This window comes from Carya illinoinensis, chromosome 11 (genome assembly GCF_018687715.1).
Source record: "Carya illinoinensis cultivar Pawnee chromosome 11, C.illinoinensisPawnee_v1, whole genome shotgun sequence".
In the NCBI taxonomy this organism is placed as follows: Eukaryota; Viridiplantae; Streptophyta; class Magnoliopsida; order Fagales; family Juglandaceae; genus Carya; species Carya illinoinensis.
In genome coordinates this window covers 4,247,013-4,319,101 of record NC_056762.1, presented here as the reverse complement: position 1 = coordinate 4,319,101, position 72,089 = coordinate 4,247,013, and the positions used below count along the sequence as shown (strand labels likewise).

The window sequence follows — 72,089 nt, the reverse complement described above, 5'->3', positions numbered from 1 at the left end:
ATATGCCCAGAGTACTCCTAGCAGCTCGTTCGCTCAATCTCCTTTCTTCTCTGTGACTTTTTTCTTGAGGATTGAGAGTAACGCCTTGTTGGTCGCCTCAGCTTGACCATTTGCTTGGTGGTGGCCTGAGGATGAGTACTTTGCCTTGATCTGTAACTCTGTGCACCATTCTCTGTAGTAATCTGAATCGAACTGGCGCTGATTATCGGTTACAATACTGTGGGGAATCCTAAACCTACAGACGACATTTTTCCACAAGAACTTTGTCACGGCTTTGCCTATGATTGTCGCCAAGGGCTCCGCTTCTACGCATTTTGTAAAATAGTCGACGGCGACTATCATGAATTTAACACCACCTTTACCTGGCAGGAAAGGTCCTACCAGATCTACCCCCGACTGCGCGAATGGCCATTGTGCTGTTACCAATGCTAATTCCTTTGGAGGGGTATGCGGTATAGGTGCGTAAGTTTGGCATTTTGCACACCTCTTAGCGAACTCCTGCGTGTTCCTCAGAGCATTAGGCCAGTAATAGCCTGCCCGGACCGCTTTCCTGGCCAAGGTTCTTCCCCGACTGTGGTTTCCACATATCCCTTCGTGTATCTCAGCCAGGACATACTGTGCTTCTTGTGCGGAGATGCATTGCAGTAAAGGAACAGAGAAACCTCTTTTATAAAGGATTCCATCGATGAGTAGGAACCTGGCCGCCCTTTTTTTTATCTTTATTGTCTTTTCTCTTGCTTCCGGCAATTTTTCTCCATCCAAGTACTTCACTATATTGCTCGCCCAGTCTGGGGTACTTGACCCTAGAACTCCTACTTCAATGCCCACAGCTGGGACTTCGACGACCCTTCTCTCAACTGGCCATGGTAGGGGTACTTCTTCCCCTCCTAATGCCGCTCGTGCCAACCTGTCTACGACTTCATTGTCCGCCCTTGGTATCTGAGTTATAGCAAAGTATGAGAAAAGATCACATATTTTCAAAACTCGTGCCAGATATTTCTTCAACTTTTCGCCCTTTGCAGCGTACACGCCCAAAACTTGATTTACTACTACTTGTGAATCCGACCTGGCATCTACTTCGGTTGTCCCGATCTGGGCTGCCACAGATAAACCCGCTATCAATGCTTCATACTCAGCTTTGTTGTTAGTTACTTTGAACGCCAGTGTGACCATGTAATACCGTTCCTGACCATCGGGGCTCAGTACATGTATTCACATGCCTCCGCCTGTTCAGCAGGAAGACCCGTCTATAAACAATACCCAAGGCTTTCCTGTCGGTGCCATTACCTCTTCCTGAGGAAAGCCTGAGAATTCTGCTACAAAATTCGTCATTGCTTGCCCTTTTATGGCTTTCCTTGGCTCTTATTCTATATCGAACTCACTTAGCTCAATTGACCAACCTATCAGCCTCCTTGTACAATCTAGCTTCCTCAGTATTTTTGCCAATGGAGCTTCTGTCAGTACCTTCACTGCATGGGCCTCGAAATAAGGACGAAGCTTCCTAGCCGTCACTACCAAGGCAAATGCCAACAACTTGATTCAAGGATATTTGACTTCTACTCCTTTGAGTGCTCAACTCACATAATATACCGGATGTTGCACGGCTTCTTCTTCCTTCATGAGGACGGTGGATACAGCGTGCAAGGAGACTACTAGATACGCATAGAGTATGTCTCCTTTCTCTGGTCGCTTAAAAGGGGTGGACTGGCCAGATACTGTTTTAACTTTTCGCGCTTCGTTGCATTGTTCATTCGAAAGATGTACCTTTTGCAGTACTTGAAAAAAGGGGAGGCACTTGTCTGTTGACCTGGTTATGACCCTTCCCAGGATGGCCACTCTACCCACCAGTCGTTGAGTCTCGTTCAGATTCTTTGGCAACTTCATATTAACTAGGGCCTCTATCTTATCTGGAGAAGTTTCAATTCCTCTCTCTGATACGATGAAGCCTAAGAATTTTCCTGACTGGATCCTGAAAGCACATTTCGATGGGTTCAGCCTTATCTTGTAACGGAGTAAGACTCCAAACGCCGTTCCCAAATCTGCAAGGTGCTGGGCGAGCTCTTCACTTTTTACTAGTAGGTCATCCATGTAAATCTTCATAGATTTTCCAATTTGTTGCCTGAACATCCCGTTTACCAGCCTTTAGTAGGTCGCCCCTGTATTCTTCAGTCCAAAGGGCATAACCTGATAGCAATACAACCTTCAGTCTGTGATGAAAGATGTCTTTTCTTCATCTATCGCGTTCATCCATATCTGGTTGTAACCCGAATATGCGTCCATGAAGCTCAACATATGATGCCCTGCTGTAGCATCTACAATGAAGTCGATGCGTGGTAAGGGGAATCTATTTTTCGAGCAAGCTTTGTTTAAATCTGTGAAGTCTATGCACATTCTCCACTTTCCATTCACCTTTTTCACCATGACAACGTTGGATAACCACTCTGGGTAGTGGGCCTCTTTGATGAAGTCGGCCGTGAGCAACCCTTCAACTTCTTCACTAATGGCAGCATACTTCTATGCACTGAACGATCTCCTCTTCTGTCTCACGGCCTTGTGCGACGAGTCCACACCTAAGCAATGCTCAATGATGTCGTTGTCTATACTGGGCACTTCTTCATGGCTCCATGCGAAAACATCCATGTGTTCTATTAACAACTTTATCAAGGCTTCTCTATCTGTTGGTGGGACTTGTGTCCCAATTCGAGTAGTTGTCCCGAGGTGGTCAGCGTACAACGTCACGAGTTTCAGAGGTTCGTTGACTTCTGCATGTTGCTGAACCCAGTCATCCCTAACTTCTATATCTCTCTCGTAAGTTACCGCCACAGGTGTCGACAGGGGCGGCAAGGCCCCATCCTGCCTTGCGACTGTGCAGACTTTCTTCTTGACTTTTAATTCCTGCACATAACATTCTTAGGCCAGGGCTTGCTCGCCTCTCCCACGCTGCCATCTGTTGGAAACTTCATCTTGAGGTGGTTGGTGGACGTTACTGCTCTGAAATGGTTGAGTGTCTGTCTACCCAATATGGCATTATAGGATGAATGAGCTTTCACTACCTAGAAGTCGGTCATTGTGGTTGCTATTCGAGCCCCCTGCCTGCTGGCTGGATGGTATCCCCTGAGAAACCCTTTAACGGCGTAGGGGAAAGTCTCAGTTTTCCAACATCAATCCCCATTTTGACAAACGCCTCCCAGAACAATATATCAGCCGAGCTCCCATTGTCTACTAGTACCCGCCTAGTTGTGTAATTAGCTATCACGAGCTTTATCACCAGAGCATCGTCATGTGGATATATGATGCCTTCCCTGTCTGCCTCGTTAAAGGATATCACTATTCGCTCATTGCCCTATTTGCCACGAACACCTCTTCATATCTTGCCTTTCGTGCATACGCTTTTCGGCTAGATGTGGAAATACCACCCCTAGCAAAACCTCCAGCTATGTTCTTTATTTCCCCTACAGGTGCCCTGTTCTGATCGTTTCTTGGGGGCGACCTCGCCCTCATATCCTGGCGTTTATTGGCATGGTGCCTTCTTTCCGGATTGAAACTCCGCATTGCTTTCTGCCTAGCCTCCTGACGCCTTTTAGGTTTTGACCGCTCTACGACCATTCGCTCCAACTCGCAGGTTCCTGCTAACTCAGCGACTCTCTTTCTCATGGTCGTGCAGTCCTCAGTCCAATGCAAGCTCGTCTGATGGTACTTGCAGTATTGACCTTCTGTTTTGACAGGGCGCCGACTTTCCTTTTCTCTTTCTCGCCTACTAAGATTACAATTCTTGTCAGCCCGCTTGTTTCTCCGCTTAACCCGAGAATCTTCTTTACAAGGGTCCACTAGGGCCTGCAGAGTATCCTCTGCATTGAAAAAATCATCTGCCCTATCCATGAACTCCCTGAGGGTGGAAGGAGTCCTCCGGGCTAACTCCGCCATGAAAGGACTGCGTGGCCATACCCCTCCTAAGAGGGTGGCCAGAGTGATCTTCTCATATTGGTCATTCGTCGTTAAGTGCTCCTTGTTGAAGCGGGCCAAGTAGGCTTTTAAATTCTCATTTTCCCTTTACTTAACTGTTAACAGGTAGGCGACTGGGCGCCAGCGTCTTCGGCTAGGCATGAATTGAGTCAAGAACTATTTTGCCAGTTCCTCAAAACTATCTATCAACCTTGGTCTGAGGGTCCCAAGCCATCATCGAGTGGTCCCTTTCAGGGTCAGAGGGAAAGCTCCACATGCAATCTCCCATTGGAAACCGTGAAGCGTGATGTGAGCTTTAAAGTTTTCCAGATGATCTATCGGGTCCTTGGACCTATCGTACAAATCGATCTGGGGAACTTTAAACTTTGACGGGAGCGGTACAACCATAATACGGGCGATGTATGGCAAGTCTGTTTGGTAGAGCAGACTTTCCACTGAGGAAGAACTGCCCATCTTTTTCGCCATCTCTTCATATTTTCCCGCTAACTCTTTCAACTCATCATGCATCCTTTCTTTCTCTTTGCGTTCAACATCATTTTCGACCCTGCAATGTGCTTCTTGCTCACCTTGCTCACTGTGAGCGGGCACATCGTCATTATGAGAATTGGCATTCCTTCTTCTCAAGTCGTTTTCTCTTTTTGCAAGACTCACATGGCCTCCAGAGCTTATTTTAACTTCTCATCTGTTACTGCTAGTCGTGCTTCCACATATGACGGTCCGGCGTCCATCGTTCGGCTTGCTACTGAACGTGTTACAATTGGCATGTGAGAATCACGCTAAATCACAGTATCCCACAGACGGCGCCAAATGTTCGGGACGTGTCTCACTTCCAATCTCCTACAGCTCAGCCGTTCTGCTTCTATAAAACTCGAGGGGGCTCCTCCTGGAAACACTCCGATGCCTAAGTCAGTTCAGAGAGATTAACATTTTTTAAACCTTAAAGATTACCTATATATATAGACTTGTTTGCCGTACATATCTCATTCAGGATTTATCATTCCGTTAAAAGTGGTGCCATGTATGTTTCTTTTTGAATTCTTTTTATCTATCCCTTCGTGACTTCTGGGCTTATGCTGGGTTTAAACTCTAGGCTTCTTGGTGCTTAATATATTATGGACTCTTTTTATATGTTCCAGGACCCTCCGGTTAGAATGGTCTCTCTAATATTAATAATGTTAAAAAAAAATATAAAAATAACTGCAAATTGTAAATAAAATTTTTGATAAATTATAATCCGAAACGTAATTAATTAGTATATGTACGTGTGGCCAACGGGCCAAGGGCGGCAACGTCATACGTGGGCGGCAACACACGTATGGTTATGCGTCTATCTAGATCTGAACCCGACAGTGGATTATTTATTGTTCAAATTATCAAAGTCAAACAACTTGAATCAAGAAGAAGAAAATAAGGCACCTAGCTAGCATGCGTGCAGATACACGATATATATTAATTGTCACGGCCGTTAAATTAAGAAGATATATGCTGCATGATCATGCATCCTCGACCAATTGAAAATGATATTTGAGGTTAATTTGCTGTCTGGCCTATCCAATCAACATGCATGCATTAATATTTTATTGCTCATATATATGAGTACTTACGTACGCATGTCTCATGTAAAGACGAAAATGAATGCTAGATAGGTAGCTAGCTAGCTCGCTCCATTATTTTTTTCACGAACCACAAGTACTGGCGTATCAAATCATGTTTATTAATTATAGTACTTAGTTTGGGACCATTAATTAATTTTCGGTCGGATACAACCTAATTTTTCGAGACCCAAATGTCGTAGTCGATCATAATTAGCGGGATCATCATCATGACGAAATATTTGGAGCATTTATAAATATATATATATATATATATATTTATATATATATATATATATATGTATATAGATACTAGTAGTGGGGGAACCAGCGTAGAAAATATATATTTAATTACACAGTAATTCTAAAAAAACATATATTAATGACAAAATATAAGAAAAAAAATAACAATAGATTATAAGAAACAAAAAAATAAAAACAAAGGATTATTAGAAGAACAAAAAAACTTTAGAAGAAAATGAGAGAAAAAAATATGATTGAATAAAAAAACCCAACATACATTATAGATCCATCCAATCTAAAGAAATTTGATACAAGTTTACAAATGTAGTTTGATGGAAGTTTCAAAAATAAAGTGAACTTAAATTATACAATATTACTGGTTGATGAGCGTGCTTCATATTTTTTTGTAAAATCAATTCACAAGATATTAAATTTATTATGACGTTGTTGTTTTAGTTTCTTTGTATATGCGCCAAGTTGGATTATCCAGTCTTTTTGTGAGGTTTCTTTGGCCATGTTTTCTAACAATGGTAGATGGTCCAGAAAAAAATAAAAAAAAAAAGAGTAAAATGTATGAAATATAAGATCCAAAAGATTTTATATTGGAATATATAGTTATTATAAAAATTCATGTTTTGATTTATAATTCAATCATTTGAATGGAAAGAGTTAAAAAATGTAATATTATGTTACTTTATCAGTATGATTCATAAAATCAATTACTGAATAATCTAGTGCTTCTTTTGCAATTGTACCAAATATCACTGCAGGTAGTTGTCCTGTGCTACGTCAATAATTCTTTATAAAAGATAGAGTTCAGTCAATTTAATTAATCATTTTTTAAGATCTTTTATTTTGTAATTTAAATTTTTTTCAGGTACTCTAGAATTTAAGAAAATAAGATATTTAGAAACAATTTTAAAAAAAGCCATGAGATTTGGGCACTCTATTCAAATGCTGATCATTAGCTTTTATTTAGTTCATTAATAAGAAAATTTAAAAGTCAATTAATTGTTATGTTTAGGATTTTGGCTTGGCTTTACTAACCCATAAAGCAAATTGCCCAATCACAAGACTTACCATTTTATTTTTTTATTTGTATTATTTTATAATTACTAAGTTGTGAAGTTTATTTTAATATACTTTTCTTGATATTGAGTATTGTCTATTATTTAAATTAATCTCTATTTTAAATTATTTTATTTTTGAGTTTTATTATTTTGTTTTATTAATATTTAATTGTAGTGTTTTTATTTGTCTTTTATCTATTTTATTGTGTCTTTTTATTTTGTTGAACCTTTTTTTTGGGACTGTGCTTGTTTTAGTGTGTTGACTTCTGTTTTGGGCCTAGCCCGTTTAGCTTCATGAAGTCCAACCCGTGGGTTTACATTAAGCCCCTTTCTTTCCTTTATATGGTGTGGTTTTGGTCTGCCCTTAGGGCTTTATTCTTTTCTTCTTCTGCATCTATGTCGTACCTAGATCTGTAGTGTATCACATAGATCAACAAAGAAAGAACCAAAAACAAAAAAAAAAACAAAAATCAAAGTAGGCAAGGGTGGAAATCAAAGGGAGAAAGGATAGGGTTTCAGTGCTAGGTTGTTATGGGGGGAGAGAGAGAGAGAGAGAGATAGAGAGAGAGAGAGAGAGAGAGAGGCTCATGGTAGAGGAGAGGTGAGGTGAGGCCGTGACGGGGTGCCCTTGACTGGAGATGGGCTGGGTCACCGCTGGGCGTGGTGGGGCGTTAGGAATTCGGGGAGAGGGCTACTGCAGGAAGAGAGAGGTTTGTGGGGAAGGAAAAGTTTTCGATGAGATGGGGAGCTAGTGATGCGATGGTTGGACTGTGGCAGTGGCATTCAACGGAAGGAGAAGTTAGGGTAGGGGAGGAGAATCGGGAGTAGAGAGGAAGAGAGAGGGGATAAAGAGGAGATGACAGGAAAATAGAGGGATTAAAACGTAAAATAGTAAAAGCAAACGGACAAAATTAAAAATAAAAATGTTAAATGAAAATACTATAGCTTTCACATTCTCATTTATATATATAGTAGATATAAATATATATATATATATAGTTCATATATAGTAATAGTCATTTGCCTTATGATTAACCAATGCTAGCTGGCCGGCCTCTTTTTGCCGTTGTAGTACGTCATCAAGAACCTAATTTTTCGAGACCTGCCCAATCATGTCTTAATCTTGACTCGAATGTGGGATGATGAACATGAAATTGGAGCATTATAGTTCATATGTATATAGTAATATTCATTTTGCCTAATTAACCAATGCTGACTTTTTTCCGTACATCACATGGAATTAGCTAATTTGATATCGATGACGATCAAGAGACCCGATCTTTTCTTTTTCAATATATATCTCTTGTACGTATATTTAAAGCTGGTTTTTGATCTACCTTTTGGTCCAGCCACTAAAGAATTATTAATTATACATTTATGTAAACAGCTAACTAGCTGCTTTTATATTTTATATATATATATATATATATATTTATATGCATGCTTAATTAATAAATTAAGTGGCAATCAAGCTAAGAAAAAAAATGAGAGATGTTTGCACCATTTTTCGTTCTTTTTAAAAATATGAGCAAGAGATCATGATCAGTACGTACGTACGTTTGCATTCATGATCACGAATGCTTTTTCTGCAACTATATATATAATAAAAAATATTTTTAAAACTTGATTGACGTATTATATCAAACCATTTTATTTTATAAATTTATTTTTACATAACTTTTTTTATGAGTAAAATATTTTCCTTTTACAAAAGGATCATTAATTGGCCATTTCATTTCTTCGATCATTATTTTTCTTTGGGAAACAAACAAACAAAGTTATAACATTGTACGTATACTTTCAGACGTTAATTATATTAATATAATCAACTTCCACTCGATCGATGCAATATCAATATTGATAATAGAATCATGAGCAGATCACCTTTATATATAACCTTTTCCATCATATATATAGATCTTGAAAAATTGAATGAAATTATGATTAAAAAAAAAAAACTCTCTGATCCCTCAAATTACAGATCACAATTAATCACTACAAGAAAGTAGGGTTTTTTCAGCGATTTTTATTTTGTTGTAAATAAAAACGCTGCAAAAAATAAGTATTAGCAGCGATTTAATTTTCATCGCTGCATATGAATCCCGACTTTACAATTAATAAGGAGCGGCTGTTTTGGCAGTTAATTGCAACATTTTTCGAGTTATTACAGCGATTATTTTCTTTGAAAAAATAAATAACATGTTGCAACAAGCTAACTATCGTTGCAATATCGTTTTGGGCGCCAAACTCACGAATTGTTTTATTTTCCCCCGTTGAACCTAGTCATTCCGATTACTTTCCCTCACAGTGAATTTCTCTCTTCATCCCCATCCCGAGTACATACCATCGTTCTCATACCCAACCCGCACGGCTTGACCAGTATCGGAAATCCCCACCCAAGCTTGTATTCCTCCATTTTGTTAGCCTTCTCAGCAGAAGCTACAGTACGTCGTCTTCCAATCCCCTTACAACTGGGTGCCCTGCAGCGATTGGGGATTTGAAGCATTTGGTTTTTCAACCATTTTGAGCAAATCGAAGGTGGAGATTTGTGGTGATGACTCTTGTTTACCTTCCGCCATCACAGGTATGGTTGCAACGATTTATCGTATCTCTTCCCCTTCATCCATTATTGTTGCAGTGTAAAAAATTGCCATTTTTTGGTAGATTAATTTTTAGGTTTTTGAGTCTGCAATCATGAATTTTTGTTCACGAGATTTTGATTATATACCTGCATTTTGTGGATGTGTTGATGTGGGTTTAGCTTTCTAGGTATCCTCATGTAATTTGTTTGGCATATTGTGGGTTTTGGGTGGCCCAGGTCGAATGTATGGAAGCTTTCGAGTGCCATGGGATTGGGTCGTTTGCATCATGCGGTTTATTAGATATCACAATCTCAATATCAAGTCTGTCACACAGGAGACCAACAACACACGCACAGCACAACAATCATGTCCACTAGAATATGCACTACAGATTTCGTATGAGATTGCTACTCTCTGTTGTGCCCTATAACCAACAATATTCTTTTTGATTCTTCTATAAAGTCTATATATAGACTTTGATTCTATAAGGAACTTGAATGGAAGAATCCTTGTCCAATTCCATTGTCTTCACACGGCTCTCAATTAATGGTTTTTTTGTTTTTTTTTGTTTTTTTGTTTTTGGGAAAAAAGAAGAAGAGTGGTCATGAAGATTTAAGGGTATAGGTTGACTTCATTATAACCTAAAATGCAATCTGAGGCTCTCTGCCTCTCTGCACAACTCACATTAATTTAAATACATTTGAACCAGTTGTTGCTGAAGGTACATAACCATGCAACCTCCATTGACTTGGAAATTATTCTTGAGAGCAACGTTGTGGATCAGTCTTCTTATCATTTGGATAAAGTCAGACCCTTGATCAATTCCAGACACACCCATATACATAGTTACTTTTATTTACTTGCAGCAATTTACTTGAAAAATGATAAGCATATCAATATTGCTAATTAGCAGGGAATGGTTTTTTTTTTTGTTTTTTGTTTTTGTTTACCAAGGGTAATATTTGATTGATATTAGGTAGAAAAAGTCATTATAGATTTTATATTTATTAATAACATGGATGGTGTAACTGGTGTGCCGGACCATTTCTCTGCTTTATGATGTCTTTTTTGGGCTTATTTTTAATTGGAGAGATGACAATGTGACTCTACCTAGAGACATTTTCCCCAACATTTATGTGTGTGTGAAAATATTGCACAATCCACTTTTGACAGCTTTTGCTAATTAATGTTGGGTTAGCCACTTAAACAATTAGGGTCACAATTGATGCCTAACCTTAAGCTGTAATTTCAATCTAACCCATCTCATTATATTAAAACCATTTCATGTCCAGCAAGCTGTTTTCCTGAATAATAGTGATTCTTAAAATGTTGGGTAAAAATTAGAAGGCTAGGAGGTTGGACAAAGGCTTTAATGGGGGCATGGATATGTTGTATGTTGTCCATACATGCATGATGGTCAAAGCTGGCATGTAGTACATGAAGCTAAACTTTGAGTTCAATCCCTATTTGGGGATGTCAAAGAATAAATCTCGTATTACTGCAATGAATACCCAGAAACAACCAAAATAAAATATTTTTATTTCATTGAGAACCAAACTGTCCATGAGGAGTTTCCTAAAGTTTTTTTTTTTTTTTTTTTTTTTTCAGATTAATACTTTGGTTTTAATGCAGATTGAGAGTGGAATTTACTAATAGATATATTTATTGATTTGTGGGAGTCAATGTTGTCTTATATCTTCTTGTGATATACTCTATTTGGCATGTATCATAAGGTATTTACACAACAACCAAGATTCTCTTTCTGTTTTTTTTTTTTTTTTTTTGTGAAAACTGTTTGTTTGTTTGTTTTTCCTTATCTAATCTCTTTTCATGCCTGTTAATTTGAATGAATATTAATGCTTGTGGGGACTCAAACTCAAAAACAATGTCCAATGAATGTGTTAGATGGCAAGGAAAACAAAACTAGTATATATTAAATATATACTATGCAGATCACTTAAAACTCCCATGCAGTAAGAAGCTGCCACTGACAGGGTCAAATAATATTTGACATTTGACACTATTGGTTATCTCATCCCATTAGAATATTAGAAGAGCTTCCACCCATCGATATTTACTACAATCTGCAGTGAATTTATCTGTTTTTTAAACAATAAGGTTCATGCCTTCCAAGTTCTCTACATGTGTTTAACATTTATTTTATATTTCAATTTACTAAAACTTATAAAGAAATTGTCTAAGAAAGAGAAGTGGCCTTCAGCGCGTGTTTTCTGCATTCTACTACCCTTTGGTTCTGCTTGCACTACAAACTTCATTTGTTGTGTGGTTCTGTTTCAGTGCAGTGGCATTTTAGTGCACATAACAGTTGTGGTTCTATTTTGTGCATCTGAGTTTACTTGCTTTTTTGTGCATCTGTGTTATGGGGTCTGTTTTGTGCATATTAAAGTGTGGGTTTGGGTTGGTTTGTCAATTATTTTGGTGTTGTTTAAAATACACTGCTACCATGCCATGGAATTGTGGTTCTGAGTTATGGTTCCAGTGCATGATAGCAGCTTTGGTAATGAAATTTGTATAAAAGTTTTTTGATTGAAAATAGGATTTCACAAACATTAGCCTGATCAAGCAGCAAGTTAATTAATCAAGCTACAAGTTAACTAATCAATCCACATTGTATTCTAATAAAAAGATCACTCTTCTTTCAGAAGAGTGATCTTTTGGCCTTGGCTCTTAGCATAAAGTCACCCACATATCAGAAACTATAGGGAATGGAATGGGGTTGAATTTTTTTTGACATCATGCATGTCCTAATTTGAAGGGAGAAAAACAAACAAATAAATTACGTGAAATGTTTTGGCGTAAGTTTGGTGCCAATTAATTAATTTGGCAGATCAAGGTAGTGAAGTTGATAACCTAGGGTTTTTATAAGTGCTTAATTTACAACTAACTAATTGGATCAGTACTTTCATTGCCTTAATTTCTTGTCGATCATGTAATTGTAAGCTGGCAGATAGTTTTATTTAGAAGACATTAATGGTAGGGTGATTATGGTCACCCCTGTGACGTTTTTAAATGTAAGTATTAGTAGACAAACAGCTCTCCAGCACATTAGCTATATATTTATATTTTATTTCTTAGTCTAATAGGAACAATTAAATGAGTCCATGCTAGGGTTTGCTTAATTAATTATAGACACAAAGGGAAATTTCCTTTGTCCCTTCGATCATTTTTTGTGGAAGTTCATGATTTTTCACCAAATAGATCAAAAGACCAGAAAAAAATAGGAAACTTTACACATCTCATTAGTCTATCTCTCCCCTTTCATGAGTACGTTGCTTGTAGTGACTTCTTGTTTTTTGTTTGTACAACAACTCACTACAACTAAGCTTTATGTACTTTGCATGTTGTTCAATGAATTTCATCTTTCTCTCATCACAGCTCCCATCCTTTGGTGTGATAATGTTAGTGCACTTGCCTTGACTGCCAACCCTGTACCAAGCATTGAATATGTAGACTATCACTTTGTGTTAAAAAAAGTAATCAATAAGGACATTTGATCACCATTACCCTTTCCTACCTCTAATCAAGCAGCAGATATATTTACCAAAACTTTATCTGCAGCTCGATTTCATTTACTCAGGTTCAAGCTTAAGGTAGTCTCACCTCCCACTAGCTTGAGGGGGCTGTTAAGATGAATGACTCTTCTTAAGACAACTCAGACATAGGACTCCATCTCATATTATAAAACTAAATAGATACTGATTAAGAAAAGTTGTACTCCACCAAATGAAGTTCTTAATAAACTTCAAAGTAACATTATCCTACCAGAAATGGCAACAACCAAATCACTAATTAATTCTCAAATGGATAACTATAGTTTATATTTGTAACTTAGTTCTTATCTGCAGTTTAGTGTATATCCATGTATCATATCCAAACTTGTGTATGCATATATTAATAGATTAATATAACACAGTTTTATTATCTGGCCGAAACTATTTTTCTGCATTTTATATCTTCATTTAATTAACTTTATTAGATATTATATATATATATATATATAATATCTAATAAACATTTTACAAAGGCAGAAAGCAAACCTTGGAGCTGGAGGAATTCTGCTCTATTTAGATCAAATTTCCCGAGATTCCTGCAATCCTTTGTAAGACTCCTTTCACCTTCAAAGACCTGGTATCATAATAGGAGCATCCAACTTTTAGATTAACAGTTCAAGAAAGCTAACACACAACTAGGAAAAAATTTGTCCAACTTTCTAGAAAAATAAACATGTCGGTACCATACTTGAATGGACACGGTAGTCTGCTGATCCTTGTGTAGTGGTGAAAACCTGCGATTTCTTTGTTGGGATAACAGTGTCTCTTGGGATCAACTTGGTCATCAGTCCACCAACAGTTTCAATTCCAAGGGTCAGTGGAGCAGCTTAGTCAGGAGAAGGATATCATTAATCAAGAATCCTACAAGGCACATTGTCAGTGCTGCCCATATAGTTCAGCTACATTATGGTAGCACCATCTCATGGATAACATAATTGCAAACATATAATATGAAAAGAAAAGTAGTACCTTTAGTTTCTTCACCACCCTCTCCACTCAATATGCTTCCTTGTACAGCATAACTATAAGCAACTGCCTCATCTGGGTTCACAGCTTTGTTCCGTTCCTTTCCATCAAAATAGTCCTTAAGAAGCTGTTATTGGAAGTTATGTAATTGCAATATCCCTTCTCATACTTGATTTTTACACATTATGTTGTGCATAAAACAAAATTATATTTTTTCCTCACTCTATATTAACATCCAGTTTTTCTGATATACTAACAGGCCTTCAAGCATTGTTCATGTATTTCAGGAACAGCCTATTTGATGGAGCAGTTGGACCACCAAACTACATGCACACTAGCTTAATGTGGGTGATCATTTTCTTTCATCTACGAATTTTCAGTTTTGATGCTATATTAAAGGATGGTGTGCTGTGATTGATTGAATGATATGTTGAACAATGATGCATGCAATACATAGGAAATTTGTAGTTTGGAGAGTTCTTATTATCTTACTCATTTGTTAAGGCTCCTAAACAACGTGAATTTGTATATATATGCAAAGTAAAGAAAGAAAAACAATACATTTGATCACCCATAGTGCATAATGGGGCAGCTTTCAGTTAAGTTTCTGTATAATATCGTATGAATGCAAGTAAACTTAAAAACCACTCCTGCATGTAATTAGAAGGGAAATGGGAGAATTTTTAAAATTCTGTGTATTTTTACTGGGGATCTAAGAGGTAGCATTTGGTAGTGATTGTAAGGATAATAGTTTACGATGATTTTATTTCCAATAGTACTTCTTATGTCGCATTGCATGTGTGTAAGAATGCTGCCCAATAGTAATTGGGCCTGGATCACGAGGAGCATTTGAGTGTAAGCATGCTGAATCTGACCGTGATGTTTATTATGTCATTCCTTTCAAAGCTTTTCGCATACGAAAAGAGTGAGCCATGTACATATGATTATGTATGAGATAGATGGAGATTCAGATATGAAAACACATATCATGTGTGTTTATTTGACATGGTCAAAAGTGGATTTAGGCTTAATTTCCACATATGTTAGATGTTCTCTACATGGCTGTTACCCTCTCCATTAAGCCCATTTCCTCTTAACTTTCATGTGTTTTTATTTATAGTCTAATCATCATTTAAGACTATGATTGGCAAATTAATGGGCTATACGTTCAATATAGATTGAACGGGACCGTACGGATCGTGTGAGGATTGGTGCTGAGCATTTCTAACATTTGAGGTAAACACTTCCCACTTCATTCTCTCTCAAGGAAATTGGATATCTGTGTAAGTTGTTGTTGATCTTCACAATGGTAATGATTTAGATTATTCATAATTAATGGCTGTTTTGGTTCTGCTCTAAATTGATGTAGAGCATATGTTTGGTTTTCAAAGAGAACATTTTAATTTTAGCAATCCAAATGAATAGAGTTCTTGGAATAGCTAAGCTGTGTGTTTGAAAGAAGGCTGGGCAAAACCAGCATATTTATTATAGGACAAAAATTTCTTTGACTGCCCATCCAGTTCAACCGAAGTACAAAGCATTGTCCACTACATATTTCAGGTAGTACTCAGCATTGGTTGCTTGAAACAGCCAGGCAGCTGCCCACAATAACTCATCCTTAAATAAAATATATATAGAGAAGCTGATCATTTAGAATATACTAAACCAAGAAGGTCGTAAATCAATGGTGATCAAAAAGAAAAAGTCAAATTCTGTTAAGGGATTATTTGACTAACCGAATGACCAAATGATAATCAGAATTGCTTAGCAGACGGGATAGAGTCATCCTACAAACCTCTGAACTTGTCGGCAAACGAGAAAAGCTGCAATGTTGAATAATTAAAAGAAGTAACTCTAAGGAATAGTGTCTAGCTTTTAATTTTACTCGAGTGATCATATATGCCCTATGAATGGGTGTTGGCTTTATAAGAGCAGGTAAATATTATTATCTAAGAGTACTCCTTAAAATGGATCAGAAGAATAAGGCAACGTAAATCAGGGATATAAAAAGTAATATTTTTATAGGGTTATGGATATGTGAAATGGAGTGCTAGCAACAATATATAGCTGACAACTGCTGCCACCTGTACTTGTTTCTTTATGTTCTAGATCATGTAATTCTATAGTCTATTGTATTGTACTTGTATTTTAACAAAAATGTATACATGACTAACCTGCTTGGCGTGTACTAAGAGGAGATTGGAGTAGGAAGAGTTATAAGGCTTGAAAGCCAAGGAAGAGTAATAAGGCTTGAAAGAAAAAGGCAGCTGATTCTATAACTTGAAAAATGCATATTAATAACATGTATGACTTGAGATTATTTATCAAAGTGGAAAAATTTACTTGCAACCCTACAGACACACACTTCTAAATATATTTTAGAGGCAGCAATTTTTGTATACTTAGCAAACTGATATACTCAGAATTCATAAGTTGTAAAATGGGTTTTTTGTTTAGTAGTCCTTAGGTAGGCTTAACAGTATGAATTTTCTGTTATGTATGCACACTGGAAAAAGAACGCCCAGTTTTGAAAAATGGAGAATTTAGTGTACAATATTTGATGGAGACAATTTCTAATTAGATGAATCTCTATATGTTTCTTTTCATTTTATATTAGCCCACCAATATGGTGACTTTTTTCTGCCTCTTGTGTTGGGAAACAAATTATGGTGGGTAACTTCAGCTACAAATATGCTGCATTAGTGATATGTCAGGCTTGGGTTATGTACTACTGGAACCAATTATGTTAGAGCTGCCATACAGCCATGTTCCTGTTTTTTGTTATACTTTCTGTGGATGCTCTTAAAAGTAAGGAAATTTCAATGGTGGTTGATCATTTGCATAATTGTGCAGGGAGACTAAGTATGGCAATACAAGTTTGCATATGTGGCCATACATTGATAAGGTATTATCCTATCTAATAGGGCTGTTTTTGGATATTTATGTTAGAGTTTGGCACTTTTAAGATTTTCTCTGTTTGAGGCAACTTGCAGTAGATTAGAACCATAGCACAAGGAATATTTCCAAAGTACATGTGTAACTTAAATTTGTCCATAAGTTTTGGTGTATTTACAAACAAGTTTTGGGTTCAGCAGTGATGTATGAAACTGATAAATCTAGAAATCACTGCTGAAGATTATCAACATTGAACTTTATATTAAATATGTACAGCTATACACGTTGTATGTGAGTACTGCATGTAAAAATTTGATATGCTAATTAGTTATATATGCAGTTAAACATATATATACTGTTTTTATAAATTGAGTAAAACCTTATAGAGCAGGGTGATTGTGTGTTTCTTTCTAAATAGCTAAACTATTTAGAAGCACCAAATTTAAAAGTGATAGTTTCGTGATTTAGAGTGATTTGCTTAAATGAAAGTTAAGACACTTTCTAGATTTTAGCTTGACAAAATGGTTCATTTTGGCAATTGGCGATGATGAATGAACATTAAAGTTACAGGCTCAAATATGTATTATTTCCTTGTTCATTATTCAATGTTTCCTATATTAAAATAATTGGTTTACGTGCTGAAAATATATATGGTCAACGCTACAGAATGGATCCTCCCCACTTGATGCAGACGTGTTGAAGTTTTTCTACCAAATTCCCAGGTGCACATTGTTATCGATGATAAGAACTAATTATAACTAATGAAGAGCAGGACAGTTGAACAATTGTTGATGAATGTGGAGATCTTCAGTTAATGTTTAGGAGCAAGAAATTGGAGCTATATATTTAGTAGCTTGTAAGTACTGTAGGTTTTGCAAGTAGAAATTGGTCCACCCGAATGTATATAGCCCATAACTACATTAATGTGAATTTCCCACTGGGTTTAGATGAATGAATGTGTTTGATTTATCATATTCAATGAAAAAGGTTTTTCCTATAATGAAAGTAACCTGCAGAATTTTCCTCTATGTTTCGTATTAACAAATTTGAAACTTTGTTAATAGGTTTATGTGTGAATGGTTATGTAGGATTATTAAACTTGTGGTGCTGCCAATGAAGTTAAGTGATGCTGCCAATGAAGTTAAGTGATTAATTGAATATAATTAACAGCAAATAAATTACTTAAAAGTGTTGGAAAAGTTAATTGATTATTTTAGGTTAAGTAATAAATTGATTAAATATGTGATTCTTACTAAACAGTTCATTATATTTCTTACTATGTTTGAAAAATATGGATATATATATATATAACCCAACGTAACAGGCGAAATAACAAGCCAAAAAAAAAAACACCACAAAGCTAATAGCAGCGCTTTTTGGAGTCTTTGCAGCGATTATAGATGCTGAAATTACACATTAATAACGATTTTCAGACATTCCCAATTTTGCAACAATTTCTCCTAATCGCAGTGTGTTAATGTATATTTCCAGCATTTTTATTCCGCTGCATTTTATTATTTACAACAAATTTCTCAAAATCGCTGAAATTGTCTATTCAAATCCAGCGATTTTCAAGAATCTATAGCGATCCGTAATACTGCAATTACACTTTAACAACGCTTTTGTCTCCAGCTGTGCAAATATTTTGCAGCGCTTTTGAATTAGTTGCCGCATTTTTATTTCGCTGCCAAATATTATTTTCAACAATTACTAACCAATTCGCTGGAATTGAGCAGCTTAGTCACAACGCTTTTGCTCGAATTTTCAGTATTTATATTACACTGGAAAAGAATATTTCCAACAATTACGAAAAAATCGCTGCTATTGGAACATTAATTGCAACACTTTCTAGAGGGAATACAGCACCTATAAACGCTGAAAATTTACGTTAACAACGATTTTTTATACATATATTCCATTACATTCTTAGTTGCAGCGCTTTTAGGTTCATTTTCAGCATATAAGTTACACTGAAAATTAGCAATTCCAACAATTCTAAAATAAAGCGCTGCTATTACGAGAACAATTGCAGCGCTTTTTACAGCAATTGCAGTGATTTGTAATGCTGCAATTACTCTTCTGCAACGATTTTTCAGAATGGATAATGAGTTTTGCAACAGTTTTACATCTAAATTGCAGCGCTTTTAGTTTCATTTTCAGCATCACGGTTACGCTGATATTATGCAGTAGCAACAATTTGGAATATAATCGCTGTAAATACTAATGTCAATTGCAGCGATTTATAAAGTAGTTCCAACGATTTTAAATGCTAGAAACAAGAAATCTCAGCGATATATCTTTATGGGCTTGGGGGCAGTTACAGCGATGTTGGTGTATTTAGCAAGGAAAAAATATCGCTGCTAAAACATTTATAAACAGCGATATTTTTTTTTTTCGCTGTTTTGGGCAAAAAAGACGCTATAATAGCGGCGACAGGGCAAGGAATTTAGAAGCGCTGTAAACGATTATATGCAGCAGTTTATGTACACTTTTGCAACGATTTTAAGCGCTGTAAAAGACCTGATTTCTTGTAGTGAATGGCTGCATATATATATATAGTGGCCGTGGTCTTTAATTTATATAAATTAAGCCTTAACGCATTCATTTGTATTTTTCTCTTCTAATCTAACCATGAATATTGATATATATTATATTATATTTTCTTAATTAATTAGTCAGAGTATTATAAGTTTCTGATAAAATAGATTAATAAAAAAATTCGTGACGAAACGTCCGTACGTGTACTGCATTTATGTTGGTGTTAGAGATATAAAAATTTATTGAGGCGAGAAACTTTGACATTACTATGCAGTACATGATCTGATCGATCTAGTCACACTTATAAAGGTTGGGGATCACATTAATATTCATTTGAAAGAAAATTAAAGTCTCACTTTCGGTTAGGGGAAAAACAGTACATATAAAAGTGTTGCCAGCTAATTCCAAGGCGCTTTTAAAAAAATGAGAGGATAATTTAAGTGTTTTAATTAGGGGTATTCTTAGCTAGTGTATATATATTCTTAGGGTTGGCTACGTACGCACGCACGCGTACGTATATCTGCAGTGTGGAATATCAGCAGCGTAAATGCTTAATTGAGAATGGAGTTGATTAAAAAAAATGTAAAGATATATAAGGATCAGTATAATCAGTGTCGCGTTGGCAGCAAGTTAACAGGAAAAGAAGGAATTTCAGTTTTGTCGACTTTTGCCGATTAAAAAATGGTTGCTTAACGGCAGAAGTTGGAGTAGCCAACCCTAAGATGATACGGTGATGATCCGTACGTTGATCATCAGATGATACAGAATATATATGGTGGTGGCGATGACGATAAGATTATATATGCATGCGGTCATGATCTGCATGTAGATCATGATAAGATTATGATAAAGATAGTGATAAATTAGAATACAGTACTTCAAAGAGTTAGGTAATTGACAGGTTATTAATTATATATAATTTATGATAATGGTGCTGGCTAGCTGCATGCATGGATATATGGTACCAAGGAATATCATGCGGCATGCATGCATACATTTACAAGCCACTTACAATGCAGAGGATGTTTTTCAACCTCCTTTGTCAAATACCACTCTAAAAAGCTAGGGTTGCATCAATAGCTTTTGATGAATTACAGTTAAAGATATCAAAAGCTAGCTTGATGATCATCTTGCTCTTTAAATATCGTTAACCCGAAAAGTTTTGTCATCTTAGCATACATGCAATTGATCCTGAGATGAGAAAACTTGTAATTAATCAGAAATGATATTCATGGCATATTTGTGAAAGTAAGCGCGCGCGTATAGATTTGAAAAGTTGTTTGGATAAAGTTCTTGTTAGGTATATATTTTTGCTTTTGTGAACTTTGTTCTGGTTAATGTTGTTTTTTATGGATAAATAAGGATCATCAAAATATTGTGAGAACTCCCGTCAGGGTATCGGTCTCACGGGTTTGTGAAAACAGAGGAATCAAAGCTGTGGTCTAACAATACACAAAGGGCCTTCTATTTATAGATTGATCGGCAACAATTAGCAAGAAGCACAATTGTCGGACATAACCGAACATGTGTTTCTTCATACGTACACCTCCAAACATCACCCTGACCCTGTTACAATGGGGTGGGACCCGGTTACAATGGGGAGGACGTAGCACGGGGTGATCACACGTAGCACACTGTTATTGTACGTGTGATCACCCCATGTCTCTGCACTAGCTTCCTACTTAAACACACAAGAATAGTGACTAATGAAGTTGACTATGTTTACCTTGGTACTAATATTAAATTTGCCACAAGTCAACTCTCATCTATAACACTTGCGGATCGGCATCAAATTATGACTAAGCCTTATGTGTGCACATCTTTGTCATTACGTTATCTGACTGCATCCTTTACAGCCATATGCTTTCCCATTGATTACATATTAAGAGTGATTTCATTTTACTATAGTTTAGTGAATGACATCAATTATCTATAACTGAGTAAACGCTCGTGCCAGAATTGATGATTTTGGTCAAATACATGAAACATGCACCAACATGCATTAATTGAACTTTTATCAAGTACTTCCTCCAAGGTTTTTTCTCGAGGTTTTTCTTAACTACCTCATAAGTGAATTTACAAATGACCAACTCTTTTCTTTGGTAATATCACATTATCATATTAATCTAGGTGTCCATAAAACATGTGAGTTATCTATGTCAATCATGTGGCTAATTTATCTAGGTGTTTTTTAACCCCATACCACTGGATTTTGCTAGAAACAATCCGTTGTTCATGGGATCGGCTACCATCTCAGTTGAGGAAATAAAGTTGACTTTAACCTATCCTCTTTCTGCTATATTTGAAATATAGTGATAATGCACATCAATATATTTTTCTTTGGAACTCTATGCTTAATTTTTTATTAATGAGATGGTAGACTTATTATCACAAAACACATTGACTAGTTTAATGAATATATTCAAACTTAAGCTTTCAATAAAACGTTTCTTCTACATCATCACATTACTAACTATAGTGCTACATACACTATGTTCAGGTTCCATTGTGAATTTTGTAACACAAACTTGTTTTTTACTAAATCAAGAAATTGTTGTACCACCAAATAGAAATATGTATTATCACAAAACACATTGACTAGTTTAATGAATATATTCAAACTTAAGCTTTCAATAAAACGTTTCTTCTACATCATCACATTACTACCTGTAGTGCTACATGCACTATGTTCAGGTTCCATTGTGAATTTTGTAACACAAACTTGTTTTTTACTAAATCAAGAAATTGTTGTACCACCAAATAGAAATATGTATCCACTTGTAGATTTTTGAATTTGTATTATTTCTAAAAATCAGTATCACTATAGCCAATTAATTTTAGATCATTGATTCCAAAAGCATAATTTCATATCTTTAGTACCATGTAAATACCTTAATATTTGTTTTATTGCTTTCCAATGTTCCTTCCTCGGATTAGATCGATATTTATTTACCAATCCTATTACGTGACAAATTTATACTTGCCATTGCATACATGAGGCTCCCCACAGATTGAGCATAGGGATTTTTATGCATTTCACTTGTTTCCTCCCCATCTTTCATGCACATACTTTTACTCATAGTATTTCATTTGCAAATATATGTACTTAAGGATTTGCAAATTTTTTAAAGTACCTTGTCTAGATATTTTCCTTGATCTAAATATAGAATTTCTGAATTCCTATATTTTGAAATTCTTATGCCAAGAACATAGGTGACTTCACCCATGTCTTTCATTTCAAATTTAAATCTAAAAAGTCCTTTTATTTTATTCATCATATTTAGACAATTGCTTGCCAACAATATGTTATGAATGTACAATTATAATATTGTTAATGTACGTATTATCACATTTCTATGTGTATATGCAATCATGATCAAGTGGACTTATTTGATATTTGATTTCTAATATTGCATGGTGGAATTTCAAGTACCATTGTCTTGAAAATTATTTAAGTCCATACAATGATCTCTTCAATTTGTAGACTTTGTCTTCATGTTCTTCAATTTGGAATGTTTCAGGTTGAGTCATAAATATATCTTCTTTCAATTCATCGTTAAGAAAAGCTGTTATAACATCTATTTCTATTTTTGTTCTATTCTGACCTTATCACGGGTGTAAAACTGTGGCTTCTATTTGGCTTGGTACCAACTTTTCTATTTTCGATGCACCTACTTTGGAAACAAAAGTTTTCTACATGTTCTTTTCTATGTGCACATTCGAGATTGTGAGAATAATAAGGGAAAAATTCACATTCTGTTTTTGCTCAGTTGGCTGTTAGGGTTTGCACAACCCTACCACGAAGGTTAAATATGGAATTATATGCTGATGCGATATGTTGTGCCCAAAGAACTTTGAATAAGAATATTTTTCTGAAACTTTCGCTCTAATATTTTTGATAACATGTTCTGATTCTGCATTCTGAAAGTAAAACCATTTTGTTATGCATTTTGAACTCTATAAATGCTAATGCTCATGCTTGCACACTAGTTTATGTTCTCTGCTTACTGAGTTGTTGATAACTCACCTCTTATGTCTAAATATTTTTCAGATAATTTTAATGGTTCAACTAGAAAACAAGAGTAGGAAATTTTAGTAAGGTGTGATGATCGTAGTGGAATAAGTGCCCGAGGGTACAAGTGCTTATTTGAGAGTCGTAATTAGTAAATTGATTTATTTTCAGATATTTTGATTTGATTAGTTAAGGATATTTTCGAGTCTTATGGGAGTTTTTAATTTATGTTATTAAGAATTTCTTTGTTGTCCCTGTGAAGAAATATGGATATTTGGGTTGAATGAATAAATTAATATTTTATAGAGTTTTTTGAATTTTATAGTTGTGATATTGAAGTTGATATTAAGTAATAAGAGCTAACTCTCCAGACCTCTAGGAATAGGGCGTTACACTTCCAGTACTATGTGCTTTAGTAATGTTAGTATCTAAATCATTAGAAATTGTAGAAACCTGTTGATTTTCTAAATCATTGAACAAATGGATCTAATCGATTGGAGTAATAGGTTCGTGTTCTTGAGGAAAACAATATCCATACTTTCTATCTATTTTCTTTCAAAGTGATAAAATCAATAATCACTCTCGTTTTCTACATACCCTATAAACCTGCATTCCCAGGTTTTACTTTTTAACTTGTTCCTTAGTGGCCTTGGGATAAGTACTTGTGCCTTGTAGGCCCACACTTTGAGTTTGTTTAAGTTTGGTTTATGACCCGTCTATATCTCGTAAGGTGAAAGGGGTTTTAGTTTGGTTTTAACTCTATTTAATATGTACTCTGTTGTTGACAATGCTTCACCCATAAATATGTTGGTAGATAAACATATGCTATCATAGATCTTGTCATATCTAATATAGTTCTATTTCGTTTATCTATAATGCCATTTCGTTAAGATTTATATGATATAGTATAAATATGTTTTATACTATTTGATTTATAGAAATCATCCAAATCTTTATGTTTACCTCTCCTATCACTATTCAAACTTTTAATGGGTTTACCCAATTGGATTTATACTTCTACTCTATATTCTTTGAAATTTTCTAGTGTCTCCAATTTATGTCCGAATAAGTAGATGTACCCATATCTTAAATAGTCATTAGTAAAAGTAATAAAACACTCCATTCCACTGCGTGTCTTTGTTTTAAATGGTCCATAAATATCATAATGAGAAACTTCAAGTAAATTTGTTGACTTCGAATCTTTAGACAATGATTTACTACTAAGGCTTAGTTTGGTTACACAGATGAGATGAGATGAGATGAAAGTTTAAAGTTAAATATAATTTTTTAATATTATTTTTGTTTTGAAATTTGAAAAAGTTAAATTGTTTATTTTATTTTGTGTGAGTTTGAAAATTTTGCAATGATTAGGCGAGATGAGATGAAATGATAATTTGTGTAACCAAACGAGGCTTAAGTTTACCTTTGATATTTGATTCACACATATCAAAATCATAAATTCACTTGTGGTATTAATCCACTTTTATACATATTGATCATTTGATTTTTATTTATATGATCAAATCTTAAATGTCGTAAATATACAAAATTTAATAGACACATCCAAATAATCAGAAATAAATACTTTATTTTAATATCAATATTCAGTAAGGTACCTAATCCCAAGACATTACAATATGTGCTGTTACCCATATATACTCTATACTCACCTGCTTACTTCTCTTCGAGTTTGACAAACAGATCTTTATTTTTGGAGATATGTCTTGTTGTTGGAAAGTCAATCCACCAAGAATCCGACATAGGTTCCATAAACATTACTTCTGAAACTGTTATCACAATTTCTTTGTTCTCTTTACATTGTCCTTTATTAAGATATTTTGATATGTAATGCCCATTCTTTCCACACTTGTAACAATTTACAAATGGTTTATTTTGCATTTTCTTTAACCATTTCTTTTTCTTAAACTGCTTTGTTTTTATTTTGCGGGGAGTAGGCTGCGTGTCTTGAGTAATCAAAAGATTGGATAATCTATTTTCTTTCTTTCTCACTTTCGTCATTAATTCCTTAAGTACCAATAGTAAGTCATGGTTATTTCATTTCCACTATGTGTTAAATAAGTAAAAATATGCTCCTAAAATAAAGAAATGCTATTAAGTATAGTTGTAACTTGAATTGGTAATAGTTTTCGAATGAACAAAGTTGGGCTTGAAAAGATAAAACGATAAAAAAAGAAAAAAAAAAAAAACTCAAATATGTTCGAATTGGGTTAGAAAACAGATTGAGCAATTCAGATTCGGGTTAGGCACAACTAGGGGTGTAATCAATTCGATTCGGTCCTGTTTTGGACAAAATTTAGACCCAAACAGGTATGCATCAGTGCATTTTTCAAAACCGATTATGCACTGATTACTCTCCTAAACTAGTACTCCAGTTTCTGGTTCGGTTCGATCTGGTTTTCCGGTTTTAATAAAATGCAAATTTCTCATAAAAAAAAGCTGCTTTAAAAAAAAACTGTTTTATTAAAAATCTGTTATTATTTACAAAAATCTGCTTTATAAAAAAAATCTACTTGATATATATTTTATGTTTAAAGCATATGATCAAATTAATTTTCATATTTAAGATTAAAGTTTTATGTTATAATTTATAATAACATTATCTTATATATAATTATAATTTATTTATTATATATATAAATCATATATAATATTAAAAAAAATTAATTTAAATATATATTATAGTGAACTAATCCAGTCCTAAAAATCATAAAAACTGAGTCGGTTTTGACATTTTAAAAACCGGTTTTGAACCAGACCAACTTCGGTCCGATGAAGACCAATTTTTCGATTAAAATTTACTACCCTAACCGCAACAGATCCGATCTCGACTTGCATAACAGCTTGATGGGCGACTTGGATCAATTCTTATATCAATCGACGAGCTTCAATGAAATGGGTCGGAGGTAAGATATGTTTTTGGGCCGTTTGATGAAATTTCAATCTAGTATGAACATCGTAGTTTGAGAATGAATGATTTTCATCCAAAACAGTGTCATTCGTTCTCTTGCGTGCAGCGTCCTGGGTTCTTGGAACGGTGTTGTCTCTGTCCTTGTAAAAAAAAAAAGAAGGCCATCATCTGCAATCAAGACATGAGTTATTGACACATGTAAAACGACGTTGTTGCATATCAAGCTAAACAACAATGTCATTTGGGGAAAGATTTTTGAATCTTTGTAACTATTGGATGAAACAACCCATTTTTTACCAACAGTATCGTCTTCAACCTCTAGACTTTATGAACTCGAGTATGAGTTCCTATGTCTTGAGTGACATTGATGCGGTAGGTGATGAGTTCCTAACGTCCTCAAGCCTCGACGGAGGTGAAACACTTCAGTGACTAGTCGTAAAGTTTTATGCAACGTTTTGATCAACCTCTATTTTCGGGTATGACTTGTTTCCCACTTTGAAGGAAAATGCTCCAATAATTCTCTTTGAAATGGTATTGGGTAATAAGATTTTGCATGACCAAGCTATTGTTTGTCATGCGCAATCTGTGGGGGATCCGAAACTCTCCTCAAGTGGTTGTAATATGTAAATGTGGTTGTCAAATCAAGTACTTATCTATTGATTGTTTTCTTTATATGTGAAAATAATCCCTCTTGTGACATAGCCAAGCTCTCGATATCAGTGATGCAAAAATAAAGATCAAAATATGGCGAGAACTCCCGTTAAGATATCGGTCTCACGGGTTGGTGGAAAACATTGGTATCGAAGTGGTGTAACAGTTACACAAAGGGCCTCTATTTATATACCTATTGGCAACGATTAGTAAGAGTTACACAACGGGGTGCACTTATTATTTTGTGGTAACTCCAAGTATCTACAATTTTTTCACATAAATATAGACATGATTGAAATAAAAAATAAAAAATAAAAAATAAAAAAAGGAAGAAGAAGAAGAAGAAGAAGAAGAAGAAGTTTTCTTAGGATTTAAACTTAAAAAATTATGACACCGAATATGAACAAAAATCGAAAGTTGGAAGATAGAAACTTGGATAAAATTATTTTTATTTAGTTATTTTCAACAAAAATATAAAATTTAAGTATCCATGGTTAAGAACGGTCTGTTTGGATGGTGAAAAAGTTTCATCTCGTTTCATCATTATAATTTTTTTAAATTTTAAAATGAAATATAATAAATAATTTAATTTTTTCAAATTTTAAAATAATAATAATATTAAAAAATAATATTATAATAATATTTTATTTAAATTTCAACTTTATATAAAATATTTTTAATCTGATTTCACTGCACAGCACCCTAATTTTGTGGTTTCCTGGAGACTCAGCCCTAGTTTGGACATTTCAACTGGCGAAACTTGTTTCATGATCAGGGTCTTGTCAGCCGCTTTTACGGTTAGAGAGTCGAAAGCTCCTCGGTTGCAACTTGCATCACTGGCTTTGTCTTCCTCTCATCTTTCTATCAACATCACGGAACTCAAAACTTTTCCTTCCAGCTTGCTACTTCTTAGTCTTCAACACTTCTCTTGAGTGAATAGTAAGAAAGTATATAATGACTTAGAATTAAGATTAGGCAAAGACTGGAATGGGAAGGTAGTTTCGAGGAAGAAGATACATGAATAATTTACCAATAGCTTATAATTCTGTAATATCCCGACAATATTTATAACTTTTACCAAATTCAAGCAATTAATGTTACTGCAATTTTGGGCATAAGTATGTAATGTTAAAAAGAAAAATTTTCTGCTCTAATTTTTATTTTGTTACCGAACAAACGGTTGGTTGGTTTTTCATTCTTTAATTTCCCCACTGCTTTCTTTCTCTCTCACATCATACTGTTTGTTTTATTCCAATGCTGAGAGTTATTTATGCCTAGTCATTACACACTTTCTCATTCACGCGGAAATCCCTTGCATTTGCGGAGTGAGTTAGCTAAATATTCTATCAGATTCTCTTCCTTTGCTCGTTTACTACCTGAGTTGTCAGAAGTTGTTTTGGGCTACATCTGAATCATCCGTGCCTTCCTTGTCTTCTTTTATATCTCTGTGCTTTCAGTCTCTGTTTATGTAACCGCAAGCCTCTTTTCTCTATGTGAGTCCTCGTTTATGTTGTTTCTCAGAAGAGTCTTCATTGAATCATGTAACTTTGATTGAACTTTTTCCAGTTTGGTTGATGCCCATTTGCTCAAAAGTGTTCTGAAATCAATTCTTTCTGTGGTTTTATAATCATGGGCTCTCGTTAGTCTCGCAGGATAGATAATTTGCTCAAAAGTGTTCTGAATCAATCCTTTCTGTGGTTTTATAATCATGGGCTCTCGTTAGTCTCGCAGGATAGATATCTATGTTCATCTGTCTATTAATACCCAATTGCTTCAAATTGTTCTGAACCATCCCAAATGCAGTTTTTGATTATGGGTTCTCGTTAATTCGGTGGTTCTTGTTCTCTTAACCTCTCAACTCTACAGCTTGACTTCGATTTCCACCAATTTTAGCATGAACTATTGGTGGGAACTAGTTGATGGCCTCTTTGATAATTAAGAGAAAAGGGAAGGTGAAGGATCTAAACTTTTTCACAGTCAACTACCAGTTCTGATCAGAGCATATGCAGGGTGTCTGGCAATTTCGTTAAAAGTTTAGAACTTCCTAGTTCACTATGAGTTCTATTCGCTAATATTCTTATTTTTTTGTTACCAAGGATGGAATCCAAATAGAGACATTCATTGGCCACTACTTTTTTTATTCTTCCTCGTAGCAAAATACTCCAATCGTTCTTTCTTTATAACTCAATCGAGATGTAAATTCTTCCATTGTATTCATTCGTTTATGGATTTCATAAAGGTCGAGTCAACACTTATTTCTAGCGTTTCTTTCAATCTCCAATGATGAAGAAGAAATCTTTACCTATCTGCCCATAAATTTGCACATACATTCCTAAATATATCTTTGCTTATGCATATTTAATTAACTTGTTGGCCTCTCGAGTTCCTTAATTATTGAAGCTGAATTAAGCATTTTCCATTCCTATCTTCTGGGTTGCTTGTTGCTTACACAAAAAACAAAGTTCTAATCCTTCACGTTCACAAAATATTTGGCTCATGGAAGAAACATTTGTGCCCTTCCGCGGAATAAAAAATGACCTCAAAGGAAGACTTCTATGCTACAAACAAGACTGGACTGGTGGTATCCAAGCGGGTATCAGGTTTGTGACTCTTGTAATGCTTTTCCCCGTATCACAAATAGAATAATTTGTTGTTACTAAATCTATCGATTTCACCTCTGTAATTTGAGTAGCCATCACAGCTTCTTGACTGTAGACCATTCAATTCTGCAGATATTTTCTATTTTTATTTTTGTGACATGTTGAATCTATATTCATTATTTCTATCATAGGATCCTGGCTCCAACAACATACATATTTTTTGCTTCAGCAATTCCAGTTATATCTTTTGGGGAGCAGCTAGAGAGAAGTACAGGTGAGAAGGATTTTCCTATTTTGGGCTGCCAACATCCTATTATTGTTATTATTCCCCCATCTGCTTGGTGATGGCTTTCTTAGACATGCTTTGTTTGATTATATCTTACAGAAGGAAGTTTGACTGCTGTCCAAACTCTTGCATCAACAGCACTTTGTGGTGTTATCCACTCAGTTGTTGGTGGACAGCCCCTACTCATTCTAGGAGTGGCTGAACCAACAGTGTTGATGTATACATTCATGTTCAACTTTGCCAAGGACCGAAAGGATTTGGGGCAGAAACTCTTCTTAGGCTGGACTGGATGGTATCTTGTGAACATTCCGGGTACTTAATAATGCAAAGGGATTGATCTTTGGTGATATTTGAAACTCTACATAATTGGATTTTCAGGGTACGTGTGTGGACTGCCCTTTTGCTCTTCTTGCTGGCCATTCTGGGTGCATGCTCTATTATCAATAGGTTTACGCGCCTAGCTGGTGAATTGTTTGGTCTGTTAATTGCAATGCTATTTATGCAGGAGGCCATACGGGTGAATATCCTTTATGACTTTAATTTGTTACATTATAGCTTCATCTTGGTTAATTAGGACTGAAAGGTTCTCGAAATAATGGTATATCTGAAAGTTGGCTTGAAAAACTCATGGTACTGAGTAATTTTCATGGTAGTGATAAGCTCTCAAATACTACCAGTAAAGGTTACCGAAACCAAACATTGATTCGAACCCTCTAATAACAAAAATCTTCCACCTTTTCCCCAAATCACTCACCGAACTAATCTGCTCTGCAAACATTCTTTTCATCGTACGTTCAATTTATGGACTTTATACTACAGGGAGTTGTGGAAGAGTTTGGCATACCCCAGAGAGAAAATCCAAATCAGACTGCACTCCAATTATCATGGCGATTTGGCAATGGAATGTTTGCATTGTTTCTGTCCTTTGGCCTTCTTCTTACTGCACTCAGAAGTCGCAAAGCTAGATCCTGGCGCTATGGGACAGGTATGAGGAGTTAACTTTGGAAGTCTCAAGTATAGGGTTAAAAGATCGATCGCATTTGTCACGTCATTAGTCACTGACAGGCCTACAGTTGTTGGCTAATGTCTCTCTTGTTTTCTCCCATTAGTAATTTGATACAATCTTTTCATTTTCCCCTTTTGATGGTTTTCTTCTTTTGAAATTTTGTTGTTTGTTGCTGTCAAGATAAAAGAAATATTTGGATATCTATGCTGTTTGTCATAGATCTTATTAGTTTTTTAATGATATATGTGATTCAAATTTATAGGTTGGCTGCGGGGATTTATCACAGATTATGGAGTTCCACTAATGGTGCTTTTATGGACCGGTGTGTCTTACATACCTGTAAATGAAGTCCCAAGAGGGATCCCAAGGCGTCTTTTCAGTCCGAATCCATGGTCTCCTGGGGCCTACTCAAATTGGACAGTTATCAAGGTGAATCTTATGGTTTTTCAAATACCTGCCAAGACACTTCTCTAGCATCTGCTTTCAGAGAGAGCCTCAATTTTGTTTCCTTGTGTCGGAATCTCAGCTACAAACTCATGTTGTTAAGTTGTGCAGGACATGTTGAATGTTCCTCCACTATATATTGTTGGAGCATTTATACCAGCAACTATGATTGCTGTGCTTTACTACTTTGATCACAGTGTTGCATCTCAACTTTCTCAACAGAAGGAGTTCAATCTGAAGAAACCAGCTTCATATCATTATGACCTTCTTCTTCTGGGATTCTTGGTGAGCTGTTTCATTGAATATCAATTTTAACTTGTAATTATGCCAAAAGGCTCCATCTATAAGAGCATTTCTTATAAGTTGTACCTAAGGAAGCTTTTCATTTTAGTTGTTGAATTATTTTCCTTGTCAGGTCATATTATGCGGGCTTATCGGCATTCCTCCTTCCAATGGTGTAATTCCGCAGTCTCCAATGCATACAAAAAGCTTAGCTACCCTAAAGCATCAGGTAATCTACCCTATCTTGATCTTGAAGTTAATTGATCTTTTAACAGTTATATAATCCCCCTGGTTTTGTTTGCTAGTTTATAAGGGTATAGAATTTAGATTGTAAGAATAGAATCTTATACCCTCTGCAATCTTGGCATGCAAGCAGAACTAAAATCCAGCCATTCTATGAATTCATTCCAATGATAACCCGAGTGCTCACTTGATTGTTACTAATTTGACAGTTAAGAATATCTGTCTGTGACAATTATGTTGAGCAACTCGAACATAAATCCCTGTCCTGTCTTGAATTCTGTTTCATTCCACAATGAGAATACATCTCCCTGCCTGTTTTTATTTCTTGGGTTTCGTCTTGATTGATCCTCTTTTGTTAGTTGCTTCTTTATTCATTATATAGCCAAATATTTTGGTAGAATTCTTCTTTCCCTGTTGTTGTATCTTTTTTAAATACGTTGGGATTTCTTTCCACGGAACAGCTTTTGCGGAATAAGCTTGTATCAACAGTCCGACAAAGCATGCGTAATAATGCAAATTTGGGTCAATTATACCGGAACATGCAAGAAGCATATAATGAAATGCAGACTCCACTAACCTGCCAAATTCCATCTTCTCTGGTAAACTTTTTCATTTAAGATTTCTGATTGATACAAATCTGTTGTTTATGCATTTCCCTATCTTAGATCTGTGCTTCACAGGGACTGAGAGAGCTGAAAGAGTCCACAATCCAATTGGTCTCTAGTACTGGCTATATAGGTGCCCCTGTCGATGAGACAGTTTTTGATGTCGATAAGGATATTGACGATCTTTTGCCTGTCGAAGTCAAAGAACAACGAGTCAGTAATCTGCTTCAAGCATTGATGGTTGGCGGTTGTGTTGCTGCTATGCCTCTTTTAAAGAAGATCCCAACTTCAGTTCTTTGGGGCTACTTTGCTTTCATGGCAATTGAAAGCTTGCCTGGAAATCAATTCTGGGAGAGGATATTGTTGCTTTTCACTGCTCCAAGTCGAAGATACAAGTAAGTTTCTGCTCTAGGAATTTGAGTTCTTCTGTACTTCAAAACTTATACCTTCAAAGACATTTTCCTCTCTTGATATGCTCTAATATTAATCTCTTTTGTTTTCAAAAAAATGGCTTTATCATGCTGAAAATCATATGTGGAATAATCCCTCTCTCTCTCTCTCTCTCTCTCTCTCTCTCACACACACACACACACACAAACACACTCGCACATACGTGTATACACACACACACACACACACACACACATATATATGTATTATCTATTTATATGTAATTAGAGTGTTTTGTGTAAAATACAATTATGCTATTTGTAATTCAATTACAGTTTTGGCTTTCAGTTTCATTTCTTACATGTCCATGGATAGTTTTCAGTTTTTCAGTGTAATATAGAAAACATACCATTCTCGAACTTATTATGCACATAATTAGCATCATTGTTAATTTTTTTAAGAGTAAACAGATGATCATTATATTTGTTAGGGTGCGGGAGGATTATCGTGCAACCTTTGTTGAGACTGTGCCCTTCAAAACAATTGCAACCTTCACCATGTTCCAGACAGCTTACTTGCTTGTATGTTTCGGCATAACATGGATACCATTAGCTGGGGTCCTTTTCCCACTCTTGATCATGCTTCTAGTACCAGTACGACAATATTTTCTCCCTAAGTTTTTTAAAGGAGCCCATCTTCAAGACTTGGATGCTGCGGAGTATGAGGAAGTCCCGGCGATTGCTTTTAACATGTCATTTCAAGTAAATGTCTTAACCATTCTACTCATGTTACTTGAAACACCATATTTGGATTGGCTGTCCTTGCATTCTGTTTCATGATAACAATGAGTCAAGTTACCTGTTCCAAAACGGGCCTTTATTAGCTAATATCCTGATGCTTCTCTACACGTCTTAATGTTTTATGCATTTTCAGGACCAAGAACCTCAGGCGAGAATTAATAATATTGATGGTGGGGAAATTCTTGATGAAATCATCACAAGAAGCCGAGGTGAGATCCGTCTCACTCTAAGTCCTAAAGTAACAAGTTTGAACCATACTTCAGTAGAGGATATCAGGCCTGCTTATAGCCCGCGGGTGTCTCAGAGAGTAGACAGCAACCATGTAAGTGAACTGAGGGGGGAGCAGAGTCCCTGGTTGAAGGGAAAAGAACTCGAAGCAAAAAAAACTCCCAGTCCTGTGCCATCTATTCTTGGACAAAGCTCCTGTGGTTAATTTTGAAGCTAAAACACTAAGTTTGTGATTATACCAAGTTTGTGATTATGGTGAGGTTAGTTGTCAATGGTGCTCGAGAGGTCCCGTTCTAAAATCATGTAACCAAGTGTCATCTTGTAGGTGTGCGTTTCTTTTCTTTCTTCCAACCTTTTAAAATGGTGTAGGTTGATAGTCAGTGCTGCTCTCTTCTATCTTCCATTCCACATAGGCTGGGCAGAAAACATGAGACTTATAATGGATAACGTCTATTTGTTTTCACTGCTTCTGTTTGCTGGTCATCTTATGTATTTCTCTCCTAAAGTAATCTGCATTCTGCAAGTGGTAACAGGATCAAGAAGTCAAGGAATGGAAGAAAGATCAGTTTGACCCTTTTTCTACTATTACTTGGTATACTCATCTCACTGAAAATTTTGTGAAAAGAGTAAACGATGGTTATAAACGTAGTGCCACCTCCTTCCCCTGTGTGGGAATGATTTATTACTGAATCTTTATATTGAGCACTCATCTGATTTTCATGGCAAGTACTCTTAACAACTACAGCTCCACTTGATCCAAAAATCAAATTATGGTATTAACAAACAATTACTATGTACTAAATCTATGGCTACAGACGTGTGCATTCATCTAGTTCGACACGATGTATAGACACGATGCTATACGAGACACGAGTTAAAATTATTTACTTAAAAAACAAAAAAAAACTTGAACTTTTGATCATCATTAAATAGCATACGTAATCATACGTAATCACTGAACTATTTGTATAATATGAGAAAATAAATGGGTGGGATATCGAAAATTCTCATACTTCATTTTCTTCCATTCAGTACCCATGAGTTGGCTTAGTTCAGATGTCTCTATTAACACATGTTGCATGTGAGATATTTGTGTTATGCTGTAGCTGTGTAAAAGAGACACTGATTTTAACTTGTGACAGCGAAACCGTAAGGATTGGCCTCCAATGAGGCGATTTTGGACCCTAATTTTAACATGTTGTAGCCTCCAGGTGGTCACCAAGGACATTGAAGTCATGAGACTCGATAGCTGGGGCCCTGTGTGTGTCTTCTTCCAGAAAGGAACTGGACAAGAAGTGTGTACAATCTGTCAAGGTGTCTTTCTCAAAGTTCTCCTTGGTCATTTGAGGCTTCACCTTTTGCACTGCAACATTCATATCATGCTTCCCACAAATGGCTTCAAGATTGACGAAGAAGAATCTTTTCTGATATGGGAAAGATAGCACCACACTTTAGCTTTATATGTCCTTGCTTAAATAATTAGTAATGGAGTAGGCATACTTCTAGGTGGTTGCTGCTTTTCTAATGTTTCTGTCTGGCAACCATTTTTCCTAATCCTGGATTCAATCATTCTGAACATCCCAATTCTAATGCAGCTTCCACTCCCTCTTTATTCTTTCTATCTCATTGCTGGATGAATCTTTTTAACTCTTTCTGAAGGTAACAGCTCCACTATTCGTCGAATAAGATGATAATTATGCCATTGGAACTTATGGCCAGTTGAGAAAGCATGACTACTCTTAGAATATAAATCGAATAAATAAATTTATCTCTTCCAATTACTCAAAAGAAGTTTTAATTTAACAATTACAAGCCACTTGAGATAAACTCCTTAAACCTCCTGCTCCCACTTTTTCTAGACCTTTCAACTATGTTCAGTGAGCAAAAATGCAGAGCATATAATCAACCTCTCTTTTTTTCTAGGTTAGGGGGGATTCCGGGGGATATTATCCAAATCTTTGTGGATACTAGATCTGAATGCCACTATAAAATTCAATCATCTAATCTAAGTCCACTGTAAAAAGCTCAATCACCTGGATATGAAGATTTAGTTGGTGCAGATTTGGTGACTGGGTAGATAGGGGTATCAGGGCACACAGGCTAGTGGAATGCATACAATTCTTTCCATTATCTCCTCATGCTGCTCTCTCTACTACTGGATCCTGGCGTCACTCGAATATTAGCCAACCTTTCCAATCAGGGTACTGGCGGAAATTGATAACAGAAATGAAGTACCACTCAATCATCCTATAGCACTAATCCAACACTAAAATCATAAGGTGAAAGCATGTTCATGTTCATGCAAAGGCCTTTAACATCCATGGAAGTTACCTTTCATTCAACAAGATTATTAAAAATCATAAAATTGTAATGATTAAACTCACCAATTGTCATTAATTTAAAATTTAAAGAAATTTAGTGATTTAATAAGAAATAGTAAATATTGGATGCTTTTAATGGATGATACTTTTGTATGAAAATGATAATTTTTCTTATAAGCAAACATTCGAACACCCAACAGACTAGCCACCATCGATCATGATCTCCCTTAGTTACCGTAAGTGTAGTTTGATCCATTTTGAGAGGGAAAACGTGACAAATAATGGTGGATCTGTTTATCGATTTTCAATGGACTTCGGCCGAAGTATAGTTTGATCCTTTTTGAGAGGGAAAACGTGACGAATAACGATGGATTTGTTTATCGATTTCCAATGGACTTCGGCCCAACATTACAAATGATTAAAAGAAAGGCCCAGCACCGAAAGCAAAAAGAAAATGAGCCCAACACTAATAGCAATGAAAGAAAAGAGAGCCACAATTCTTAAGGGTGTATGGATAAACAACCCAACCTAAATCCTTTTGGGCACTAGAAATGCAAGATATGAGACACACCATCCCCGAGGAATCAAGGAGCCACAGCACAAGGTTTTGAATACCGGTACGGCACGGTATTTACCGTATCAGAACAGTAATCAGTATAGAAAATGAGTAATTTCACGTACAATAGTAGAATGTATAAATGCCGCATCATTGTTTTGAAAAAGAATAGGATTCATGATTAAAAAATTAATTTTTTTTATGTAGGTCCCGTATTAATTCACTTTTTTCAAACAGACTGCGCGGCATTTACATAATTACGACTGCAAATATCATTTCTCATAGAAAATATATATATTTCGTATCAGATTAAATATTAGTCATATCAATGTGTCACAGTCAATACCGATTTTTGGTATATTGAAAATCAAATTCCTACTTCCTTCTTCATGATGAAGATGGATGATTATTTTTTTAAATAGTTGGATTGAAAATTTAAAAGTATTATTGAGTTTTATAAATATGTATTTTAACTTTTTAAAATGTGCATTGATGTTATTTTAAAATATAATTTATACATATATAATTTATTTATTTATATATAGACTATCTTGAAATTGTATTAGTACTGAAATATTTCGTTTCAGTATCTTAATCAAAACGGTCACTAAAATGGTATTTAAAACTTTGGCATAACAGTACTATCTAAAAGAATTATATGATATTTAGATGTTAAGAGTATTTTAAATTATATGTAAATAATAGTAAAATAATTTATAAATAACAGTGAATAATTTATAAATAATAATAAATTATTTTGTACATAATGATAAAGTAATATGAGAATATCTAAAACTAATTAATAATAGGTATAATTATAATAATTAAATTTATTTATTTTTATGAGTTTAGCGATGAGTAAAGAAGATATCAATGCGAACTCAAACTTTATATTTTACTTAATTTAATTAACATTTTAAAAAATGCATATGAACAAGATTTACCACTTTATCAGTTCGGGATGATTGATGAGCCTCTGCAAAAATAGCAAAAAAAATACGTAAGCATACGTACCAAATATGCATAGGGGTATAAATGATTTTTTTAAATCTTTTTTAAACATATTTTATTATTAAGAAAAAATTAAATTTATTAATATTTAATTCCTTAATCATTAAAAAAAATATATCAGTAGACATATTTGAAAGTCATAGTAGTATTTTTGTTGATGGTGTTCAATATGAGGTAATGAATCAATTCATCGAAATGTAAACACTATTTTCACCTATAAAACCTACCGATAAAATATATCAATTGGGTTTTTTATTTTTATTTTTATTATTAGTTTGCTTAATGATGAAGAAGTATTTTTTTAATTAACTTTTATTTTTTATTTTAAAAATATTTAAGGAGATAAAAAAATATTTTAAAAAATAATAAAATAAAATAAAAGGTTGTTCGGTTGCTCCCCTCGGTGAGCAGCACCCTTCATTGTCTTAAATATTTTAAAAGAAAAATTTATAACATCATTTAAAAATATTTCTTTAATTATTAAAAAAAAAAAAAAAACCAACTTTTACCGGGACCGGTTGTAGAAAACCCTTGTCCGTTTAACATTTTTGTAACAGCCCGCTAGAAATTCAATTGTGAAATTTCTATTAACTTTACGAACCTCGTGAAGATCCCATAAGTTTTCACGAATCCATTAATCGTATAGGTTTTTGTCTAACTACATAGTTAGTGTTATTATTTACTATAGTATCATAAGTGTGTTTTTGATTATTGGAGATAGTTAGAAGTGTCAAAATGTATTATGGTTTGTGCCATTAGACTCAGAGGGTTGTTTAAGGTCTTATGGCGCGCAATAACATTTTTTCATAACTTCGGACAAAACGTCTGTTCAAAACTGTAGATATTATTGGATAAAAATATCTTAAGCTAATTTTGTGGATATTATTAGATAAAAATATTTTAAGCTAATTTCGTGGATATTATTGGGTAAAAATATCTTGAATTGATTTTTGTAGATATTATTAGGGTAAGAGAGTTCTACACTCCACTCTCACTCCGGGTAAAAGAGTCCTACACTTAACTCTCACTTCAGGTAAGAGAGTCCTACACTTAACTCTCACTCCAGCCTCATCTCTTCCATATCTCATCCATAAGTATCTCCAGCCACCTCTCCACACGAAATTATTTTCATTTATACTTTCCATTAAAAGAATATCAAACACTATCTCTCGGACAACTTTTAGGAGTTTTTTTTATGCCCATTTTGAAGCTTTTTTAAGTATTTTATCATAAAATCTCCTTCATATAAGTTATTTCTTTTTTAGTCTAATTTACGTAGATATCTTATTTGTCCCATTTGAAGATTATTTGGTCAGTCAAATATTATGTAAACTATAGAAAGGTCATTCTGAAAGATAAACTGGAGAATATGTTATAATTTGGAGTTTTTGACCAAGCTAATGGATAGATATTGGTCCGAAATTTTTATGGAGTATTGTTAACATGTATATATGACTATTGGTTGAGGATTTTTGCATGATTAAAGGTTTTGATGAAATATTTTCTTAGATTTAGAAACTTAGAAACTGGAAGAGGAAAAACAGTTTCTGTTTTGAGAAAGTTTAACTCTTTGGTGGTCTAAACCTATTCCAACGACTTTGATAATTTTATTGGAGGATCCTAAGCATCTTATATACATGTTATATTATTATTTTGAAAATATTTGATGTTAGTTTCAAAGATATGAAATTTTATGCAAAGGGATATTCAAATAAGCCAAAGCGTGGATGTTCTTGGCTAAATTTATGTTTTGGTTAATTTTTAACCATGTGATCTTGAATTAGAAGCTTATATATGTTTTAGGACATATTTTTAAACCATGTGATGGTTTGGTTTGAAGATCACATATTTATAAGTCATAGATCAAAATGTTGATCAAAACAAGTTGGAAACAAAAATCAATGGAAATAGCATATGAGAATTTCGGCCCTATGGAGTTTTAATAGTTGTGATTAGTTTTAAATTTTTCTAAATTGATATTTGAGTTGAGGATAAAATTTACATGAGACATGTAAATTTTGGTGACTTTTGGAGTTAGTATGCAAAATCCTTAAGTTATGGGTAAAACGGTCATTTTACTACATGTAGAGAGTAAAATGAAAATTTTACTCTTTAAGTTAGTATTTTATATATTTCAATTTACTAGTGATTTAGTGCTAACTTTTAGAATCACTAATTACGGTTCCTCGTGATCGAGCTTAAAGTTTTATAAGAAACGCGGAGATCGAGGTAAGTTAGCTTTTAACTTACTAACAGTCTACTGTATATGTATGCTAAGTAAAGGAACTACAGTGTATGTATGTGTGTTATCATATATGTCATGCCATGTCAAGTTATCACGTAATTGTCTATTATACAGAATTTATTCTGTCATCAATTTTTATCTGTTACACAATATATTCTGTCATGTATTACTGTACCTTACAAGTACGTCATGCTAAGTATACCATCTATTACATGTATGTCAAGTCATGTAATATTTACCGTTGCAAGTATGTCATGTTAAATATGTTGTCTATTATATGTTATGTCATGTTACGAAATGTTTCTATCTCAAGTTGGTCATGTATTTCAAGTTATGTTCAAGTCACATTATGTTACGTCAGGGCTTCAGTCATTTCGTATTCCAGTCACGTTTCATCTTGATTACTTATGTATGGGGTCACAGCAATTGTGACGTATACACTACGTGAGACACAGTAATTGTGACACGTAGAATACATGGGGCCACAACAACTGTGGAGTATGTATTTACACGTAGAATACATGGGGCCACAACAACTGTGGAGTATGTATTTTTCATGTTAAGTCAAGTTTCCATAGAATACATGGGGTCACAACAACTGTGGAGTATGTATTTACACGTAGAATATATGGGGCCACAACAACTGTGGAGTATGTATTTTTCATGTTAAGTCAAGTTTGTGTAGAATACATGGGGCCACAACAACTGTGGAGTATGTATTTACACGTAGAATACATGGGGCCACAACAACTGTGGAGTATGTATTTTTCATGTTAAGTCAAGTTTGTGTAGAATACATGGGGCCACAACAACTGTGGAGTATGTATTTACACGTAGAATACATGGGACCACAACAACTGTGGAGTATGTATTTTTCATGTTAAGTCAAGTTTCAGATCAAGTTCATGTCAAGTCAAGTTCAGTTCATGTTTCAATTTAAGTTATGTCAATTATGCTATGTTGTACGCCAAGTTATGTTTTAATTACTTATGAATTTGATTATGCATTTATATTTTTACTGTCATCCATGCATCATTAGCTTGTGTGGAAGTTTTTTGTTAACTTACTGAGATTTGTAATCAAATCTCACTTTGGTAGTCCCAACTACCATTCCCCCTGAATGGTAGATCTTGTTACAGGACCTGAAGGAGAATTAAGAGCTGATCAACTAGACACAGTTGACTAAGCGACGGTGCGACGTCAATGTTAATATAGTAGTTAACGTAAATTACTACTTGTACAATGGAGTTGCATTTCTAATACTTTTTGGATCATAACTATTTTGGACTAGTATTGTGATCTATTCAATGGGTCTTTATGTATGAAGTATGTTTTAAGCATTTGGGATATTTTCAATTTGGTGCATAGTATTGCTAAAGAAAAAAATTATCCGATGCGAATATTGCATAATGTTAGATGCATATTAGGAACATTGCATCTTATATGTCATAAACGGGGGCAGGTAACCTTGTGTTGCATGTCTCGACGCTTCAAATGTCCGTCCGATCCCAAACGGAATTTGGAGACGTCACAATTTTCCTTTGAGTTTTGTTACATGCAAACACAATTGTATACTAATCTGTGTACCAATACTGATTTATTCATACTTAAAATTTAAATTAACAATGTTTTCAATAAAATCTACTTTTTGACCAATCACATTATATTAGTACACAGATTAATATATAACTATAGTTGAAACTATATTTTTCCTTTTCCTTTTCAAAAATACAGATAATGCTTTTAACTTCTGCAACCTATTGAAAAAAACAAGGCCGACAATTGAAGTAGTAGAATCTTGATTGGTCGGATGATTGAGGAGGCATGGTGGCTAAAATGAGATATTTAATCGTTATAATTTTTTAAATTCTTATTTAAAATATAATAAATAATTTAATTATTTTTAAATTTTAAATTAATAATAATATTAAAAAATATTTTATTCTACTTTAACTTTTATTTAAAATAAAAAATTTGCATCTCACCACCCAAATCTAACCTAATCACGGTCAACTGATTTGATTTGATTTTATATCACCTAAATAAAGGAGGAAGATAAATCAACTTCAAAGTAACAAGCAAAACTGCGGATACTAATAACAAACATTAGTTTATTTATCATTATCTTCATCTTTAAATTTAAATAATATATCTTTAAATTCATCTATATTAATTTATGCATTTCTAAATTTTTGCATAGTTATAAATAGTTTGAATAATTATTTTTCACTTTTCAAATATTATTTTTGATTTTTTTTCTCTATTACCCATTAAAATCAACTTTATAGAATTTCTATTAAGATGATTTTGATATATAAAATTTGTATTAAGTTGATGATATAAAGTGTTTTTTAGTACATATTAATATTTATTGATAAAATTGATCATTTTGATATATGAAATTAGTAATATTTAGATATAAGAAATTGATATTTTTGAACACATGATATTAATTATAAAATATATAAAAATATAATATTTTTAAGAAAAAAATAAAAAATAAAAATATTTTATTATTATTTGGTTCAAAGATATATAATTTAGAGTTTTTCTTGATTTATAAAATTAATTTTTAAAATATGTAATTTTAAAAATGCATAAAAGATTAATGAATGCTAGTGCTCTTAGTAATTTTTTTAACACTTTTTTAATATTTTTTTTAAACAATATTATTAATATTATTAAAAAATCGTTTGCCCTCTCTCGCTCTCTCTCTCCCCACTGTTCAGTCTCTCCGGCTGTCGTGAGAGGATGAGGCCCCAGATCGTGCTGTTTGGAGATTCGATAACGCAACAGTCGTTTAGATCAGGTGGATGGGGAGCTGCTCTTGCTGACACTTACTCTCGCAAGGTTCCACTTTTACTCATTCAATTTTTTTTTTTTTTGTTCCTTCTTGCTTCTTATTTTTTCTCTCCTGGGAAAGATTGGTAGGAATTGTAGTTAAACTAACTTTTTTCGACTTTTTTTTTTTCTAATCTGTTCAGGCCGATATAGTCAATCGTGGGTATGGTGGATACAATACCAGATGGGCTTTGTTCTTGCTGCATCATCTTTTCCCTTTGGTAATTCCTTCTTTTCGAGGTTTTTGATTGTGTAGCTTCGAAATGATGCTTTTTTTTTTTTTTTTTTTTGCGCTATAGAGACTTCACAGTTGGTTTTGAAAATAGATTTTCCTCAGTATATTTCAGAGAGGAAATCCATGTATTTGTAGCCTTGTATTGTATACAATCTGTTACAACAACTTTATCAGGATTACAATGCATTAGTTTGAATTTCAAACTTTCTATCTTGTTTTGGTTTTGCTCTATCTTTGGGTTCCTTCTTTTCTTTATCTTGAAGGTATTTGACTTGGTGTTGATCTTTATCTTGAGGTAGATCTGATTCTGATCTGTTATTTGTTATAATTACAATCACTGCTTTGGAACTTTAAATAGGTTTCATTGAACATCGGCATATACTAATTCTTCCATCCATTTGGGATGATTTTGGATATGGGTGTTTGTTTGTTCTGAGGTTGCAGCTGATTAGGAGATCTTCACCATCAATAACTTGGTTAGAGAAAATTCCTCCTAGTGAACTGGTGTATCATAAGAAAAGTTCATTAAAAAAGTTGTATGTTGTCACTATACTGTTAATTCCAAGCTGGCTCGTTCTCATAGAAAAATTCTATTCATAAGCCTCATACACCACACACCACTCTTTTTGTTATTTTTTTTAATTTTTTTACTCTTAGCAAATGTGTGGTATATGGATGATGAGTAGAAGAATTCAATTATTTTAAGAAAAATAAAACTAAAAAAATTTAAAAATAAAAAAAATAAAAAATTGTGTGGTGTGTGGTGTATGAGGCTTATGAATAGCAAAGCTCTTGTTCATATAGCTTCCTCTGCAGGACTCTACAAAACCTCCTGTTGCTGCAACAGTTTTCTTTGGGGCTAATGATGCAGCTCTTTTGGGGAGATCGAGCGAACGACAACATGTTCCTATTGAAGAGTACAAGGAGAATCTCAGAAAAATTGTTCGTCATTTGAAGGTTCACATATGATTCCTCTAATACTTTAAGAACCCATTTAGTATCTTGATTCCACTTTGTAATCTTATTGTCTACTGGATGTTAAGTTTGTGGTTCAACTTCTGATCTGTAATTAATGCGGTCTTATCTGCCCATTTATTGTACCCAACAATAGGATTTACTCAAGCATTAAAGAAAATTAACAAACAAATCTGTTTACAAGTGTATAAATTGACCTAAAAGAAGAATCAGAATCAGAATTTTTCCCTTTTTTTTATAAGTAATAAATTCATTAAAAATCATTTAACGATGTATTTTTACCTTGCAAAAACTATATTGATAAATATTCAGTTGGGTGTAAGCTAGTTATAGTTATCATATCGTGTAACACCTTGTGGTTCAACTCAAGGATGTATGAGTTTTTTCCTGCACGTGCTCTTTTCTTTCTAGGAATGCATTGGAGGATTTCTGCTTATACAGCACCCTATGGGTGGGCAGCAGGATGTGTGCCCCACACCCTGCTGCCCTGCCCCTGTTCACCCCGCCCCCGCATGTGGGATGACCAGAGTGAAAATGTTGAGTAGTCAAAATATTAATGGAGTATCATACGCATGCAGATTGCTTATTTTCAATACAATAATAAAAAAAATCATATCCATGCCAAGGCAATAAAAGAGTCCCACATTGCGTAAGTGTGACACTTGTATTGTCAAGACAACCTATAAAAGGACCACCCTACTACAGCACCTCTACATTATCCCGCTCCTAGGATTCAGGGGCGGGGTCCTAGGGTGAAAAACATAGTTTTAAATTCCGTTCCTTTCTGGTGTAGTTTCCGGTACACTATAGCTCCTCGTTTTGTTTCACTCCAAATTCCGGTCTGTTTCAGTCCGTTACAACCATTCTGGTCAAATTCAGGCCGTAATTGGCATTTCAGTTCCTATTCCATTTCGGACTGTTTTTGTAATTTTCTTGTGCTTAAATGACAATTTTATAAATTTTAAATCTAGATGGTATTTAATTAATTCTAGAATATAAAATGTGTTTATATAATTTTAATTTTTTTGTAACTTTAAATATGTCCCCTCATTCTCACTTTTTTTTAAATATCATTATTTTTAATAATTTCTCTATTCTTTTATTTTTTTTCTTCGTTTTTGTGTTTCAACTCAAGTTTGTGATTTTTTTCAACTTATATTCATTTTATAAATCTTCAATTGTTCCATATATATACACATATAAATGATATACATATATATATATGTATTTATTCTATTAGTTGTTAGTTTATATATACATATAAATATTTATGTATAATATTTATGTATACTTCCTGTGTACTTGGGCACTACCTAATTTCTTTCTAATCAATAAAGATTATTACTTATCAAAAAATATATCTATAATTAATCCCGAAACGGTACACCGGAATACACCAGTATCGAAATATTCCGTTCTAGTACTTAAATCGGAATGATCACCAGAACGGAATTTAAAATGTTGGTGAAAACAGGCTACCCCGACCCCAGCACCCCTTTAACCCTTGCTTATAGTGGAGTCTTTAGCAGCTTCTGGAGGCATAATGACAGATGGAGAGGTGCTGGATTTTTCTTCTCCATAAACCGATGCTAATCTATAATGCTTATGATTATTTATAGCAATGGCATAGAACAACAGGATGTCTCTAGGGTTAATTGGTTGCAAACTTTGGGGCAACAATTGTGGTTTAATGTTGGTAGCGATTATTCAAGGGTTTAACGATAGCTAAGGTTGGGTGTCTAATGCCGGAACATGTTGGAGAATATGTTGGTTTGAAGATTGCTTATTATGTTCAAAGAGCTATTGTTAGAGAGTTGAACTAAGTGAGAAAGGCAAAATTCAGGGGCTGTTTTGGTTGCAGCAGGAAAAACCAGAGAAAAAGGCTTTGTTTCTTGACCAGTTTGTGAGCTTTTCATTTAAATAACAATTTAGGGCTTTTGTAATATGGATTTCAGGAAGGAGGATGAGATCTGCATTTGGGCTGGAGTTGGATTGGAAGTGCAATGAAAACCAAAGGTGGAATAATATATAGAGAAATAACCTAAGCATCGCACTTAGGTTTCTTATCCGGCTTCCAGCCACTCTAAAATTCATCGAGATTCAACCTTTACAAATGTGAGCCCTAAACCTAGAAATTTTCATCGAGATTCATCTATCATTTTAGCTTCTGAGCACTTTGTCCCATGAGCGGGACTTTAGGAAGTGCGCATCCTCTGTATCCACTTAATTTTGTTTCACATGGTTCCATAAATGCTGTGTAAGAACTTTTGTTTTTCATTTTCTAGTGGATTTTCGTGACAGTTCTGTTTCTGCTTAATACCGACCTTATCTTAAAGGATAGATTCGCAACTTGAAATGCCATGCCAAACAATCAAAAGCGCTAGTACATTGCATATTGTTTGCTTCTTGCTTCACCTTAATGTTGATTATTGCTGCTCACGCACCATACTTTTCCTGGTATGAGGCAAGTCTGGTATATGCGGTCAATTATTAAATCTTCTCCTCATTATCTTTAGGGATTTGGTTACAGGAATGCTCCCCCACTGTGCTAGTTGTGCTGATCACTCCACCACCAGTTGATGAGGCTGGGCGTAAAGAATATGCTCAGTATGTAACCTTTTCAAATGATCAATACGCTTTTTTTCTTGTTTTATTGAATTGGACCTATGGGTTACACAAGGAATGGGGAGTTGATTCCTAGAGAAGGCGGGGGAATTGATCCTAGATCCCTAAGAACTGTTTGGGACGTTCTATTTCTATTTTTCAGGACTTTATAGCTCTTTTCCCTTTGGTTGGCTGAGTGACAGGAAGCATTCATGAACTGGCATATACTATGTTGAGCTTTTGCTACCTTACTACCTAGTTCTTGCCATTGCTATCTCTAGCAATGCTGGTATGATTGCTTCGTCAATCTCTGCTAGCTCCACTATTGTTATGCTACATGCACTGCAATTACTGATACCATCAGATATTCCATAACGCACCACCGCCGATGTTGCCACCATTTCTCCCAAATCAATTCTATTCAAAATCGTAGAATATAAATCAATGCTGTTGTCACCACTAGCTGACTAGGATAATTTTAGAATACATAGATGATCAAATTTTTGTTGATAAAAATATTGACTGGTTGATAGTTTATGTGGGGTAAGCTTGTAAATGGATTCAGCAGATCTGTATATGGAGAGAAAGCTGATGAACTGCCTGAAAGGACAAACGAAGTGACAAGACTATATGCCGAGCAGTGCATTGAGCTGGCAAAGGAAATGGGTCTCTGCTCTGTTGATCTATGGTCAAAAATGCAGGAAAGAGAGGGTTGGCAGAAGAAATTCCTAAGGTTTGTTTTAAATTGAAGCCTTCAAGAAACTTATCTGTTTGGCAGAAGAAATTCATTTAATTTTCTACTAGAATTTCACAACAAAGGTACTTATTAAAAGGGAAAAAAAAAAAAAATTCACAACTAAGTTGAGAAGTTCCTTCTTGATTTATGACTATTTTAGACTGGCATGATAATTTGATTGGGGGGTCAGACTTTCTGCCATGATTTTATACTACAAAAAACAGTTCGGAAAAGCTCAATGAAGAAAGGTAGAAAAGGGCTAGGACCTGATGTCCCATGGGAGGCCTAAATCACATTTGGGCCATACTTCAAAAGAACTAGTCAATTGTAAACTAGAGCCTCTTGGAATAATATAAAGAGCAATGACTTTTCCATCCCAAGTAATATGAGATCCCGTTCACTACCGATACTTCCTCATATGGGTTATCGCAAGGAAGGTGTAAACTCTAGTTAATGTTATCTTTTCTGTGGATGTGTCATATGTGAGCCATTAAGGGATATCCAGATTTTGGACACTGTAATTTTTGATAATGAGATGAGATGAGAATTATGTGAATGGTAGTAAAATGGTTTGAGTTAAGATGTTTTATTGGATTTTGGGAAAATAGAGAAAATTTTCCATAAAAATATTATAAAGTTAAAAAATTGTTTGAATATAATTTTTTAATATTACTTTTGTTTTGAAATTTGAAAATTTTGTATTGTTTATTGTATTTTGATTGGAAGTTTGGGAAATGGTAATGATTAGATGTAAAAGTTGAATATTTAAAGTTGAGAAGTGTTTTGTGTTTAAGTGAGGTTTGGAATAACAATTATGAGAAGCCCTTAATCATAGAAGCCCTTTTGAAAACCCTGTTGAAGAGTTCATCACATTCAAAGTTACAATAATGATTTGTTCTTCACTTCTCTTTTTAAACTTCACAGTGATGGGTTGCATCTGACACCAGAAGGCAATGCAGTAGTACACCAAGAAGTTGTAAGAGTTTTCAATGAAGCATGGCTTTCTGCGCCAGAAATGTCATACGACTTTCCTCACCACTCGCAAATCGATGGAAAGGATCCGGAGAAAGCGTTCCAGCAACGATGCTTATGATCTTGTTGCCTCCGACACCTATATTTGCTTTTGTCATACTCCGTTCAAAGTTGGATTCTTGCATTAACTCCCCTCCCCCCAAATCCAAAAAAAGGTTACGGTGGTTTCTTGATTTTCCTCCCAAATAATTAAGCATATTGCTCCTTTTGGTGATTGATTTATGGAGAATTATTAGTTATTTTTGCTATTGGTCATCGCGAAGACACATATTGGTGTGTGTCAGTTCACTCGTGCCTGCAAGACACACAAATTGCTCTCTTTCTATCAAGTTCAAGGTGAGACACTTGAGAGTTTTTTCATTGCAATTAAGGGCAGTTGCTACACATATAAATGCATAGCGTTATAATAACCTCTTTTTAAATAGTGGTGGTAAATTATGTAATCGGACATGCATCTGTTGGGATCAGTTATGTTTCATTTTCCACCACCAAAACCGCCATTACATTGTTTCTTAATGACAAGTAGAGAGAGAGAGAGAGAGAGAGAGAGAGAGAGAGAGAGAGAGATTGTTTTAAGTTTGAGTTATAATTTAGTTTTAGTCACTCGGGCAAATTCTTACTTTTTTAGAGTGTGTAAATATTTTTACATATTTTCAGGTTTAAGTTGGATATATGTGTCTATCTTTGATCAAAAACTCTAAAAGATTGCGAAAAGACTAGATGGCATAAGGCCTGGTCTCCAAATAGGAGAACCAGGTTCGAATCCCCCATTCCTATATAAAATAAAAATAAAAATAAAAAAACTTTAGAAGATTCAAATCTTATAACATTGCTTGAAATACCTTTGTTCTTCCTTATGTCTAATGTACACGGCTAAATTTCTCAAAGTTGTTAACTGGATGAGTTAGTAACACTATACTTTTTTATGTGTATGAATATTTTTACATATTTTCAAATTTAAGTTGAATATATGTGTCTATCTCTCTTCTAATTTAGATTCTAAAATTTGATCAAGAACTCTAGAGGATTGCAAAGAGACCAAATGGCATAAGGTCTGGTCTCCAAATGGGAGAACTAGGTTCGAATCCCCCATCCCTATATAAAATAAAAATAAAAAATAAAAACTTTAGAAGATTCAAATCTTATAACATTGCTTGAAATACACATATTCTTCCTTATGTCTAATGTACATGGCTAAATTTATCAAATTTGTTGACTGGATGAGTTAGCAACACTATAATTATATATATATAAAAAAAAAATATATATATATATATATATATATACATATAAATATATATATTATATATGGGTGTGTATATGTATGTATGCATATAGTTGAATGGTTGAAGGTTTCAAGCACCAAAAGCCTGCATATAAATGGCTATAGACCGGTTTCTATTTTTCAGCAACATATTGGTTATAAGAATAATTTTAAGTAATGTTAGATACAGTTTTAAAATATAAAAGTCTTGCATAATTCTTTTGAAAAATAGTAAAATTTACTATTATAAAAGTATATTTTTTTCATATATTTCTTAAATTTGCCCACTTTTCTTTAAAGTGAGTACGTTTAATTTGCATGCTTTAAAATTGTGCAAATGGTTTCGTCCCCCTTTTTTTCTCTCTCCTCAAATAAAAGAAAAAAAAAGAAAAAAAAAAAGAACTACATAGATTCCATTGGCTCAATTTTTTTAAAAAGAGAAGAAGACGGTACATTGTGGAATCTATTGGTAGCCTCGTAAGGAATGTTAAGATGAAAAGAGCATCGTACCTTGGAATTAAAAATAAACTCTAGATCTAAATCCCAAATCAAGGTACTTGGGGAAGCCTTGCTCATTCCACCGACCAGATTTCTCAAACAAGTTGACTGCATCTGGGTTCCAAATCCTCAGCAAATTGCAAATTAATGTCTCATTTATATTAAATAAAAACAAGGTCAAAATAATCATAAATATTTTCGACAAATTTACCACATCTTACAAGGGGAGTTTCCTCGAGTCCCATAATCTTGCTCTACTTGATTCTGTTCTCAGATGTCTGAAAATATGACCTTTCTTGACCAGACAACACAAATTACGTAACGGCTCAGTCATATTTAATACTTCATTTATGTTGCATTCTTCATTTCAGTTGCCAAAGTGCCAATCGAAAGCTAAGACATGGAAAAATAACTCCTGTCAAAGCAAAGGTTTGGTTGCAAAGTGTCAAAGCAATGCTAAGCAGCCAAGACCATTGGAGGACTTGATGAGAATAAATGGTCGCTTTCAACCTCGACAATTAATGCCTAGCTTCTCGTGTTCATCTATTAAGGGAACATGTACAAAGGTGATAGCTCCAAATTAAAAATCAAGCCATTTCCTTCAGTTTCTGCTCTGCTCTGATCTCATGGAGCTTGAAACTAAAGTGAGGGAAAATCTTGCTCCACAAGCACTGCTTTTGTCTGATAATCACTTGAAGCCATACATGAAAGATGAATTTTCCTTTGGAACTCCATCAAAAGGTTTCCTGCAAGATTTTCAGTCTCTCGATCGGTTTCATACAAAGGGGTCTTCATCAAATCCCAGTTTTGGGGTCCAAACTGAGTGTTATGGTTCATTAATTAACAATTTCACTTATGGGTGCTCAACAGATTTCGATGATATTCATAATTACTGTAAGCCATTTGCAGACAATGGTGGGAATGGTCAAGTTATGGACAATTTCCTAAGTGGAGGATACTTGAATATCCCTCAGAGAAATCCCACTGATGATACCATGGGAACAGATCAAGGTTACATGATCTTCACTACTTGCCAAGACATAAAACCTGTCAATTTTGTGGTACTTGATGAAGTCTCATGCATAACAGCAGAAAATGGGTACAACAAAAAAGTTGGCATGAATAAGAATATTGCATTGCCGGCAACTATGAGGACATACAGAGGTCATAGAAAGTGTAATTTTGCAAAGGGGCAATGGACTACTGAAGAAGACAGGTGAAGGTTTAGTTCCTCGATCGGTATATACATTTCTGGATGGTTTTAAGGTTAATTGTCTATTAGTACGTTAGTTTTAATAATTCCCCAGGTTTGGTTTATTCTATCAGGCTCTTGATTGAACTGGTTCAGCAGTATGGGGTGAGAAAATGGTCGCATATTGCTCAAATGTTGCCTGGGAAGATGGGAAAGCAGTGTAGAGAGAGATGGCACAACCATCTTAGGCCTGATATTAAGGTTCATATTTATTAATACACATTCCATATGACTCGATCTTTTTCCCCTATCTTTGTTTGATAGATATAATTTATTAGCACTCATACAAATATAGATAGCCATAGACATATGCATAACCGATGCCTAGTATATGAAAATGTCAAAATCTTGGTCTCAAAGACAATGCTATGTACGGTGCCCAACTGTATTGCACTGACATGATAGTAGTTCTTTTGTTACTCGAACAGTGACATGGTCTCTGCTCTAATACCAATTGTTAAAAGCTTAACTATTGATTCAAAAGTCCTACTATGAGTGATAGGCTCTAATTTTATAAAGCTTTTAACCCTTACAATCATAACATACATAAACAACGTGTGGGGGTTGTGTGTGTGTGTGTGTGTATAATGCATATACTTTACATCTACTAACACTCGTCATTCCATTTTCATGTTTTTTTATTGCTATGCAGAAGGATGTGTGGAGTGAAGAGGAGGACAAGGTACTCATTCACGCCCATGCAGAGATAGGAAACAAATGGGCTGAAATTGCAAAGAGGTCGCCTGGAAGAACCGAAAACTCCATCAAGAACCATTGGAATGCAACCAAAAGAAGGCAATACTCGAAACGAAAATGTCGTTCAAAATACCCCAGAGCCTCCCTTCTATTAAAATACATCAAGAGCTTGAACTTGGACTCAAACACTGCAAAAATTGGAGAAAACCTTCTGCAAGTAATGCTGCAACAACCAATGACACCACCCTCAAAGCACCAGTTCTTCAGCCGGAGTTCTGTTCCGACAATTCAGACTACGATTTTTGTTTTGATGGAAACATGTTTCAAGAGGGCTGTAGCATTGATTCTCTTCTCGATGCAAACACGCCCTGTGCTCCTGTTGTTGATGTGAAAGATTTTGATGGGAATTTGCCTTGTGCTCCAGTCTTCGATGAGAATGATTTTGATATGGACATTCCAGCACTGGATATGAGTCCAGTAATAGAATGTGAATCGAAGAAGGAGCTGGATTTGTTGGAGATGATCTCTCAAGTCAATGAAGTCAAAAGAAGTTACTTCATGAAGAAAACTTAGGAAGGGAGAGAGAGATATGGGATGTGGCTTCGGATTTCCTTTCATTGGCTTAAGTTTTTAATTTCTTTGTTGCTCCATATGTGCCATTTATTTTACATACTCTCTGTCTCTCTTTTCTTGTACAAAAAAAACATGTATCTTAAAGCAAATCTGTGTCTTTCATATAGAGAAAATATTTATGCTTAACCGAGTTGGGAGGGTTGTGGCTGATAACAGATAATCCCCTGGTTGAGAATACCTCAACACTTCTTAACATACTCCATTATTATTTATTACTTTATTATTACTTTTCACGTATTTTTTACTATTATTCATTACTTTTTATTACTATTTAATATTCTATTATTATTTAATATTCTATTATTATTTTTTACCTATTTTTTCATTACTATTCATAACATACCTCAACAATTCTCGACACCAAACTCAACCTCAAGACAATGCCAGAGGCAGAGGTATTCGGCAACTTGGTATTGACAGTATTGTTACCTCTGGCATTGTCGGCTTGGGGAGACTCCTCATTCCCATGAACCTTTACAGTGTTGTTTGTGATTAGGAAAAACCAAAACAAAGTTATCCTATCCAGTGGAACTCTAACAGCATCATTGATAAGCTCACAAACATAACTGTCAATCTCCAAATTTCTTAAAATATGCATGCTTTCCACCATAGAAATATACTTGGTCTTCAACACAGATAACAAAACTAGCAATTGAACATTGGAGAAAAGTCCTTCTGGTGAACTTGAAAGTACACGTACACGCAGATCAAAAGATAATATAAGACGTACCTTTAGATGAATAAGAGTGTCGTGGACATACATGAAAACCGATCATATATATGAATCGATAAGAAGGAATTGAAGAAATAACTTTAATGCTAAAACAAAGACTAAAGCGTTAGATAAATGCAGTAAGTACTTCGTAACTTACGGTTCTTCGTCGATCCGGCTTCTTGTGGCACCATCTTGGGCAACACAGCCAACATCTTGGCTTTTTCCGGACGCTCCGTCGTCGTGGATCTCGCTTCTTGGGAGACCACAGATGCCTTCTCCGGACGCTTCGTCGTCGTGGGTCTCACTTCTTTCGGAAACAGGAACTTGGGGTTTTTTGGCTACTACATCCTTCAGCTGGGGTTTTCCGGAGGCTCCGTCGTCGTGGATCTCGCTTCTTGGGAGATCACCAATATTATCTGTGCCTTCTCCGGACGCTTCGTCGTCGTGGGTCTCACTTCTCTCGGAAACAGGAACTTGGGGTTTTTTGGCTGCTTCGTCTTTCAGCTGGGGTTTTCCGGACGCTCCGTCGTCGTCGTGGCTCTCGCTTCTTAGGAGATCACCAACATGATCTGGGCCTTCTCCGGACGCTTCCTTGTCGTGGGTCTCCCTTCTTTCGGAAACAGGAACTTGGGGTCTCGCTTCGTCGTGGGTCTCACTTCTTCCGGACGCTTCGTCGTCGTTGGCTGCTTCGTCTTTCAGCTGGGGTTTTCCGGACGCTCCGTCGTCGTGGGTCTCGCTTCTTGGGATATCACCAACATGATCTGTGCCTTCTCCGGACGCTTCGTCGTCGTGGGTCTCCCTTCTTTCGGGAACAGGAACTTGAGGTTTTCTGGCTGCTTCGTCTTTCAGCTTTTCCGCCATAGTTTTCCCCAGCATCTTTGCTGCGAGTGGAAGGCCACCGCACTTTTCGAAAAGATCCTTCTTTGCTTTTTTTAAATCTACTTCTTCCTTTAAGTTGAAGTTCAACACCTGTTTCTCTCTTTCGACCGTGTCTGTGAATATTGACCAGCAGCTCTCTTGGTTCCAAAGTGGCAGAAGGTCATGTATGTTTTCTTCCTTCCCGACCATCATCTTTGCTACCTCCTTATTCCTGCTCGTGACAATCACGGTTCCCCCTTTTCCTTTTGGCAATCCATATGCTAGACGTTTATTCCAATCATAGCTACGAATTATTTCAGCACTTAAATCTCCGTACCATTTATCCTTGTTCCAAACATCATCAAGTACGATGAGATACTTCTTACCATTCAGTTGGAGATACAGAGCATAGAGTAAAGCATTGAGGCGTTCCTTATCATCGAGGGCGCGTCCATCATCCCCGGAGATGCTCTTGATGATCTTGTCGTCAACTCCAAGACACTCCAACATTCTTTTAACGACAGCTTCCTTCTCTGCTTGAATTTTCTCTGCATCACTTTTCTCTGCTTCACTTTTCTTAATCTTGGACATGCGTACCCAAATCCTGGGAAGGAAGCTGGTTTTGACCTCATTCTTGTTGAGAAGCGCTCGGCAAAGAGTTGATTTTCCGACACCTAGCTCGCCGACGATCCCAATTGCCTTGAATTCGTCCTCACTTTGTCGCCGTTTAAGCATTTTTTCCAGTGAAATCATTTCATTTTCGAATCCATGAACCTTTAGGCCGGACGAGGTTGAGATTTCTCCCTGGCAGTCATGCTGCGAATGATCAGGAGCCACTTGATCTGGACCCTTCGTCTTCTCTGAGGACTCCTTCGTATTGCTCACTTCAGGGGTCTCCTGATTCTTCTCCGAACCCATGGGGGTTACCTTTTCGATCAGCAGATATTGTTGAGAAATTAAGAACAATAATTGGTGTACATCTACACACACACAGAGTTCGACAAGGCCTCCAAGAAGCTGTCTTCATAAATACATCGCCGTCTCGATCCTAGTAGTGTATATTGACTTCATTTTCGGAAAAGGAAAAGGGCGAGCAGATTCGTGCAGTGCTGTAGATATGGAGGGTCCACTATATTATTGATCATAAAAATATTTCAGTGTTGACTGCAAGTCTGACTGTTTGGCCGTTTGTTTGGTCGTCGGCCACTGATAATTCCCAGAAATTTATATCTTTAGAATAATCACAAAGAACCATGTTATTAAAGTTCTGAAATCATATATCATAATAGAAAAATTTAGATACAAATATAATTATGTATTAATACGTGTATTAATTTAATATAATTAATTAAAAAATAAATTTTTAAAAAAATAATATTAATTTAAATTTTAAATATAAAAAAATTAATATTAATATACAGATTAATACGTGACTTTATTTAAATATAGCAAAATTCTATTAGAATAGTTGCTAATATAAACCTAAAAATCTCTTGAACACCAAGTAGAAGAAATCAGGAATATAATAGAAAAGAATAATATTATATACAGTTATAGAGTGTACAAATATCACGTAATCACTTTAAAAATTAGTAAAGTTTAGTATTAAAAAATTTTTTTTATATAAATTTCGTATTTATTTAATTTTTAAAAATAATTGTATCATGTTTGCACATTTACAATAATAACTATTATTTTTTAATAGAAAAACATGGTACCAATTAATATGTTATCTCAAGAATATTAAAGGAGAAGCTAAAATTGACCATCTTGATGGGCCAAGATATCAATGAAGATCCAATAAGAAGTAAGGACTTCAAAGAATTTGGTGCAGTTTGGATAATGAAATTAGATGAAGAATAATGATAGGTTTATTACTCTTTTATTATTTTTTTTATTTTTTTAATTTTTTTTACTTAATGATTAAGGAAGTAACCATTAATGAAGTTGTGTATATATTTTTTTTTTTCTTAATGATTAAAGATGTTAAAAAAATACTTAAAAGAAAATAATTAAAAAATCAAAAATTTCAAATATACTAGAGTAGTAAAGAGATGGTAAAAGGATAGTAAACCTATCATTATTTATTGAGATTTAAAAAAAAATTAAATTATTTATTATATTTTGAATGAAAATTCAAAAAAATTGAATAAATCTTTTTCTCCTATCTTTGTTTTATATATATAATTTCTTAGCACTCATACAAATATAGATAGCCATAGACATATGCATAATCTATACCTAGTACATGAAAATATCAAAATCTTGGTTTTAGAGAAAGAATATCCTGTACGGTGTCCAATTTTATTGACACTGACATGATAATAGTCCTTTGGTTACTCGAACTCATGACATGGTTTTTGCTCTAATACCAATTATTAAGAACTTGACTATTAATTCGAAAGTCTTATAACTATGAGGATTAAGCTCTAATTTTATAAAGCTTTTAACCCATTCAATCATAACATACACAAGCAACGTGTGGGGGTTGTGTCTATATATAATGCATATACTTTACATCTACTAACACTAGTCATTCCTTTTCACGTTTTTTTATTGCTATGCAGAAGGATGCGTGGAGTGAAGAGAAGGACAAGGTACTCATTCACGCCCATGCAGAGATAGGAAACAAATGGGCTGAAATTGCAAAGAGTTCGCCTGGAAGAACCGAAAACTCCATCAAGAACCATTGGAATGCAACCAAAAGAAGGCAATACTCGAAAGGAAAATGTCGTTCAAAATACCCCAGAGCCTCCCTTCTACAAGAATACATCAAGATCTTGAACTTGGACTCAAACACTGCAAAAATTTGGAGAAACCCTTCTGCTAGTGATGCTGCAACAACCAATGATACCACCCTCAATGCACCAGTTCTTCAGCCGGAGTTCTGCTCCAACAATTCAGACTATGATTTTTGTTTCGATGGAAAGTTGAAACATGTTTCAAGAGGGCTGTAGCATTGATTCTCTTCTCGATGCCAACATGCCCAGTACTACTGTTGTTGATGGGAAAATGCCCTGTGCTCTGGTCTTCGATTTGAAAATTTTTAATTTTAAAAATATAGAAAATAGTCCTAAAAAAAATTCATAATCTATATTTATTCTATAAAATTTTAATATAATTAGAAATATCTTTTTAATTTTTTTTCGTAGAATCTCAAAATTTTATATAATTCTTATATATTATTTATTTTCAAGAGTAAGATCTCACTAAAATTAAATCAAAATTAAGTTTATGAGAAATAATAAACTTATTAATATAGATTCTAAAATTTTTTATTATACAAATATTAGACTTCTTAATTTGGAATTCAAAATAAAAATACAAGAAAAATCATTTAAGATTAGCAATTTATATGGAAAATAGTTTAGAGGTTTTATCCTCTAGACTTCATTGATTAAGAAAAATCTTATTTGGGATCTCTATTATAATATTATATGCGTAATGTGACATGAAAATATTTAGAATTTACATAAAACTTAACAAACTAGCTTACATATATACTAGAATGAAAGATGACATTCTAAAAAATCACTTGATAGTTTGTATGGAATAAATAAATTCTAAATATTTTATTATAAAAAAATGAATATTATTTCATAAAGTATTATCGCTAAAAACTTGAAACATATATAAAGATATTTTATTTCTACGTGTATATTACAAATTATTAAGATTAATTTAATATATATTTATATTTTTATAATTTTTAAATTTCAACACGTCGCATGCTAAAAAATTTGGCCCCAATAAGAAAAATTCTTGATTCGCCGCTAAGCACTAGATATGAGTCCAGTAATAGAATGTGAATCGAAGAAGGGGCTGGATTTGGTGGAGACGATCTCTCAAGTCAATAAATCAAAAGTAGTAACTTCATGAAGAAAACTTAGGGAGGGAGAGAGAGAGAGATGGGATTTGGCTTCGGATTTCCTTTCATTGGCTGAAGTTTTTAATTTCTTGGTTGCTCTATATGTGTCATTTATTTTACATATTCTCTTTCTCTCTTTTCTTGTACAAACAAAACACGTATCCTAAAGCAAATCTCTGTCTTTCATATAGAGAAAATATTTATATGTTTAACCGGGTTGGGAGGGGTCGTGGCTGATAACAGATAACCCCCTAGTTTAAGACAACTTGGTATTGTTACCGCTGGCATTGTCGGCTTGGGGAGACTCCTCATTCACATGATCCTTTACTGTCTGTTGTTTGTGATTAGAAAAAACCAAAACAAACTTATCCTATCAAGTGGAACTCTAACAGCATCATTTATTAGCTCACCAACTTAACTGTCAATCTCCAAATTTCTTAAAATATGCATGCTTTCCACCCTTACAAAGATACTTGGTCTTCAACACGAATCACAAAACTAGCAATTGAACATTGGAAAGAAGTCCTTCTGGTGAACGTGAAAGTGCACGTACACACAGATCAAGAGATAATTTAAGACATTTACCTTTCGATAAATAAGACTGTCGTGGACATACATGAAAACCGATCATATATATGAATCGATAAGAAGGAATTGAAGAAATAACTTTAATGCTAAAACAAAGACAAAAGCATTGAATAAATGCAGTAAGTACTTCGTAAATTACGGTTCTTCGTCGATCCCGATTCCTGTGGCAGCATCTTGGCGTTTAATTTCCCGACGCTTAAACTTAGTGCTTGCCGGTTTTTAGGGCTTCTTGTTTGGCTGCTTCTTCTTCGTCTTTCTTGATCTTTTCCGCCATAGTTTTCCCCATCATCTTTGCTGCGAGTGGAAGGCCACCGCACTTTTTGAAAAGATCCTTCTTTGCGTTTTTCAAATCTTCTTCATCCTTTAAATTCAACACCTGGTTCTCTCTCTCGACCGTGTCTGTGAATATCGACCAGCAGCTCTCTTGGTTCCAAAGTGGCAGAAGGTCATGTATGTTTTCTTCCTTCCCGACCATCATCTTCGCTACCTCCTTATTCCTGCTCGTGACAATCACAGTTCCCCCGTTTCCTTTTGGCAATCCATATGCAAGACGTTCATTCCAATCATAGCTACGATTTATTGCAGCACTCAAATCTCTGTACCAATCATCCCCGTTCCAAACATTATCAAGTACGATGAGATACTTCTTACCATTCAGTTGGAGATACAGAGCATAGAGTAAAGCATTGAGGCGTTCCTTATCATCGAGGGCGCGTCTATCATCCTTCACGGAGATGCTCTGAATGATCTTCTCGTCAACTCCAAGACACTCCAACATTCTTTTAACGACAGCTTCCTTCTCTGCTTGAATTTTCTCTGCATCACTTTTCTCTGCTTGAATTTTCTCTGCATCACTTTTCTCTGCTTTAATTTTCTCTGCTTCACTTTTCTCTGCCTCACTTTTCTCAATCTTGGGCATGCGTACCCAAATCCTGGGAAGGAAGCTGGTTTTGACCTCATTCTTGTTGAGAAGCGCTCGGCAAAGAGTAGATTTTCCGACACCTAGCCCGCCGACGATCGCAATTGCCTTGAATTCATCCTCACTTTGTCGCCGTTTAAGCATTTTTTCCAGTGAAATCATTTCATTTTCGAATCCATGAACCTTTAGGCCGGAAGAAGTTGAGATTTTTCCCTGGCCGTCATGCTGCGAATGATCAGGAGCCACTTGATGTGGACCCTTTGTCATCTCTGAGGACTCCTTCGTATTGCTCACTTCAGGGGTCTCCTGCGAAGCCATGTGGGGACCTTTTCGATCAGCAGATATTGTTGAGAAATTAAGAACAATGATTGGTATATATATATATACACATACAGAGTTCGACAAGTCCTCCAAGAAGCTGTCTTCATATATACATTGCCGTCTCGATCCTAGTAGCGAGCAGATTCGTGCAGTACTGTAGACATGGAGGGTCCACTAGGAGCTTTGCTACACACACCATATCAATGTGTTATCGGACAAGCTAAAATTCACCTTCTGAATCTTGTTCGGTTAAAGATATCAATGCAGATCCGAACAGATGTTAGACCACTCTCAATTGTTTCTTTATCTTATCTTTTAAAATACAATACATTGCTAAACTTCATTTTTTCTATTCTACACAATAATTTTTATAATATATCATACATTAGTTTATTTATTTTTTCTTCATATCATTTAAATTATCCTTTTTTATTCTTTTTAAATATTTCCTTTCTATCAATAAATTTACAATATCAATATATTCTTTTATATTTGCAATTTATTTTTATATACAATGTAAAATAATTCAATCCTATACATGTAAAACAAAAATATATAAGCCAAATAAAAATTAAAATATGAAAAAATTAGTTTAAAAATATTTCCATGATATTTTTTAGAAGAAAATAAAATATATGTGTTTTAAATGATGAACAATAGAAAGAATTTGCTTACATGGTAAAAATCAAAGTAAATAAATATGAGGGAGAAAATGGAATATAAATAATAAGAAAAATTTTACAAGATGATCAGTACCCGTTACATGTAGCATGTTACTATAACTAATTATATTTTACAATTCCTTTTACATAATTGAATGGAACTCCAATTCAGAGCAAGTTTTTAAAGAAAAAATCTAGTTGTCAGCGATTTTGCACACACTCATCTAATGTGATTGATCAGAAAATAAATTTTATTGAAAATAGTGATAATTTGAATTTTGAATATGAATGCATCAGTATTGATATGCAGATTCGTTTGTACGTAACAAAACTCTTTTTTAAATAATTTATATTTTTTATATAATACAAAAGTCATTGATAGTGCTTGGACTTAAAAAATTAATGGGCACCAAAAATTTCGGATACCCTTAACAATTTTTTCCAAAAAAAGAAAAGAAAATCTACCCAAAAACAAAAAGAAAAAGAAGAAGAAAATATTCAATACTTTGAAAACGAAGCTAATGAATTGTGAAACAACAGTTGCTATTGAGAGGGTTTAAAGATGTTGAGAATACAATAATAGTATTGGAGTTTCAATTTAATTAGTACCATTAATTCTTGAATTAGTGGATAGCTTTTATTATGATTTATTTTGGTGAAAGTTTTATTTTCATCATATTATTTTTATATTTGGTAATTGGTATTAAATAATTAAAAATTTATTTTTTTATGTCATATGAGATGATAAAAAAAAATGATGATTGAAAAGACACTTCGATTTCGAGCCTAAAAAGTCTTAGTTCACAATTTTCAGGAAAAAAAATATATTAATAAAGGAAAATTTTTATATTTATTGTAGCTTATGATAATAAATAGGTGGATTTATTAAACTCACTTACTCAAGTTATTATTTATTTTTGCGGAAGAGTTTTGCTATATACAAATAAAATCACATACTAATCTACATATTAATATTGATTTTTTCATATTTAAAATTTAAATTAGCGCTATTTTCAATCAAATCTATTTTTTGACATTAAATTGATACACATATTAGTGCACAGTTGTACTTACAACTAGATTTTTCCTTCGTTGAATCATTACCAAAGTAGATGCATTAGTAAGTGTATGTTGTTTCAAAGGGGATGGTTTTGAAACTATTTAACTACATTTTGATTGTTTGATTTTAACAGCCCATGTGGTGGCCTTAGATGTAAGGAACTTTTTTGAGTGGGAACAATTATTGCCTTAAAGATAGTAATTTACATGTTTTAAAGTTGCATTTATTTTTCATAGGCTTGTGGTTTAGATACAAAAAGTATATCATCTCATCTCATCAAATCATTACAATTTTTCTAAATTTTCTTATAAAATATAATAAACAATTCAACATTTTCAAATTTTAAAATAATAATAATATTAAAAAAATATTTTTTTAATAATTTTTTATTCAATTTTCAACTTCATCTTAACTCATCCTCCCAACTCACTATCCAAACATATTTAATCTTTTAACTTTCTCAAAAAAAAAAAAATTAGCAAGAATAATAATTATTCCAAACGTGAGAATAAAATAAAGTGAAAAGGAAAAGGTAAAAGCAGCAAGAATGCTAGAATCTAGATTATTAAGCTTGTGAAGTGTAGTTGTATGATAAACGGTCTGCATGCCATTTAGCTTTGGGAAAGGAGATTGGGACTAGATTGTTGGAATCCCTTTGGCTCTTTATCTATGGGAACTATGAGAAAATCTTTGAGGTGAGGTTTCTCTTTTGGTGTCTGAAAATATTATAATGATGTAGTCATCTTTTGTTTTAGCTCAATTTGGCCTCCATTTAAGGAGGAAAGTCATGAGTGTCTAAGAGCCTTGCCAACTTGGATAACAAAAGAATTGCCTTTTTTTTATAAAAGAAGCAGAATAGTGAAATATGTATTCTTTGGGGTCTAACCTTAGTGATATAAGTTCAGACTGGTGGTGATAATGGATGGTTCTTACCCAGTATATTTTTGTGGCTGATCTACCATCAAAGGCATTTAAGATATTTTTTAACATAAATGTTTGAAAATAAGAAAATTCTTAAAAATTTTGAGGAAAAATGTAAGCAAACTAAGGAAAGGGCTTGTTGGGTATAAAATCAAGAACTAAGAATCAAGACTAGAGATAAAGCAAAGAATAAAGTTCAAAGGTAAAGTTAGAAAAAGATAAGGCAAATTAACTCAGACACCTAAAGGAAAAGGGCTTCATAAAACAAATATGACTCAATCACTCAAAGGAATGAAATAAACCTCTATAAAGAAAGGGAGGGCATCTTATCAAATTTGGGCCATACTCCATTATGCACAATGACTCTGAAAATCTACTCTCCTTAAAAATATGGCATATTGTTCAACCTCCAAAATTTTCAATTTCTATCCATTGTATTAAGAGATGAGGGAGACAATAAAAGACTGTAAAATCACCCATCATAATGAATTTTACCTCCAAATGACTAGACATAAGCTTTTATGCTGAATCATGTAAATATGTATTTCTCTCTCTTTATTTACATTTGTATATTTATTTCTTGTTTACTCTTATGGATGAACGTTTGAGTACTATACTGACGCTGAAACTACCACAGTGGGTTGTTTGATTGCATCCTCGAGACCTCAAACAATCATCGTGGATCGGGATGACTCTTTCCTCCCTTTTCAGCCTGCTATGCAAATGTATACATTAACAATTGGAGTTGTATGTGAGATCGACTTATTCTCTACATTGAAAGTGGGAGAATGATGATTCCCCAGCTTATGAGATTGTCTTTGAAGAAGCAGATAGGTTTCCTTTCAACTTTTTGCTTGTTAATAATATTGTTGTTGCAAAACCAAAAAGAAAATACGAGAGGAGTATGTGTAGGGCACACAACATGCACTGTGCACATGGGAAATGCATGACATACATGACGTTATAGCCAAAAAAAGGGACTAGGCTGCATGGTGTGCACTGTGCACTTAACGGACGCATTGTGCATGCCATGCACAACAAACATAAGGGGTGCACTTCAACATGCACTTAGGTGTATCACGCAATAGGCTTGTTGCCCGCCACCTCCTTGCACCGCATAGATCAAGTTCGGCCACCAATTCCAGAAAAAGCCAGCAGGAGTTTTACTGCAGGCTCCTTATCAGTTCCCCTGGCTAGAAATCCACCGATCTCCCCCTGTACACAGGAGCGTCCCAACTTGCTCGTGGCAAAATGGAGTTCTTGTTGACGACATCTAGCTTGTCGACAGTTTTTGTCACCGACCGGCACACCCCTAGCCTTAGCATCGTCAAGCTACGCTCTATGGCTGGCACACCACGGGCACTGAAAGCTAGCGGGTGAACCACTAGCCGGTTGCATTCTCATAGGCAGCAACATAGGGGCACAACCATCCGCAAGCCCGTTGTGAGAGGCAACGACGATCATCGGCGGTAGTTTCTACCACTGGCAGACTTCCACAGAGGTGAGAAACAATGCCAAAAGATAATCATTCCCACGATCCTCGCCACCTACATGGCGGGCAACGGCCTCACCTATAGGGACACTGCCCTTTGGAGTTAGTGACACACCACCAAGCTTCGTACTAAGGGTGTAAAATTTTCAACCCGGTCTGAAAACCTAGTTGATCTTCCATTTGTGAGACCGACTGAGTTTCAGTCTGGTCCCGAGATTTGTGATTTTTGGACCGGACCAAACCAAAACTGACTAAACAATATATATAGTTTTAAATATTTATATATATAATATTATTTTATAGAGTAATTATATAAATTTCATATGATCTATATTATCATTTACCATATAAAATGTTAAATAATATATGCTATGAATTAATAGTATATCATTAATCATATGATAATCTATGTCATTATATGTGAATACATCATACATTCATACATACTCTACTATTTACACTTAATTAAAATAATTAGATAATTATTTTTAAAATACCTAAATTGTAAGCAAGCGTTAATAATATATCAAAAATCATATGATAATTTATGTCATTATATATAAATACATCATACATTCATACATACTCTACTATTTAACTTAATTATAGTAATTAGATAATTTTTTGTATATAAATAATTTTAGGCTGAAAATGGGATAAAATATCAGGACTTGGGCCAAAACCTGACTAGAAATGTCAGTTGGGTCAAAAAATATAAAACTAATCCATTTGGTGTTGGGTCAGACCGACCAAACCGATACTTAATGGTATAGTCCGGTACATAAGGAAATTTGGTTCAATTCCGGGTGGGAAAAGGATGGACCAAAGTGGTCCAATCCGGTCCTAAAAACACCCTATGGAACGACTAAACTAGACCGAATTCACCCCTACTTCGCACCCCTTTGGCAAGAAATCATTCCTCGCCGCCTCCTCACATTCAGTCCCTCGCCGTAGTGGTGCGCTATGCAAGTTGTGCACCATGCATACAAAAGGTTCACATTGCCGAAGATCAGCAAGCCAGGCGCTGACGATGCCACCACCTAATCCATCGACACTTTTTGTCACCGACAAGGTGATCCTCGACCATGGAAGCCTTGCTCGCCAGTTCCTCATTGCAGGACAACGTAGAGGTTAGCAAGAGGCCCCCATGGTTCTACATCCCCAATGACAACCGTGAACTGGTGAAGTTGCCAGCGACCACTAGTTGATTCGATGACATATTATGTTCCTGGCGTTGTGGTCTCCAACCACGAAAGCTTTACTTGTCACCATTCCTCGCAACCATCACCTTTATTCGCCACGAGAGTTTCTTGCCCATGAAAGCCACATGGCTGTCGTGAAATGTGATAGAGACCACATAAGTGGAGCACAGAGAGCAAAAGCCAGGCTTGCCCGCAGCAGCTCACTTCCCTTCATGGTGGGCAATGATCGAGCCATGCAGAACATGTTATGGGATCGCCTTAAAAAAAATAGCTAAAGGGTGCACAATTGTCACATCGTTGTGCACCTAGGAACTCGCAAAGACATGTACCACCACCCCCTTGCATAGAGTGGGCCAAGTCCACTGACAAACCAAACAACCAAACAGAGACAACGGGAGCTTGCTTGCCTGTTTTACGCTGCCTCATGCTCTATAAGCTAGTCCCCATGGCGACATCTCTCCACCACTACAGGTCCCCTCCTGTCATGAAGCTCAACCCAGCCAATGCTATTAGTACTGAAAATGTCATCTTAGTACCATCAACATGAAACAATAGAAAAGTAACAATCAACGTACCTGCAATAAGCAAAACAATGGTCTCCTGGTCTATAACCTGAGCGTAACTCGCCACAAAAGAGGTCATCGCCCTTTCCTTTGCTCTACACCATCACTGTTGCTAGCCCACTTGAGTTTCGCTCGACGATAAAGTTTGATAGACAGATTAAAAAAAAAAATGGGCGCCTCGAGCCTCACTTGAGCATTACTGGAATCGAATGCTCACTAAACATTACACCACTTGGCTCAGGTTTGCAAGTCTCAAACTTGTGATTTAGATTATTTACACTAACCTATTTGGTCTTTGGTAAAGATATATCAGCACAACCAAGTGCATCGCTCCCCTTGTAGTAGCGTGATTGAGCTTTGCCTCCCACCACAACAGCACGATCGAACTCTATCTCCTGCCACAGCAGACCTGTCGAGTACAGCTCCTGCAAAAGCAACGCGGTCGAGTATCTCTCCCGCATGTTCAACCACACTCAAGAAGTCGGGTTAGCTTTCCTCAACGCGGTCAAGATCTCTCACTGAGTCTAGCCCCACTCGAGCACACAGGTTGCCCCTCAACGCGATCGAGCATCTCCTTCAGTAATGCCGAGTGCCCTCACACTCACACTTTGCGATCACGGGTGATGACACTCCCTCAAGTGCATCACTCCTTGCCCACAAATTTGGGTGCCCTCACACTCGCACTTGGTGATCAACAAGTGACTCCCTTGAGTGTATCAATCCTCACCCACAAAGCCAGGTGCCCTCATACTCGCACGTAGCGATCAACAGGTGATGATGCTCCCTTAAGCGCATCACTCTCTGCCCTTAAAGCCGCATGCACTTTCACTCGCACTTGGCGGTCAAAGGGTGATGACACTCTCTTGAGCGCATCACTCCTCACCCACAAAGCCGAGTGCCCTCGTAATTGCACTTGGCGATTAAAGGATGATGTCGCTCCCTTGAGTGCATCACTCCTCGCCCATTAGAGTGGTCAAGCTCATCTCCCACCTAATTTAAAAGTCAAGTGCCCTCGCATTAGGCAATCAAAGGATGATGTCACTCCCTTGAGTGCGTCACTCCCTTGAGTGCATCACTCCTCTCCCATTAGTGCAGTCGAGCTCATCTCCCGCATTCCATCAAAGTTGAGTGTTCTCATACTTGCACTTTGCCATTAAAGCACACCAACGCGGTCAAGTGTCTTTTCCAACAAATACTGAGTGTTGACACTAGTGTCACAACTGTCTCGTGTGGGTTACCTCCGAGAACAATCTTCTGAGCTCCACAACAATATCACACAACTTATCTTTGGGAACGAGTCGATGGGTCAACAATTGCCTAGAATGGACCTAGAGAGCCGATGGGCTCCTCGACCATCTGACTGCAAGTTACAATGAACACTTCCTCAACTCCAAATAACAAATTGCCTCAAAGGGCAAAGAGTTCAATAGTGCCAACAAAAACAAAAACATCGCTAAATATGGAGATATGCGCTCTTTGCTTGAGAGAAAAAACTACATGCGACCATCTAAACACTCGGTTATTAGGAAAACGTTCACGCAAACAAACTTTCAAGAATTTATTTTTCTACAGAATCTTTATTATGGTTGACTTGAAAATTTTCAAGGTCTTATTGTTGAACAAATTGACTTTAAAAATCACCGGCATCTGTTGGATATAATATCAACAACCAAGAATCAAACCCAAAGATAAGACCAAGAATTAATGTGACGCCCCCAAATTCCGTTTAGGATCGGACGGACATTTGAAGAGTCGAGACATGCAACACAAGGTTACCTGCCCCCGTTCATGACATATAAGATGCAATAATCCTAACATGCATCTAACATTATGCAATATTCGCAGCGGATAATTTTTTTCTTTAGCAATACTATGCACCAAACTGAAAATATCCCAATACTTAAAACATACTTCATACATAAAGATCCATTGAATAACTAAGATCACAGCACTATTCCAAAATAGTTATGATCCAAAAGTACTGAAAATGCAACTCCATCGTACAAGTAGTAATTTAACTACTATATTAACATTAACGACGCACCGTCGTTCAGTCGACTGTGTCTAGTTGGTCAGCTCCTGGTCCTCCTTCAGGTCCTGTAACAAGATCTACCATTCGGGAGGAATGGTAGTTGGGACTACCACAGTGAGATTTGATTACAAATCTCAACAAGTTAACAAAAAACTTCCACACAGACTAATGATGCATGGATGACAGTAAAAGTATAAATGCATAATCAAATTCATAAGTAATTAAAGAATAACTTAGCGTACAACATAGCATAATTGACATAACTTAAATTGAAACATGAACTGAACTTGACTTAGCATAAACTTGCTCTGAAACTTGAATTAACATGAAAAATACATACTCCACAGTTGTTGTGGCCCCATGTATTCTACACAAACTTGACTTAACATTAAAAATACATACTCCACAGTTGTTGTGGCCCCATGTATTCTACACAAACTTGACTTAACATGAAAAATACATACTCCACAGTTGTTGTGGCCCCATATATTTTACGCATCACAATTGTAGTCAAATACATATTCCACAGTTGTTGTGGCCCCATGTATTCTACACAAACTTGACTTAACATTAAAAATACATACTCCACAGTTGTTGTGGCCCCATGTATTCTACACATCATAATGTACTCAAGATGAAATATGACTGGAATACGAAAGGACTGAAGTCCTGACGTAACATAACATGACTTGAACATAACTTAGAATACATGACCAACTTGAGATAGAAACATTTCGTAATATGGCATAACATATAATAGACAACATATTTAACATGACATAATTGCAACAGTGAATATTACATGACTTGACTTACATGTAATGGATGACATACTTAGCATGACGTACTTGTAATGTACAGTAATATATAACAGAATATATTATGTAACAGATAAAAATTGATGACAGAATAAATTCTGTATAATAGACAATTACATGATAACTTGACATGGCATGACACATATGATAACATACATACATACACTGTAGTTCTTTTACTTAGCACACATACACAGTAGATTGCTAGTAAGTTAAAAGCTAACTTACCTCGATCTCCGCGTTTCTTATAAAACTTCAAGTGCGATCACGAAGAACTGTAATTAGTAATTCTAAAAGTTAGAACTAAATCACTAATAATTTGAAATATGGAAAATACTAACTTAAAGAGTAAAATTTTCATTTTACTCTCTACATGTGGAAAAATGACCGTTTTACCCATAACTTAAGGATTTTGCATACTAACTCTAAAAGTTTCTAAAATTTAGATTTCTCATGTAAATTTTATCCTAAACTTAAATATCAACTCAGAAAAATTTAAAACAAAACACAACTATGAAGAACACACTATGGTTGAAACATCCATAGGCCATTTCCCTTTATTTTTGTTGCAATTCCTTCCAACTTCAAAACTCATGCTTAAACCAAAATTTTGCAACAAACATCTTCCAATCCTAAGTTCAAAACCATACTTAAAACATCCATTTAGAAAAAGCTAATAATCAACACCAAACTTTTTTGTAAAAAGATCCAAGCACTTGAATCACAAGTTTTGACCTTAAATCAAAACATCTCCAAGAATTTCAAAAATCAAATCTTACTTCTAACATATTCATAATATCATCCTAACATCAACCATGCTTTAAATCATCAAACTAAAGTCACCAAAATCACAAAATAAAATTTGGAGTTTTTGGTTTTACACTTAGTCCAAAAACAGAAACTTTTTCCTCAACTAGTTTTGATAAATCTCTTGATCTATGACTTATAAATATATGATCTTCAAACAAAACCATTACATGGTTTAAAAATATGTCCTAAAACATATACAAGCTTCTAATTCAAGATCACATGGTTAGAAATTAATCAAAACATAAATTTAGCCAAGAATATCCACACTTTGGCTTATCTGAATATCTCTTTGCATAAAATTTCATATCTTTGAAACTAACATCAAATATCTTCAAAATAATAATATAACATGTATATAAGATGTTTAGGATCCTCCAATAAAATTATCAAAGTCATTAGAATAGGTTTAGACCACCAAAGAGTTAAACTTTCTCAAAACAGAAACTGTTTTTCCTCTTCCAGTTTCTAAGTTTCTAAATCTAAGAAAATCTTTCATCAAAACCTTTAATCATGCAAAAATCCTCAACCAATAGTCATATATACATGTTAACAATACTCCATAAAAATTTCGGACCAATATCTATCCATTAGCTTGGTCAAAAACTCCGAACTATAACATACTCTCCAGATTCACGCCCAGAATGACCTTTCTATGGTTAAAAATACTTTTGACCGACCAAATGACCATGGAATGATACGAAAAATACATCTACGGAAACTAGACTCAAAGAGGAACAACTTATATGAAGGAGACTTTATGATAAAACACTTACAAAAGCTTCGAAATGGGTGTGCAAAAGAACTCCTAAAAACTGTCCGAGAGAGAGTGTTTGGTATTCTTTCAATGGAAAGCATAAATGAAGATAATTTCGTGGGGAGGGATGGCTGGAGATATTTGTGGATAAGATATGGAAGAGATGAGGCTGGAGTGAGAGTTAAGTGTAGGACTCTCTTACCCGAAGTAAGAGTTAAGTGTAGGACTCTCTTACCGGAGTGAGAGTGGAGTGTAGGACTCTCTTACCTAATAATATCTACAAAAATCAACTCAAGATATTTTTATCCAATAATATCCACGAAATTAGTTCAAAATATTTTCTAAATGTGGAGTAGACTTGGAAGAGTAAGGTGGTTAAAATCTTTCCATGTGTATTTTAAATCTATGTTCTTAAGATATTTTCCAAATGTGTATTTTGCTTAGGTGTCATGATCTTACACCTTGATTTCCTTCACAATTCCATCTAATGGTTTCTCTTTGTGCTAAGTATCTAATACTATTCATTATGTGTGGTTAAGATCTTGCCAAGTATCCAAATAAAATTTCGCTAACCTAATTTGGACATTTCACACTGTGATTTTGAAAACACTGCATTTAGTACATTTACCGAGATTACTATTCACTCCAAAAATAAACGTAATAAACTTAGTACTGAAAAATCCTAAATATTCAATTAAGCCTAGTGGTGTAGACTATAATGTATTCTGACACTTCTAACTATCTCAAATAATTAAAATCGCATTTCTGGCACCATAGTGAGTGATAACACTAACTATGTTGACAGGCTAAAACCTATGCGATTAGTCGATTCGTGTAAACTTACGGAATTTTCACGAGGTTCTTAAGGTCAAAAGAAATTCTACAATTGAATTTCTAGCGGGCTATTACAATTAAGCCCAGAGATAAGCCAAGTTGACTCAAACATGTAAAAAGAAAAGATTTTCATAAGAAAAGTATGACTCAATCACTCTAATGAAGGAAATTGACCTTTATAAAAGGAGGAAATCTCCTCAAATTTGGGCCAGACTCCACTACGCACAATGACTACAAAAATCTCATCTCCTCAAAAGGATGGCATCTTGTCTAATTTCTAGTATTTTCAATTTTTACTATTGTATTGAGAGATGAGTGGAGCAATGCAAGATGGTAAAATTATCCATCATAGTAGATTTTGGCCCCAAACGACCTTAGATGTAGGTTTTTATGTCAAACCATATAACTTTGTGTTTCTCTATCTCTTTATTTATATTTTCTGTATTTATTTCTTGTTTACTCCCATGAATGAACGTTTGAGCATCGTACCAACGCCGAAACCAACATTGTGGGTTTTTTTACTGCATTCTCAAGGCCTTAAACCATCATGGTGGGTCAATATAACACTTTCCTCCCTTTTTGGCATGTTATGCAAATTTATGCATGAAAAGCTTTTCAATTCCAACTCCTTATTTCTTGAACCAAAAGTACCCTATTCGAGGAAAGAGAAAATGCTACCAAGTGGGAAGATGATAAAAAAAAAAGTCACATGTAGAGTATGTGATTTTGCCAAAATGCATCTTATTTTTGCTTTGTCTTGTCTTGTCTTGTTTGATAGACAACATGTAAGATTCTATTATTAATGTAACCTTAAATGTGATCCATCTCTTATCGGCTTGCCTTGACTTTAGCTCTTAATCCCATGCCTATCATTAA

At 34.9% G+C, this 72,089-nt stretch overlaps 6 protein-coding genes across 8 annotated transcripts; 3 read left to right on the top strand and 3 right to left on the bottom strand.

Moving 5' to 3' along the window:
- Positions 1 to 12,826: 12,826 nt before the first annotated feature.
- Positions 12,827 to 15,075, bottom strand: LOC122282136 (luminal-binding protein 1-like). The gene is made up of 5 exons (XM_043094095.1): positions 15,058 to 15,075; positions 13,992 to 14,115; positions 13,706 to 13,848; positions 13,509 to 13,596; positions 12,827 to 12,897 (listed from the first exon to the last, which is right to left on the bottom strand). The coding sequence occupies exons 1-5, from the start codon at positions 15,073 to 15,075 to the stop codon at positions 12,827 to 12,829; spliced, it is 444 nt and encodes a 147-aa protein (XP_042950029.1).
- A 13,149-nt stretch (positions 15,076 to 28,224) lies between these two features.
- On the top strand, positions 28,225 to 34,482 carry LOC122281770 (probable boron transporter 2). 2 transcript variants are annotated; one of them, XM_043093536.1, is made up of 12 exons: positions 28,225 to 29,613; positions 29,805 to 29,887; positions 29,999 to 30,191; positions 30,278 to 30,416; positions 30,719 to 30,884; positions 31,168 to 31,334; positions 31,572 to 31,634; positions 31,765 to 31,860; positions 32,336 to 32,473; positions 32,555 to 32,874; positions 33,360 to 33,630; positions 33,803 to 34,482. In XM_043093536.1, the coding sequence occupies exons 1-12, from the start codon at positions 29,510 to 29,512 to the stop codon at positions 34,100 to 34,102; spliced, it is 2,040 nt and encodes a 679-aa protein (XP_042949470.1). In that variant the 5' UTR covers positions 28,225 to 29,509; the 3' UTR covers positions 34,103 to 34,482. The 2 variants fall into 2 exon arrangements, with proteins under 2 accessions (XP_042949470.1, XP_042949468.1); XM_043093534.1 differs by having other exon boundaries at positions 28,236 to 29,613; positions 31,461 to 31,634.
- An 8,235-nt stretch (positions 34,483 to 42,717) lies between these two features.
- Positions 42,718 to 48,701, top strand: LOC122282949 (GDSL esterase/lipase At5g62930). Its single transcript, XM_043095039.1, has 6 exons — positions 42,718 to 42,880; positions 43,015 to 43,092; positions 43,923 to 44,063; positions 46,612 to 46,688; positions 47,254 to 47,418; positions 48,346 to 48,701. Exons 1-6 carry the CDS (start codon positions 42,782 to 42,784, stop codon positions 48,512 to 48,514), a joined length of 729 nt encoding a protein of 242 aa, XP_042950973.1. The 5' UTR covers positions 42,718 to 42,781; the 3' UTR covers positions 48,515 to 48,701.
- A 1,651-nt stretch (positions 48,702 to 50,352) lies between these two features.
- Positions 50,353 to 55,482, bottom strand: LOC122281285 (probable disease resistance protein At4g19060). 2 transcript variants are annotated; one of them, XM_043092652.1, is made up of 2 exons: positions 53,669 to 55,481; positions 50,353 to 50,961 (listed from the first exon to the last, which is right to left on the bottom strand). In XM_043092652.1, exons 1-2 carry the CDS (start codon positions 55,285 to 55,287, stop codon positions 50,904 to 50,906), a joined length of 1,677 nt encoding a protein of 558 aa, XP_042948586.1. In that variant the 5' UTR covers positions 55,288 to 55,481; the 3' UTR covers positions 50,353 to 50,903. The 2 variants fall into 2 exon arrangements, with proteins under 2 accessions (XP_042948586.1, XP_042948585.1); XM_043092651.1 differs by lacking the exon at positions 50,353 to 50,961 and adding an exon at positions 50,968 to 51,262 and having other exon boundaries at positions 53,669 to 55,482.
- On the top strand, positions 52,033 to 52,944 carry LOC122281286. The gene has a single exon (XM_043092654.1). The coding sequence runs from the start codon at positions 52,281 to 52,283 to the stop codon at positions 52,734 to 52,736; it is 456 nt and encodes a 151-aa protein (XP_042948588.1). The 5' UTR covers positions 52,033 to 52,280; the 3' UTR covers positions 52,737 to 52,944.
- A 3,545-nt stretch (positions 55,483 to 59,027) lies between the features above and the next one.
- Positions 59,028 to 60,062, bottom strand: LOC122282135 (probable disease resistance protein At4g19060). The gene has a single exon (XM_043094093.1). It carries the CDS (start codon positions 60,060 to 60,062, stop codon positions 59,028 to 59,030), a length of 1,035 nt encoding a protein of 344 aa, XP_042950027.1.
- Between the last annotated feature and the right edge of the window lie 12,027 nt (positions 60,063 to 72,089).

Coding starts and splice junctions, on each gene's coding strand:
- LOC122282949 (XM_043095039.1), top strand. CDS start 42,782: ATGAGGCCCCAGATCGTGCTGTTTGGAGATTCGATAACGCAACAGTCG. Junction 42,881..43,014: donor CTGACACTTACTCTCGCAAG/GTTCCACTTTTA, acceptor TAATCTGTTCAG/GCCGATATAGTCAATCGTGG. Junction 47,419..48,345: donor TGGCAGAAGAAATTCCTAAG/GTTTGTTTTAAA, acceptor TAAACTTCACAG/TGATGGGTTGCATCTGACAC.
- LOC122282135 (XM_043094093.1), bottom strand. CDS start 60,062: ATGGCTTCGCAGGAGACCCCTGAAGTGAGCAATACGAAGGAGTCCTCA.
- LOC122281770 (XM_043093534.1), top strand. CDS start 29,510: ATGGAAGAAACATTTGTGCCCTTCCGCGGAATAAAAAATGACCTCAAA. Junction 30,417..30,718: donor TTATGCAGGAGGCCATACGG/GTGAATATCCTT, acceptor TTTATACTACAG/GGAGTTGTGGAAGAGTTTGG. Junction 33,631..33,802: donor CTTTTAACATGTCATTTCAA/GTAAATGTCTTA, acceptor ATGCATTTTCAG/GACCAAGAACCTCAGGCGAG.
- LOC122281285 (XM_043092651.1), bottom strand. CDS start 55,287: ATGGGTTCGGAGAAGAATCAGGAGACCCCTGAAGTGAGCAATACGAAG. Junction 51,263..53,668: donor AGCCGGATCGACGAAGAACC/GTAAGTTACGAA, acceptor CAAAATTGACAG/GTTTTATGTCTTGGCAAGTA.
- LOC122281286 (XM_043092654.1), top strand. CDS start 52,281: ATGTCGTTCAAAATACCCCAGAGCCTCCCTTCTATTAAAATACATCAA.
- LOC122282136 (XM_043094095.1), bottom strand. Junction 13,849..13,991: donor GGGTGGTGAAGAAACTAAAG/GTACTACTTTTC, acceptor CTCCTGACTAAG/CTGCTCCACTGACCCTTGGA. Junction 13,597..13,705: donor ACCGTGTCCATTCAAGTATG/GTACCGACATGT, acceptor TTATGATACCAG/GTCTTTGAAGGTGAAAGGAG.